We start from the raw sequence: 72,089 nt of genomic DNA on the forward strand, positions 1-72,089 counted from the left end.
GCAGAGAAGTGAGGAGTGAGTGGGCATGTTGTATAATGAATCCAGGGAGGTACACTAATCAGTTAAAGAACACCCTTCACTTTCTGACACGAGGAACCGGCTTAAATCGGGAGCCAAGTTAGTGTTTTTCTGGCTGTGTAAAAATGTTGGGAGGAAATGCCTGGTGGCCATTTTCTCATCCCGTCAGCATTGTTACCACCTTTGTGTTTACAGGATAGAAGTTCTTTTTTGATTCTGTTTCTAAGCTAAGTATGCTTGGCAAGGTAGTGCAGGATTTAAACGAGTCTGCTTTCTGCTGCTTTCTGCCCTCGTTCACACATTTTCTCATCTCCAACCACAAACACACGGGGCACGAATGCACGACAGCACTGTGCACGGGCCCACACGGGCGTCTGCAATCATGGATGCATTCAGATAAGAGAGAAGAGAGGAGAGAGGGCGACGAGTGTGAAAGGTGACAGCATTTCCTTTTTCTCTCGCGGGGGTGACCTCCTTCTCAGCGGGTCACTGAGACGGCTTTGGACCGTGTCTCTACTGACCATCTGGCCCCGCTGGTCTCCACTGTGAGCAAATACCAGTGGAACGCCTCAATGGCATATTCTGATGTGGCGTGATTCAATAATGTTTGGTGGTTGTAAGCTTGGGATTAGCCTGCTGCACATAGCCTTTCCCCCATTTCACTTGACTTCACCGCCCACATGGCTGTAATTTCGAATCACCTGCTCCTTATGGTCACGTCGGGGCTTTTTCTTCTTTTTTCGATGCCACGCTGTACATACCACTGTAACTAATAAAGGACATTTGAGTTTGTCTCAGTCTGCCTCACAATTCACGCAGGCTCGTATATGGCAGCCTGTATGTGTCCCCATGCAATAGCTAAGCTGCTATTCCAAATGAAACATTGTGAGTGCCATTTGGAAACTTTCCCATATTTCATTGTGAATGCACATGCCTGCAGATGGAAATATTCCAGATTCTCTTATAGGAAATGTAATACATAGTCTCCACGGTGAATGCAACTATTCATCAGCCGGAAATTACTAACACATTTATAGTATGATTCCCTGCTGTCTCTGTCTAAAGAGAGCAGGGAATCATCTTCTCTGTCTCTGTCCACGGTGCTGATTGATGTGTGTCCATGTTCGCCGGTAGGGGGCGTGTGGCACCGCGGCTGCGGATCCCGTCCCTCCTGCGTTTCAGCAAAGCCAGACCACAGCGATGGTGAATTGCTCTTCGGTCTAGTCAGCATTACCAGGGTGTCTTCGCTGCTCGATAGTTTAAAGCAACTTTTTATCAAAGCCAACGCGTTTAAAGTGAATGTGTAATTCGGGATCCTCTGCAAGGACGCGCGGTGTTTGCAGACACGCTGGAAAACAGCGTCTGCCTGTGTTTGAAGAAGTGGCAATTTGAAAATAGGACCAATAGATGATAATATGAATAAGAGGGTGTGTTTCACCACCAACAAAAGAAACTAATAACTACATGAGAACAGGTCAGTGTCTTTAAAACGTTACACTCTCAGTCCAGGTAACCGAGCAGAACTGAAATCTTAGTTTTTTTTTTTCCCCCCCTGTCGCTTAACAACTCCGCCTACGACATCAGAGCAGCCAAATTGTCCAGTCCCCGGGAGGAAGCGCGGGCCCAAGCTCCTCTCCTGCCTTTTAGTGGCTGTTTTCGTATGCATGTGCGTGCCTGGCCATGTCCGATACAAATAGATTCGCCTCACGTCACCTTCCAACCGACCCACCCACCCACCACCACCAGCACCACCACCACCACCCCCCGGCGCATAAAACATTTATTAGAGCGCAGCCCTGCGCTGCAAGAAATGTCTGCCTGAATAAGTCGTTAAGTGTCTGTTTCCTTTTGAAAATCTTGAATGTCTGTCAATTATGGCAAACGAACCCGGGCGTTGTTTCAGATGCTTGTGTCGGTGACCTGCTGTGAACATAGTGGAACCAGGCAGAACATTCAATGCGTAAATGAATAAAGCATTTCGCTCTACTCTTATATGGAAACATATATTTTATATATTTGAATGGTTTTCAAAATACTGTGACATATATTGTGACATAAATACACAAAAACACTACACAAAACGCAGACTTGGCTGTTTTTGATTGATACGGAAATTGCACTTTGGGGTTTAGGAGGAATTTCTTTGCAGCGTGACACAGATCCATAAAAGTCTCATCTCTGAAATCTCTCTCCCTCTTTCCGTCTCTTTCTGCCAAACGCACCTCGCCGCCCCGCCCTCCTTCTCCACCTCCCTGTGGTAAACGCGCACCAGTGCGGCCGAGATCCGTGCGCATCCACCACACACACTTTTCGGTCCGTGTACTTGGGGAATATACAGCGGGGGGCAAGTGATCGGACTGGATATGTGTTGCCGTTTCAAAAAAATGGATTCAATACCGGTTTTTGCGCTCGTGTCGTTGATTCTCCATTTCTGCGTTTGACAGTTTGAGCTCTTCTCCGGAGCTCTTTGCGCGTCCTATATTTTTTGGGGAGGGTGTCGACTGGTGTGTCGAGGCTACCGATCCCAATTTGGATGTTTATTGCTGACTATTTTTTAACCCCTCGTCCAAATGACTGATCTCAGGTGCAGTAGGAGACGTGGCTCCCCTGTCGGGAAGACCTACGGCTAAAGTTTGAAGGGCGCAGGGGTGCTTTAGGCTGTCCGTCTCCCACCGTGCACTCTGTCTGCAATTTCCCACAAATTGCAATAAGCAGCGGATATCCTATCTGTGTCTGCGCGCGCTGGGGGATTCATTAGACTTGGATTTATACAGCTTCTGGATTTCACCCCCATCTAAATCATGAAGACCGTTATTATGGATGGTGAGTATAGACATTAGACAATAGGACACCTTTGCAAAGTTTTCACATAAAGCAGAGAGGAGGATCCCGCTGGGTTACTGCGCACAGATAAAATCCACATCGGGCAGTGAGTGGCACAGCTTTGTGCACAACAGACCCAACAAAAGAGAAGTCAGATTCTGTTCTAATTGGAGTTTACTCTGCTGGCTCCTCCGGACTCTGATCTAGTGCTACATGGCTGATAATACGCACACACACACACAAAAAAACAACACCTCTAATCTCCACAGTACTAAATTACTATTTTACCCTTTGGGAGAGATTCGGTATCATTTATGGATATTGCGGCTGCAAACGACCTTGACTCCGTGGCTTTTAATTGAGTCATAATTCAGAGCAGATTTTCTTCACGACTGTGTGTAGCTGTCTGTGGTCGTCAATATGCTCTGCGTGATATCGCAACTTAACCCGGGCGTCCGCTTCAGTCCGTCTGGACGCTGTGGAGCTGAGCTTTTGATGAAGTCTGCAGATGGTCCGCTTGGCGGCTCAATAATACCGCTTAACTCTCCAGCTCCTTTGGCTTATAATTGGTGTTTTTGTGGCATCGTCCCACTCCGGGTGCCCGCAAAGTGACAGGAAATTGGGCCTCGTAGCTTTCGCGGGTTGAATTATGATGTATTCCATTGAGAACAGGGATGCAACGAATTCCATCTCTTGGCAGACGCATACAGTGGGCGGTTTATGTGTGTGAGAAGGTGGGGCTGGGGCGGGGCGGGGTGGGGTAGGTGGGGGGATGCACCTGCCATGTCAGCGTGATGGTGCCCGTGCCCGTGTTTAATACAGTGCAGCAGAGAAAAAAATATGTCATGGCTTCTGACATTTGATACACAACACCACGATGACATAAGTGCATGTATGTGACATGGACAACGCTCCACCCTGTCCCTCCCCTGCACACACTGCCTCAGCAAACACACTCCCCCCCCCTCTCTCTGTTACACACACACACACACACACACACAGTGCTTATGCAACATGCTGTACACACACTCTCTCTTTTACACGTTGTTCATTACTTGGCTAAAACTGCAGGATTATGGTAAGAAAGCTGCAGATTATCATGGGCCTACAGAGTAACTTTGCATTTCACAACTAGGAAAATCAAAGAGGCACATCTACTTGTGTATTCTCTTTGAAATGTCACAGGGTGATGCAAATTCAAGTGCACACCCCTTCACTGGCACAGAATGGCTCTGGGTCCCACAGACCCTACAGGCAGGTTTTCATCATCCAACTGCTGGTGTGATTTAGCACCAGGCTCCTGACACACACCTATGTCTGACTTTTTTTTTTTTTTTTTTTTTTTTTTCCTGCTGCAATTATAATGGGTATCCATCTCCCAGACTCCTGATTTGGCTGAGAAAATATGGCCTGTCGTGTCTTGTGTTTAAAGTGTCAGAGTGTGGAGGGCCTTTAATTTACACTCTTTTTCACCCAGTCAGCATATGATCAAATGCCTCTGTGGGAAAGCTGTTGCTTGGGGGTGTAGTTGCTCCCTGTCTACTGCCAGGCAAAGCCAATAAAGCCCAAATGAATGGATAAAACCATTATGGTGGAACTGAGAGCTTTCTCTTCAGGAGCTTTAAACCACTACACAATGGGGGCATTTTTTTTTTTTCAATTAGTTAACTTTGCTGTTGTTTTGGCAGTGCCTTGCCAAAAACTCTGCCCTATTTTTAAAAATAGGCCACATGATGCAGCATCTGAAGTGGTAAGATAATTGTTTAGAACATATCTAGCTGTAAAGAAAAAGGAAACGGTGAATAAAAATAACAATAGCCGATTTGCATGGCGATTAAACATCATCGCTTAAACTGACAACGAGACGTGGCATCTTCCACATCCTTAAAAAGGGGAATGTGAAATGGATCTCTCTTTGTGTTGTCTTTGTTTGTATGAGTGTGTATCTCTGCACGAGGGGGTGTCTTAAGACAAGAGAAAGACCATGAAGAGAGAGAAAAATGGATCAAAATGAAATTGAGACGTGCAAAAGTTAGATGAATTCTTGGGCCTGCTGCTTGGCTTGTAACCTTCCGTTTAAGCGTTAGTGTGTCCTTCATCACACATCAGTGTGTCAGCTGCATGGATGCTGCAGCCAAATGAGAGGAAAAGAGCAGTTCTGCATATATATATATATATTTACTTAATACTGACTCCGCAGGTGAGGGATGTTGTTTACGTTCGCATCCGTTCAAGTTGAGCCTTGTTTCTTCCTAATTGGGTGAGGTCAGCAAATGCAACCAACCAAACGGCTCCCTCGAGGCAACCGAGGGTAACTACTGTATGTAGGGTTTTGATGTGGATTTCAGCCCTGCCATGATGACTGAAACATGTGGTTTGACCACTACTCAAGTAAAAAATGACACTGCAGGAGGTAAACAGTAATGCTTAGCAATTAATTAGCGGCAAATACTCGCTGCAAAACACATGTCATTGTCATGTGTTGTGCTCCCGGTTGCCAGTCAACCCCGTAGAACAGCTAATTGTTTTCATTGCATTTCAAATCAGACATTCGGCCTTGGTTCCACTTACCTTTGTTTTATCGGCACAACACTGCATCTTTACTGTTCGATGTCAAACGAATCTCTTTATTGCTCTCACAAGTCAATAACAGCTCTGTCTGATTCACCTGTTCACCCAGATCTTAGCAACAGATAGTGTAATAGCCGTCTCATTGTGTTTGGCAAAACAGGTTTAACCCTTAAAAATGGGGGCAAAAATACACTCACATATCTATATTTACTTTCTTGCATTATTAATAAAATAAGAGAAGATTTCGTTTATATGTACTTATTAGAAATGATATCTTTTGCAGCCTTTGTGATGGTGCTACATATGATCAGTAGAAAATAACAGAATACTCCTTATTGCAGTCAAATTGGCCATTTTATCAACATTTGATTCTTATTATTGTTGCTGCACATTGGACTATTGCTTCATAGCTTATTAGGATACATTCAAACCCTTTTCAGAGCAATAATGTTGATATTTCCTACGAATTGCTTAAACTCTAAAAAGGTCACAATGTTTTTTTGTGTCATGCTACGAAAGGCACACTGGCGTCGGTGCCTCAGATACAGTGACAGGGTGCAGCAGGCTATCTGAAAGTAGATCTGTTGCGTTCATTGCATCCTGATGAGCACACTCCTTGAGGGGCTTCTTTTAATTGGCCGCACCCTTCAACCGCATTTGTTTATACAGTATGTGCATTCACACAAACAGATTCCTATTGATACACACACACACACATGCACACACACAGCATGCTGGCCTCAGATATCCTTGGAACCATCCGCTCTAGGTTATCCCAGTCTCCCAGCTCTTCACTGCTAATCAGCAAGACAGAGGAACTAAGTGGATAAACGAGTAAAATTCTATTTGTTTATACAGAGGAAGCTAAGGGGCGAAAAATACAGAGAGCAGAAGAAATGGAATACACTATTCCCCCAGATTACCAGTCCTTAATCCTCTCTGTGGGTTATTATTCTACTGTCATAATGTTTGGAAGGACAACGAGCAGAAAATATACTGTAGACGCTAACCCCCACTCTCAAAATATAAATATATAAAATACAATAACAATGAGTGCTGACTCTTGACTTGAGGACGGTGTGGGACAAGAGGGAGGACCAGACAAATTGGCATTATGCAACTTTGGGGTGGTGAGGTGGGTGGAGTCTTTATGGGGAGATTTATTTATATTATTATCCAAAGCCCACTGACAGTGTATGATAATCCTTTAATGGCGCCTACACACGACAAAATGCAGTTTCATCTGAGCTGAGTTTACACTGGAGTCGTGATAGAAACCAACCGGCTGACCCAGCAGCAAGCGACCCCCCTCCCCACTCCACCCCCCCGCCCCCCAAGGGAGCAAATATGCATCTGTTGATTCCTTTAACACAGCAATAACATTATTCGGCTGCAGCTTCCAGCATGCATAAACAGAGCTGGCTAATTTGTGGAACACATTGCCCATCTCACTCCGCTGCACAGTGTCATTTTTCAATCTGGGGTTTCACAGTTGTTCTCGCCGCGTCCTTGGAACTCGCCGTGCCCACTTTTCCGTCTGTGAATCCATGAAAGTTGTATGCTTGTTCTAATCCCATTGCAGATGCGAAAGCGTGCGCCGAGCAGCCCGAACGTCGGTGACGCTGATTATACCACAATGGGGAGGCTGACTGATGGCCTAGTAAATTGTTAATTAGACAGAGCAGAAGCCGTTCTTAAATTAGATGCATGGATGGAGCCGTTGTTGGAGCCTTATAAGTCAACCCTGCTCTGCTCCTCTTCTTGCCACTTAGATAGATAAAGGGGCTGACTGATCCATGACGTGAGCACAAGTAAAAAGTCATTGATCACAGTGAGAGGAGGATTAGCATTAGTGATCAACACCAAAACAAAGAGCTACTGACAGATAGATTGATAGACAGATTCAGCTATTCACCGTTTTTTTTCTGTTAGTTTGAGCAAAGAGGGGTTTTTGACACAGAAAATAAAAAGCAGACGATGTGAAAAGGGTTTACAAGTTGTCATTTTTAAATGCAAGGTTGACTTGTCTAGACAGTATGTACAGTGCAGCATACAATGTGTGTGTTTGTTACACAAACGATGTCCTCAATCTACAGCAGAGAGTGCGATGATGTGCAAAGAGGCAGGTCCATCAATACTCGGCTGCAGTAAACTCAGAGGACATTTTGATCAAATTAGTCCGATTTTGCTGACATATGACCTGAGCTGAAGCCAGTTTTGGCTGCTGCGTGTCAAACAACAGGACGGTCAACGGTTCAGCGCAATATTTCCGACTACGGAGGAGTGGAGGGCGGATATCCTGAGGAAGAGCCTCACCTCTTTTTCCCCCTCCTGCACGGATAACTAACTATTCAGATATTTATAGCCGTGTTTATCACTGACGCAAAATGGACTCCCCACCAATCCTTGTGATCATCCTGTGTGAGGCGGCCTGTTGTTGTGATTAATTTGCAGACTCGACAGATGGGAGTTGGTGTTTTGATGCTGCATCTTACTCAATCCCTGGCACCACATCATTGAGGCGCTTAAGCCTAAAAAAAAAAGGGGGGGGGAAGGTTGGATCACCTTTCTCTACTGTATGCAATGTTGGATCATATCTTTTCTTGTTGTTCATCGTCACTTAAGTTCTAAAGGGCCACTTCAGAAGGACTCTGTGACTTGCAGAAATAGATGCATATATGGCTGTTTTCTTTTCTTTTCTTTTTTTTTTTTATTTGAAGGACAAATACCGTGCGCTGATTGCAGAGACTGCATATTTCAGCAAGCTTTCAAACAGTAGCTCTACAGTGTGGGGTAAGGAGCGAGATGATAATTAGATGGTTGGATGGAGGGATCAGTAGGCAGGTATAGTAAAGTGGATAATATAGTATTGCAGGTGTAGATATAGATAGAATGCTGATTTTTGCATTGTGCCATACATCCATTAAAGATTGAAGTAGAACAAAGCCTTTCAGAAACTCAGTGACAGATTGGACTTTCACACTGTTACATTGCAATACTTTCAGCAGTAATGCATCTCCCTGCGAGCTTGGTAGGTAGTTCACAGTTGAAATATGTATGGGGAACCCTTCAAAGGAAATAGGTTGTAGCTGCTCAGCTCAGAGGAAATTGATCTGTTATAGTTGTGAAAGCTCATTCGGCAGGTGCTAAACATATATAATGCACATCTATTCTGGTGGCTTTGCACAAGAATTCCCCCCCCAAATTTTAGGTGGCTGATATAACTTTCGTTCATACGCAAATCAGTGTCCTCAGTGGCAGGTGGGAGTAAAAGGATTTGTCGAGCAGGAAATGCATAATCCTGCTGCAGGAGCAACGTAACGTTTTTTTTTGTTTTTTTGTTTGTTTTGGGTTTTTTTTAAACATACTCACAAGCATAAAAGAAGAATCAATGAAGATCCCACTCGTCTGCCACTGCGAGGATGCCCTATAACCCTCACTTTGAACGAACAGCGCTTGTTTATCTGCATGTAATTGGACGGGGCTGCCCTCACAAAACAAATAACAGTATGAAGGGGAAGGCAACCACTGCCAAGCCAAGGTGTGACGTCGGTGTTCAGACACGTTCATGTGAATCAGGTTTTGCTTTCAGTCATCTCAGGGGCCCAAAGTAGGTTATTCTTATTAAAATGCAAATCTGACAAGTGCGCTTCATCTGCACTTTCCCTTTGTCCCTGTGGATTTTGTGCCAAAGACACATACCTTCTGATTCTTTACAATCTTTCCTTTATGCTCCCTTCTCCTGCTCCTCTTACATTCTTCTTCTTCTTGTCTCTAATTCTATTACTCCCTCACCCGCATGCACACTGTCGCTCATCTTTCTGTCTTCACTCTCAGGTGTAAATGCTGATTATCTTGTGTAGATATCAGGCCACGGCAAATTAAATGTGACCGCAGCTAGCCTGCCAGGACATCCATTATAATGATATCTGTAATCTGCTGGGCTCAGGGGAAGCTGTGGGGAGGGGTGGTAAGATAGAAGCATGATGACTGGGGGAAAGGGGGGAGGGGGGGGGGGTTTACTTGCATATTTGAGCCAGAGTAGCTGTTTAAGGCTGTAACATCACCCAAAGCTCAGGTCATGAACTTGTGCTTACAATATGTCGAGTTGGCTTTGCCTCTTGTTATTGACTTTTTCTGTACTTCTACACCACAAAGTGACGTTTAAAGACATTGATATTAGTGTATAATGATCTTTGTTTGTTCAGCCACACGGTGGCAATCAGTGATCAAGATAATGACCCAGTTTTTGGTCTTCATTTCACCCAGTGATGCTGCCAGAACTGCAAAATGCATCACTTCCTGTGCCCTAGACAACAATTCCCAAGAAAGATTTACGGTTAGAAAAAGCAAACATGAATGTTTTTCTATTTCCTAATATTTTATATAAATCAGTGATAGAGTCTCAGAATGGAAAATTATCCATCTGAAAGTATAATGATGATTACATCAAGGCGCTGTGCAGGATCAAAACAGCAGTGTTTAAATCCTGCAGTGCACCATTTTGACACAACTCTCGGCGCATAACAGCAGGTGGTAGACCTGTGTAAAACATTTTTTTTTGCATAGAATCCCTTTGACATTCAGGATCAGAGAGCACAAAGGAAGAATTGATCAAATGAGTGAAAAGATTGTAGTGGGGATATGTCGCTGTCACGGGCACATCAGCTTGGCTCAGTTTCCAAAACCCCCCTAATCAGAAATGCTGCTTGTTTTCACATGCCTGTACGTGTTCTTAGCAAAGCCTGTCATCACAGCAATTATTGCAGAGAGGTAGATAAGTACTGCCAACACTCGATCTCCGAGCTGTAAACAAATTATGCTGAGGGGTCTTGATAATGTCTGTGTGAGAAACGAAATGGTGTGATACCAACTCTGATGGTCCCGCTGTGCCGTCTTGCATCATCCGCCAGCAGATACTCAGGAGGGTGAATCGGTGCCGCCACGGCCACCGCTGCTGTGGTGCTGTCCAGATGTGCGGCGTGTCGATGCTTTGTGTGCGGGTTTCAAAGATTTATTTACCCTTTTTTGCATCTCTCATCAAAAAGCATACAGCCCAGTCCAGCTGTTTGGATAATGGGTTTTGAAAGATGAGACCTTTTCTCTTTTAGGATAAATCAGAGCCTGAAACTTCCAGCCAGCGCATTTAAGAAGTAATTGATGAAGGTTCCCTAAACAAAATGTCTTTTAATTTGATGCCATTAAGTAAGAGGAGGTTAATTTTACTGACACGATCCAGTAATTAGTCAAACACAATTAGGCTTGTGTTTTGATCTATGGCATGTTTAAGCTTCTTTGGTCTTGTAGAAATTTCTGGCGGTTTTCAATAAATCTTTCAGTGGTTTTGCTACAGGTAATTGACAGGTTATGTTTTCTCCCCCTTCATCGCTCCCTTGGAAGGCGTTAGCATATTGAGTTTCGTGCCCGACTGTGAAGCGATTCCCACCATGACTTTAAAAGGCATCGCACGAATAGGCGGCACATTACACCACAGAGAAATATGAGACAGGATAGAGAGCGAAACTATTCCTCCACGTTTTCCTCTCAGCCCTGACACTCTTCAGTGGCATGAGCATAAAACACATGCACAGACACACACACACACACACTCCACCACCACCACTGCCTGCTGACTAACACAACAATTAGGAGTTGGACTGCGTTTTCTGGGGGGGTTTGGGGATGTTATGCTCCCGTCCTTGACCGATAACGCAGGAGAAACAGCCATGAAATAGACTAAATAATTCACCTCCACCTCCAAGTTAAAGACAGCTGAGCCTCCTCAGGTTTTCCCCGTGTTTATTGTTGCCTACTCTACCATGACTCAGAAATTAGGGCCTGGAAACTCTGCAGAATCTGATCAGCGGTCCAGAGTCACACCAAGGAATTCAACTACCGGACTACGGGTAACAGAAAAATCTAAGTGCTGTAGTACTTTCTCTCCAAAAGTCAATAGCAGAGCTTCAATTTAATGTCAGCAGCACCATGTACCATAAATTACAAGACAGCCTATAAATTGATTTTCACTCACATAAATTAACAGCAGAATGAAAGAAAAGAGGTGTACTTCACCCTCCAGTGTGATTTGTTTGAATAAAATGTCTTTCTGCAAACATCATTGTGTTTAACACACAACTGCATGTAAGCGTATAGGGGAGACTTCTAAGAGCAGTCAATCAGAGGTCAAGATACATCCTTTTTTCTATTGTACCTAAAAGTATAAAAATAATTTATAACAAGTGAGTGTAAGGGTGCAAAGCAACAAAGAACGGAAATAAAATGAACTTAATATTATGTATGATGTACGTGGAATTGCACCACGTCCTAACAATGAAACCATTTCCCAGTTTTTCGTTTGACTGAGTGTGACCTAGACCTAGTCACTCATTTCACACCTTACTTAAGGAGACAGAGAAACACACATGCTAAACCCCCCAAAGACACTACAAACTTGGTTATAAGTCGTTGTTTACCACTCAGTGTTTCTAACATGCAATGAAGAGGGGCTAAGGACTGGCCTGCTCCCTGCAGGTCGTCCCCTTGCTCTGCAAAAAGATGGAAATACAAGAATTAATACTGCAAATGCTGTTTAGACAGTAAAAAAAACGAACAAAAATATCACCCATCCAGTGTAAAGAAGGTCAAAATGCATGTTTAGGAAAAACATTGGACTGCTGGTCCCAAACATCAGCAGACACTAAGTCCTCCTCAAAGGCTTTTCGGCCTACGGCAGGTTGGACACGCCTGCCTTTTGAAGGACAGCCCTACCTCCCTGAAGACCCTGCCTACAGTAGCAAGGGGCGGAGCTTTCTGACACCTATGCAGTATATTTTATTCAGCACTTTCTGATTTTGATGCTAGAAACGACTCACGCCTTAGTCGTGCTGTAAATTATAAAGCATAACACGTTTTGCACTGTCATGTTTCTTTTTTTTCTTTTTTTTGATTTCTTGTCCCTGAGAATTCTGATTTGGATTTATTCTAGATTTCAGTGTTACAATTCCAGTCAGCTGGATTTATAGATGCACTTTATACTTTTTCTTCATTGCTGGTTGGAACAAACTGAGGATTGCTGAGTCTACTGCTTCCTAAAGAGGGATACTCTAACTATAATTAACTATATAGAAGTACTACTCCATTAAGACCTGTTAAATGGATTAAGTCACACTGTATACAGTACATTGAGAAATTCTAGGAGGTCGCTTCTAGTATCAGAGCATTTCCTGTCAGTGGATTCTCTCTGCACACAACACTGTAATGGAGACCTGTTATTTCGAAAGCTATAGCATCATGCATTAGAAACCATAAACAGCCATTAGCTTCCTCCAGTGTGAGAGCACTGCACCTTGCCACCACCCAGGCAAGGCATTACTCAGCAAATGGAAAGACTGGAGACTGGAAACTTTATTGCAGCTGTGCGGATGAAAGCAGATATGGTTTACTGACACGGACTTGATGGGCCTCTCTTCCTCAAAATAGCCTCATTTACTGAATCTGCCAGATTTTTATTGGGGAAGTGTTTATTGGGCGTTCATTGTCAACCGAATCTGAAACGGCAATGGCGTTTTTGTGTTTGCAATTGACAGGCCCTGTAGATGTTTCATCTGCTCCGGTACAAACTTTCACCGCTTTATGTAACTGCAATTGAAAACAGCTCCTCTATAAGGATTCCTCTGTCAATACAGCAGCACTGTAATTATGTTCCTTTCATATCGGAGCAGTGAGGGAGCGCTCCCTGATATGCTTCTGGAATATGTGATACCTTCTTTATTACCGAATGGGGTTATCCAGCCCGCCACCTGCCGTTGCCATACAAACCATCCTCCTGTGCACCACCTTCTCCGTGAGATAAAGTCGGACTTGTGCGTATTGGGACTGTATTACGGTATCAACTGCTCATCCACTTAACAGGAGAATCAACTTCGTTTACGACTAATTAAAGCCATTAAAGGCGGCACACGCTAATGCGGTTTTGCACAGATAACAGTAACACGGGCAACAGTGACAGCCGGCCTCATTTTACCGGCAGGTCAAGATGAGAGTAATTAATTGGGTATTAAAGTCACAGAGTGGCGTGTTCGCCTGCTCTTAGACGAGACAAGATGGAGGCTCGGGTGCAGAGTGCTGATACGGGTGTCATCAGAACTCAGGCTGATTACTTCAGACTATTTAGTTCAAAAGCTCCCGTCGAGGATGCATACAAATATACATGTCTGTAGTGAAACAAAAGAGGGCAACAAATATTTCGCTAATGGGAGTTTTAAATGAGAGGAACTCTGATTTTTTTTATTTAAAAGATGGATTACGATCTTTCAAGTTAGGTCACCATATGAACCCTGACAAAAGTAATAATTGCATTCATAAGACGCAATAGGGCCGAACTCTACAGTACTTTAACTTTGGAAGATATCTACACTATGAAATAACACATCTGAATACATTGTGAATCTGAATACAAGTACTGTAGTTTTAGGTTCCCATCACTTCCAATAAAAGGCCCTGAAGAAGTGACATGCCAAAGGTCAGTATGAACAGTAGGAACAAATACGGCGTCTCTCAGTGTTGAAATGGCACCTGACTGTAGTTTTAATATGAAACAATGTGAGTCTGTCCTTCTAGTGGTGAACACCCCCCCACCCAAAAAAAAGAGCATGCAACCTAATTAATTTAAAGGTGAGTCATGATAGGACGTTTAAATGAAAATATTCAAGGTAGTTTTTTGTGTGGAAGTGGTAAAAAAAAAAGCTAATATAGCCACAGGTTCATGTCCTGTAGTAGCGTGTTTGGATTTGCTGAAACCCTGTTTCACTTTGGAGCAATTCTCAAGACTAACTCTTAGGAACATTTCTAGGTTACATCATCCAAATTTACATAAAATTGTCCAGCAATTAACTGAGTTTTGCACCAGAATATACCAAGTTGTTTCTACGTTACAACATTTTCATTATCTGCTATTCCAATGGAGGACTATGCAGGTTAAATGCATGAAGGATTTGCATAATGGCTACGACCGCACACACAGTTGTTATTCCTGTGCAGCCATTACTCCAGAAGCAGCAGCTGACAACAGCCTACAGCATATGAGCTGCAAGTGTTTCTTATACACGCGTTCCCGTCATACAAGCAGTGATGGTGGATGACATACACCTTTGAAAACGCAGCCGGACGGTTACGGTCTGTGTGCGTTTGCAGGGAAACGTGTAGGATAAGTAGAAATTACATAGATAAACATTCAGTGTCCAGATGTAGATTAAAAAAGACAAAACAAAGCTTGATTCCATGCCACGAGGAGCGAGATGAAAGCAGGGAGGGCTTTAAAAGTTCCTCCATCTAAGGTAAGCTGTTGCTAAGCTGAGTCTGCAGTTATCTCCTATCCACTGTGCTGAATACAGGAAGAGGGGAAAGGGAAGAGAAAATAAGGGCATTCTGTTGCCAGATTGACTCCATCTTCAAAGAGATATTAACATAGCACCAGTTTCTCTTTTATCTTTCTTTAATTTCAAGGATGCCAGCCCAAATTAAAATGCAGCACGACTGAAATAAACCTAAAAGATCACAGACACAAAGGAAGAGAAGGAGAGAAGGAGGGAAAATGAAAAGAAAACCCGCAGGTTGCAAACACGGATCTATGTGAAAGGCAACTCATTAACTGCACCATCACAAGTGACATTTGCCCATCATCAATTCTGCTGTGGCCCATTTTTATTGCAGGAGACCAAAACATGTGATCCGATGGCCCCATTTTATACCGAGAGACTCTTGTAATTCCTGGCTGATTACAGAGGAAAAGAATGACAATGCTAATCATACAATGTAGTTGTGGGTTTAATAATTCAATCACAGCACTGTCAGGCTCATTAACGTTCAACTAGAACAAGATTAGATGTGCAAAACATTCGAGCCACGCCAAATATGACACTTTGAGCTTTATTGTTATTTTCTTGTTTGGTTAGAACATTTATTATTGGGATGCTTGTTGATGGCATCGGGCAGTGAAGCTAATAATACTGAAACAACGAGTTTCAATATTTACCAGGGTGAGTTTGTTTGCTGGATTCCCAGGTGACGGTGCGGTTTCATTGGTACGCAAAATGGGCTCCACAAACACTCCAAGTAACTGCATTAATGACTGCTCTGCATGCCAGGAACAAAAACTCCAGTGTTGCAGCTGTTCCCCACTCAGTTTGTCAAAAAATGAGCTTTTGATGAGACAGTGCTGCCCCTCAAATGTGGTGTAGAAATTAAAAAGAGTTCAGCGCAACTTGTTCTGAATAGCAAACAGAAATGTGAATGTAAATGAAGTCCACATACAGAACATGGACGTGAGTATATCGTCCTACTGTATAGGCCGTCCAGATCAGTGAAGACATACTCTCATAACAGAGACATAGTCTCTTTTAGCCCAGCTCTGCACTGTATATATTTCATCCGCATTTCTTTGGAGGTTTCTTTGCCAACTGTGTATTTCTCAAAACTTTCAGTGCATTTCAACCATGTCCCCTCAGTAGGAGTATATGCCTTCGTCCGTGGCGTATGTCGCAGCCGTCTCCTTAGCTTCTCAACAGTGCGCTTCATGCGACTTTGCTGCCGCCGACATACCATGTTTAACATGAAACGGTAAAATAAGAATCCTGGAAGATGATGTAGCACGGCTGGTGGCGGCACCGAAGATCAGACTGCCGCAGAGAACTTTGAGAACTGAGAGAGACGGAGAAGGAGAAGGAGAAGGGGAGCGTGCATACTAATGCTGCCCTCTGCATCCCCCCCACCCTTAACTTCTTTACATACAGGTCTTTACTTCTGCTCTAGAATTCACCATCTTCACGTAATGATGCCTCCTACACAATATTCCTGTCTCCACATAACGTCCCCGTGGAAGCACTCGTGAATCATCAAGCTGGGGTTCTTTTTGTTCTGTGCTGTCAATCTGTCATCCTGATTCCCCCTCCAAACTGCCTTCACCTTGGTGTCAACCTGGGCGAGCCGTTTGCGCTGCATAGAAGTAATTTACCTATGGTATAATGTGGGTAATAACTGACACAGCATATTGACTGGGCTAATTGACTTAGAAATACTGGTAGTAAGAAGATAAATGGCGAGGTGTCTGTGGTATATTTGTATCATTAGCAGCATACTGTACCACTGTGAATACCTGAGGAGATGCTCAGATGGGTTATCTGGCCAGAAGGAGGTGATGAAAACAGATAAAAGTGAATAATGCTGGCATACTCTCAGCATGGAGCAGAGGCAGAGCTCTGAGGGGTGATTTCCAAAGCTCCATATGGTTATTCATAGTCTTGGACACATGTTGAGGTACATGGACTTTTTCATTTAAAGGTTTTTTTCACGATCAATCCTGTTAATCCCCATTAAAGACATTTTACTCACCAAGTCAGTTCCTGAAATCTACAGTAGACAACGAGTCAGACGGAAAAAGTCATGTCACTGTATGGAATTTGAACAAAAACACAAGGTTAGTCCTTCATGTTTGGAAGAAAAGATTCACCGCAGTTTACAGACAGTTTCTGGCTTATTTACAACCTGTTGCAATGTTGCCACACACCTTCTTTGAGCAGAAGAAACACGTCGTGTTTTCTTTTGTCGGAAAATCTAAAGACCTTAAATAATAATTAAGGGAAGAAAATACAGAAAATCTTCACAAATGAGACCACTTGACCCCCCAGAAAGTGTCATTTTATTCGAAATCAAACAATTTTTCAACCAATCTGTTGATTAATCTACTGCTTTGTTGCACTTGCTCAGAAGTGGAAAACTAATGGAGAGAGAGAGAGTGAGCGAGCGAAGGAAGGCTCAAAAATATACCCGCAGATGCTTAGATATCCTCACTTTTAGGTCTTAGATCGGTCCGACCTCCATAAACACTGGCCCCTACATGCAACTTGATGACTGGTAGATGTCAAACCATCAAACCTTCCATTTGCAATCAATCACAGACCTCCCACGATCTCAGAATCCGAACCTAATTGCATCACCTTTGGACTAGAGGTCACAGATGACATTATCTAACTTCTCCTGGACATGCACTACAGGATAATTGGGTTAATTTGGGTCAGATTCGCCCCTCCTGCTGATGGGGAGGGAGTTTCTGACTCAATCCCATTTACAAACGTGATCCTAATGCTACCAGCTGGCTCAGAGTCTCCCCAATTTCTAATCAAACTTGAAACCTTGTTGTGTGAGGGAACAGTGATTGTATATTGAGCAGAAACCTATCAAATACGACGAGAGCGAGCTGATCGGGAAGAGTCACCAACCGGATATTGTGTATTTGTAGTAGTAGCTAGCACTAGCCTTGTTTGGGACTAACAAAACATTATGTTCAACACACTTCTTCCTTTTTTTTGTTCTTTTTGTAGCACACACAAGTGCTCCTACACTAACATGAGGGCCACAGTTGGCCGCCATGTTTGTTTTGCATGCGATCTTTTATTTTAAAGTCTGTGGTCCTGCCTCTAGCTTGTGCAGTCTTACAATTATACAATTCAATAAAAATGGGTTGAATCTGTTGTTGGTGTCACAAATTTGAAAAATTGATTAAGATTTAAAAAATCTTCTATTGCACCAGAGATTACAGGTGGACTCGTATTTTCTTAAAGGAAAGAATGTGGCACACAACAGCGGGATGGCATTTTCAAAGTTAATGTGCGGCAAGAAAAAGATTTGACTTGACTTGTGTAAAATACCAAATGGCAATGTTTAACTGCAGGGTTCAGTGTTGGACACAACATGTCAAAATATGCCTCTGAAAGAGAAAGTAGGTCAGAAGTTGACATGGGACCTGTGTCTAAATGCATTCACCCCCCCCAAAACAAAGCCTCAAAACAGGTTCCAGGATTCCCCAGCAATATACAGGCTGCTTCTAAGTAGCTCACAGACACGTGTTCACATTTCGTGTGACACCCGTAGTCAACAGGTGCCAGCACACAACAGCTGCTGCTGCCGCGACTCGCCTGCTCTGATGTGGCCCTGGGGAGCTTGATGCCAGAACTGGTTTGGGTCCATCGTGCATCCAGTTTTGCATTTCTGCAAAGTTTATTATGGCAGGAATCAGATGTGAGAATAAAAGGGCTAAAGGGAAGTCACTTCCCTTCAGCCTTCAGAAGAGGGGGGTGAAGTGGTCTTAGAAGATCTTTCTTTTTCTTAGGAATGTGCATGACATTTCAATTCTTGCTTGGGGCAAAAAAATCAGCTCGACTTTACTGTAAATGATAAAATAAAAAAAATAAAATACAGAGACTCCCAATTAGCAAAGCTTTGAAAAACCTAAAAGATCTATAGGGCATACTGACCTTTTGACCTCTCTCTAAATAAGATAGATGGTAATGGTCTCCAGTTGGCTCCTTTGGTGCCTATTTAAGGAGCTGCCTGTCTGTGCTACCTATTTTGTCTGAGCCAGAGAGTGGCGATTGGAGTCCATATGATTGATGTTGTCTCATCTCTCAGGCTGTCACGCTGTCCTGATGAGCAGATACTTTATTGACTCCCTTTTTGGGAGTGCGTCTAGTCTCCCCCCTCAGAAGAAAGAGTAAGCTCTTCTAGGGAATAGACTCCGAATGGTGACCTCAACCCCGATCTTCAAAGCGTCGATTTAAGTGTAAGGTCCCATCAGATAAGTCGGCCGGCAAGGATATTAGTCCTGAATCAACGTCAGAAATCAACATACCGTTAGAGCTCAGTGCCAGATCATATTGACAAAACAGGAAATACTGGTGTTCAGATAATGGTATTAGCTAAGGTGTCAACAGTCCATTGATGTTTGATTTTGATCTCAAGTCTTTTTTCACCCTTGCTACTGGCTTCATTCGGATGCAAAATGTGTCTAGCTGTTCGCTTTGCTACGTCTTGTGTGTGCCCAGGAATGGAAATACCAAGCGAGAAACTATTTCGAACACAAACAGACCAGAGAGCACATTTAAAGGTACGAGTGAATTTCATTGCTGTTGTTTGCTCGTCCCTGCTTTGATATTCAGTTTAGGCATAAAAAAAAAAAAAAATATATATATATATATATATATATATATATATATATATATATATATATATATATATATATATATATATATATATATATATATATATATATATATATATTAAAAAACTGTAATCCTCAAAGTCTCTGTCTGTTTGCAATGAGGTGATGGCTTTGCAGTTTCACTCCGAAGCTCTGCTGGCTGTATCAGAGGGCAGCGTTCACATAGGAGATTGTACTGCGGCGCGTAATAGGCTACTTCAGTTATAAAGGGTGCTTATCTTGTCCATATAGGATCCTTTAGTCAGACTGATCTGGTGTAGAGACATTAGGTCGTAACCTTAATGTTCTGTTCTGTGTTGGACGACCATCTACAGCATGGGAACAAGCTCTCAACTAAAAAAACCTGCGGAAATACTGTGGAAAAATCCATTGAGCGAGGTCCTTTCTTTTGTGAGAAATCTGCTTTTCTTTCCATGCCCCTTTCACCTTTTGTTTCCTGCACTGTGTAAGGGAGCTGCGGTTAAGACAACCAATTTGTTCCACTAAGGAAACCATAAATGCTTAGATAATAGGTCTAAGTATCAGGGGGTTGTCAGGGCTGTTTTTCTATGCCCTGTTAAATCATAAAAAGAAGAGACAAGAATAAAACCTAAAAGTTTGAGGTAGAAATCAGTTAGCAACTATAGATCAGAACTAAATCATTACACACTCAAATGCCAACCATCTTCTTTTTTAATGCCACATTGGTTAATCGAGAGCAATATGTTTGCATTTTCTGCATTGGTCACACAAACCAAATCAAATCAAATGACAATCGATCAAAACAAACAGACAACAAACTGACAGATAATTATATTTAAAGTATTTGTTACTTTTATCGTCACATTGGTTTAGTATCATCTAATATTTATACAGACATGTATTTCCTGCCATTATTGATATGGTTTGATTCTTAATATAGAAATATTTTCAATGGTCCAGTGCATTTTGGCATCTAGTACGTTCACGAGATCTATGCCATGTAACGGTTTAGTCCAACAAGTTTTGTTTGCGACTTTTTCTCCTTGTTGATCAGAGGTGCGACCTCTTATCTGCCAACATAATTCCCCCAACCAGCGGATAAACCTTTCTTGACAAGGGTCTTGGTTATAGGAAACTAGCTTGATCAGGGGCACTGACTGGGACTTTAAGTTACCAAACTGCAAAACTTCTCTTAAAACAAAGAAACACAAAGCATTTTTCTATTTGGAGTTTGATTACTAGAGAGGATCACAGTTTAGGCTCAGACAGTATGTTGTTGTTGGATACTAGTCTTTGTGTAACAGCAGTCAGGCTGTCACAGACCCTGGAGAATGTAGTAGAGTGTTAGTCCAATCATATCAATCTTGCCTCCATCCAGTTTTATTTTCCTTTATAAGTTATTTCCCATAGTCTGGGCATGTTAAATGTGAATGGCTTGGTGTTTTTTTCTCCATTTGGCTTGCCTGGTGCTGGCATTTCAGTGTTGAATCATGGCACATTATTAAATCAAATTTGCTGCTGGCAATACAAAATGGAGAATTTCCAGAGCCTAGTGGAAGAAGGTCTGTTTAATGGATCGCATTCTTTTTTTATCTTTCTAACAATGAATCTTTCTATTAATGTAGTGCTGACTTTGATGTTGATCCACGGGCATATATGCGCCATTAGCTGTCTTCTCCACACTGTATTGTCTTTTGTTTCCACTTTATGCCTTTTGGCCTTTGATGCCAAACTTCCTTATTATTCATCAAGGTACTTCTTGATTATCTAGCTATCTGTTTCTTTATCAGAAAAAAACTAATGATCAAACTGCAATGTATCCAGTGTTGTTTATGTCCCATACACTTCAGTATGCTGATAGACAGTATATGGTATTTCTGGATGTAGGACAAATGCTGACCAGATGATTAATATATCTGTGCAAAATATTTTGTCAGAAAAAAGAAAAAAACCCTAACACCAATGTTTTAACAGAGATAATCTTTCTTCTTCTTCCAGTGCAGTTTTCCTTTTTAAAGAACATTTCTTCAAATGAGCATCACTATCTTGAAAGTGGGAAAGACATACATCCACATAAGGATTAACTTTTGCTTTTGTCTTGCTTAAAGAAGAATCTTTTAATCAAATGTGATATGTTTTGACAGCTTAAATGCTAATACCACCATACTGGCAGACTTTGCATGCTTGTGATTTTAGGACATAATAACAGACATAATACCTTGTCAAGATGGAGATTTCTTTGTGCTGAGTTTCTCTGATGCCATCAGGGACTGTGAGGAGCACTAGGGGGCAGGCTTAAGCCTTTCTCTCTGGTCCATAGCATATTTAGGCAATTGCATTCCCTTTCTTCTCCTCCATTCTTTCCCATTTTAGTGTCTGGTTGTGTGTGTGTGCACGCGCACGTGTGTGTTTGCTTCACAGTTGCCTGTGACAGACCGTGAACTCACACGTTTGCTCGTATTTGTTTAGGTGTAGGCTTCTGTGTGGTGAGCCACCCACATTAATCTTAATCCAAAAAATAACATTCATGGGGCTACTTACCATTCTGATTGAGGCGGTTCGTGCGGACTTCTGGCATCTCAGATTAAAAATGGATTGCATCCCCAAATCATTGCCTTTGCTTCTTTTCTTCCCCCAGTGCCCCCTACACACCCTGTCAAGTCTCTGCAGTCTGTCTCTTTAGATACACTTGCTTTCTCTTTTTCTCTTCCCTCCTCTGCTTGTGCATTGAGGCACTTTGTGTGGTGGCTACACTCTCTTTCTTTCCATCTCTCGCTCTAACCATCTTCTCCTTTTTCCTGCTCCCTCACTATCGAGTCTCTCTTATTGCAAGGAGCCTCTTTTACAGTGTCCGCCTCACTTTGCATCATTCCTTGCTGTGCAGTGTCAGCTCAGGCCTCCTGATCAAATCATGCCAGCTGATGACTGCTTTCATCCCACATTTAGCTGCCTTACATCCGTGTAGCTAAACTCCCTGTTTCCCACAATTCTTTGCCGGTGTGGGAGTGGTGCCTGTCTGTGTCTGCTGGTTTGTCTGCTGCGTTGGTCTGTCTGTTGTTTGTTGCTGGGTATCGGGGAACAGATGGTCCGCTACGTTTTCCCCCTGCAGAGGATGAGTGTTACAAAGTGCAGCATCATGCAAGATGGGTTGTACTGCAGAAACCACGACTACAGTAAATCTCTTCCACTTTGTGTGTTTTATCAGTACAAATATATACTACGATATCACACAGAGATATTGTATAATCTCTGCACTTCTTTGCACACCATGTACCATGCCCTCCTGCTCTTTAATCAAGGTTCCTCATAATGCTTTGCTAAATTGTTTTAAGATTGAAAGGCTTGCCCTTGACTGTTTTCAATTGATAAATGATGAATTATTAAGAGCTTTGTTAGGGCATCTCCTCGTGAGAAACACAGTTTGACTGGTTGCAGAGTTTGGTAGAAATGATGGGCTTTAGAATGTGCATTGCTGCGGTAGCTCGAAATATAAACTAGCGTGAGTTCATGCATGTAGGCAGGATGGTTCCCCAGGAGGATGAGTAGGCTTGGACGCTATTAACGGACATTAGATCTCAAGAGGCCAATGATACTAAATATCAACAGGGAAGATGATTCAGTTTCTCTTAAAATGCGATATCTGACCAATGAGTATTGCCATTTTTATTTCCAAAGTATGGCAAAGACTGGTTGATTGGGTGGGATAAGCACTGCAGCTACAGTAATGCAGCACTGAGTCATCATCATCAAGTGCAATTTTAACTGCTAATGAATCAGTTGTGTTTGGGCAAATGCCAGGCTCTCAGAAGCCAAGATTAAAACTCTGCTCTTGCTAATCATAACAAAAGCAATGGGATTAGTCAGTGGAGATAGAGTCAAGGTCCTTGCCCACACAGCTAATTGTGCTCTTATCTTGGTCCAGCCGGTAATGCCATTAATCATAAATGGAATGTCATGTTCCTGAGGAAGCGAGAAAGCTCAATAAGCTCCTGATGAGTTCTGAAGGTGCAAAGCGCTTTGTTTCTAAAGCCCATGCAGAGCACTGTGGATACAGTATGAAGATTCACCTATCAAGGTTCTGTTACTTACCTTGGACTCATACAAAACAGGTAATGCAAACAGTGCGCGAACACGCTGTGATTTGTGTCGTCTGTCTGACCGGATTTGTGTTCAGCTCATTGCAGCACAAGCCTCTTGTCTTGCTTTCTCCTGGCTGGTGAGACTAATGGTAATCTGTTCGAGCTAGATTTGTTGCTTGAAGCAGACACAAACCCTCCATTTTCTTTTTTATTCTTCTTTACTGGAGGCGATTTACCATAGATATAGCCAACAAAAGTGGAAGAGCTAACATAATCTATTGTTAACCACTGCGGCTGTTGTACAGTTGCTATTTCTAGATGCCCTGTAGAAATGCACTGGTATACTGTAGCTGCAAAGTCACATTGTGTAGCTACAGTGAAGCTCCTTCCTTTTTTGTGAGTGTCTAACTACACACGGTTATGTTGTGACCTTTTGATTGAGCGGATTTTCCCCAGGAGAGAGCACAATTACCACCTTTTGTGCCAGTGTTTCAAATAATGCACAACTTTAATTGCCAGCCCATGATAGAGTCTACGAGAAAGCTTTAAAATGTAAGTGCTCTCTCATCAGTGAACACTACTAAATTTGCATGACAGTAGCGTTTGGCCACGTTGGGATAAAGGAGGAGAATGTGGTGGAGACAGAGTTATGAGCTCAGCAGAATGACTGAAATCTATTGCTGTCAAGTGATTGCTGCTTAGGTGAGGCAGCACAATGGTAGTGCCTCCCTAAGGAAAATGCAGACAGAGAAAGAAGACTTTTGAGGGCTTTATACGGGAGGGAATCAATAATAGTTTTGTAGATAAATACACAAAATCATTCTGTGAATATAAATACAGAAAATATTACGGTGGTCCTGAGAGCGCACGGCCCTGCAAGTTGTGAAAATACATGCAAATAGAAAAACCAAAAGCAAATTTAAAAAAAAAAAAACAACTTCATCAATTTGACAACACAGGCAAAGCATTAAGAAACGTGCTGCAAAAGCCTCAACACAACAGAAATGTCCCCGAGAGCAAGTACAATCTAAAAATCAAAATGTTCAGTTTTTAGTTTCCCTGGAAACAATGCTTTGACTGTTGTCTACAATGGTTTCCGGGGGACGTTAAAAAGTGGTTGCGCTGTGGACTTGTGCAACGTGTTTCTGCATTTGATTGTGTTTCTTAATGCTACGCCTGTGTTGTCAGATTGATGAAGTTGTTATTTAAATTTGCTTGTGTTTTGTCTATTTGCAGTGCAAATCTTACCATTTATCCTTAAACAACCGGTTGAGATGGACAAGTAAAAGTTTAGTTTCTTGTTTAACTTTAGTCTATGCACGGATGTAACAACAAGATTTGTCCAGGCTTGTTTAGGTCCTGAAAGAGACACACTGGCACCTACACTTTATTAATTCTAATAATTTTCCCTTCTTTTTAGCATTCAAAATATCTAAACATTGTAACCTAACAACACACAGTCATCACCAGTCTACAAGGTTTTGAACTTACTTATGTTTATGGCATTTTCTTGCATTGTGGCAAGCATTATGTCTCAACCAACAAGACATACATGGTCCAGAAGTACCATTAATAGCACTGTAATGCGTTTGTATTATTCAGACACATCAGGCCCATTAGCACAAGCACTAGAAATTGCATTCATATTACAAGCCACCAAGAGCTTACAAGCTGGAGCTCCAGGGAGAAAGAACAGCTGAAGGATGCAGTTTAAAAATACCAGACTGTTTTTCTCTAGGGCTGGAATGACTCATTACCCAGGCAGCAAAGCAGGAAGTCCTGTCAGTTGGGTCGTTCCACAGTACAGTGACACGCAAATTGCGCCAGCGCATTACTTACAGTCATTTCGGGACCGTAACAACAACAGCAAATGCGCCTACGAACAGGTTTGCATGAAGACACGCGCATGTATCGTAATCCACGGAAGAAATGTGTGCAGATTGCAAGAGATTTTATTCGATTTGTTTCCTGGTACGATAGGGGAAAGTGTCTGGTGGCTGCCATATGCTGATGTGCTTATCCCCTCTTTTCATCTTGTAGCTCGCTTGTTTAAAAGTGTGAAAAACGAGGGGTGTTGGGAGATAGCCTGACCAACCCATCGCTCAGATACTGCAGTGACTTGCCACGTTCGGATCTTTACTCCAGTCTTATCTGATGGCCGCTATGCCAAGGCGTGTTGTGAAACGGGTGCTCACACGCCACCAGCTCTCCTCCTATATGTCCGGATGCAGCCCAAGGTGTGAGGGAGATGTTGAAGGGGGTTGGAGGGCATATTGGGGGCGGACTAGCGTGGCACCAAGCCCTGGATCATCCCTTAGCTGGCAGATAAAGAGTAGGAATGATGACTTCTCAGCATGAACTGAGCTCAGGGCTAGCACTCGACCTTTCCAGTAAAAAAGGTGACTGATCCGTGAAGGCCTCTGATGTAAAAACTGCCCTTATCAGGCCAACAGGGAGGAAGGGGAGGAGATAGCAGACATGCTGGTGCAAAGAAATTCAACTGAATCTCAGCTTTGGCTGGGTGGGGATGTTCCTAATGTCTCTCTGTCTCCCTTCCCTCTCTGTGTTCTATCATTTTCTTCCTCTATCCTTCCTATCTGAGCTACTCTGCAGAAAAAAAATCCATTTTCCTGCAGTCGGCCACTTTGTCTGTGCAAGGTGCAGCAGTACGGAGGCAGGTGGTAAATAATGCACAAGTCTTTCTACTTTCATTCTTCCAAAGGAAGTAGCATTCCCTATAAGATCCTCTTTGAAGTGGGCTTATTAAACCGACCAGGCCACAGCTGTTACTATCGCTTTTGTAGGATAAGGTAAAGAGAAATTGAGAATGTCCCTAAAACCATATCTGCTGTAAGAATCTTAATATCCTGCTCTTTCAACCCTTATTCATTCAGAGGAATCGAATCAGAGATGTGCAGCACTACCAAAGTCACTAAGTGTACTTTAGCTGTGGCTAAGATTCAGCTGTCAGTTCGAGCCCAATCCCTCCCCGAAAAATAACAGTGGCCGAATTGCTTGTGGATTATCTGTGTTTTGCCTTGTAAGTTTTAACTTCTGACATTTGTAACAAAAAAAAAAAAAATGAAATAAAATATGAAAATGAGACGGCCTTCGGGGGAGTTGATGAAATTCAAGTTGGAAAGCTTGTTCACCTTTTCTGACAAGCAGAGCTGTAACCTTGACATGAAAGTGCTAATACGTCCCCTTTCTGACTGTTCCTCCCACCTCAGAGTATTATCATGGATTTTATTTTCCTTTTTTTTTTGATGTGGTCCAGACTTTTCATTCTCCCGACAAATATGGATGTGTGTTTTTATATCATTCACCTCCAATTGTCACCCAGTTCTGTAACCACACTCCAGTGGGGTTTCATTTTCAGTCATGATACTCGAAGGTTGTCATTTCTCTTTAAATCAAAGCAGAGAATAGATACCTTCTAGAGCGCTTGAAGGTCTTTATTCGCCACTGTGCTTTACAGTAAATACTGTTTGAGTCAACAGAGGCTGCCCAAATTGGGTTTCAAAGCTGTGGTTTTCACATTAAGTGGAAGGTCTAGAATAGAGAATGAATCAGACGTATGCGGAGGCAGGAGAAGATATAGAATCCCATACCTCAAAAATCCACCTACATACGCTCACAGAGAGTATTGCAGCCTCCACAAATGTTTACCAGATTTTCAATAGTTTTTTATTGCACAACAAATCCCAATGTATCCCCTTAACAACACTATTTTGGAAAGAGAAGCCTGAGAAAAATAAAAACTAAAAAAACAAACAAAAAAAAAATCACAATGTGATGTGAGCAAAACACTGCTGAGAACACTGCTCTTGTTACAGGCCAGAACAGCACAAGTAGGCTTGGTGTTAGTGGCCCTAATACATTTGCTCGCAGGAACTGACTCAAAAGATGAAAGGAAGGGAGAGGTTTGTCTTTTTCAGGTCAACATGCCTCTAGGGCTGCCTACACATCCAAAATAGATGGATCTACAAGAAAGCTGGCCAGAATTAGTTAAAGCTTGCACTATGATCCACCTAATTTATTTATTTATTTTATTCTTTTTAGTTTCTGCTGGTCTCAGGACATCTTTCTTCCCCTGGCGATATCCTACAGATCCTTGTGGGCACGTTGCATCTCTGGTTTTCTTCCCCTGCGTGTCTGATGACTCATGCAGCGAATAAATTAAACAATCATTGTTTAAGATAATGGATAACACAGGTTACCTTATGAGACTGCACTTCAGAGCATGGTGGGCGATGCAGTAATTGAATAACTGTAAATATGAGGTGACTTGAAATTAAACATGCTGACATTCTGATGTGATAAGCCATGCAAATACCAACTGCACAACGTGGCAGACTGTGACGGACTGAGACAGCAAGCCACTCGGTCAGAGAGCACAGGCTGCCAAGTGGGCACGACCTGAGGACGTTACCGGTCTCACACATCCCAGTTATCTGTCCCATTCATCTTCCTCATCTCTTGAGGTGTCAGCGGCATCCATTCCTTAGACAGCAATCCAGTTGCTCTCCGTCATTCACGCTTCTTTTTGGAAGCCATATTGCCCACGCAATCCTTTTCGTGTCCTCAAAATGAATACCCTCACATATAGCATTAAAAATGCCGAGTGTGACTTTCTTTGTGGCCAAACATCAGAGAAATCTTCATGCTTCATGGTAATGCTGTTACCTATATGATTCTATTGATCTGAATACTTAGTGTGAAATGAGAGGGTACAATACTTATTCTTGTTTTTTTATTAGTTAGACAATGAGGACTAGACAGAGATGCCCAGTTTCTAAAAAAATGCTCGAATTAAAGCATTCATATTTCAAAATAAAAGTACACAACAACACTATTGTACAGTTTGGAGTAGTGATAGAAATAGTACTAATCAACACATCTCTCTGAAATTGAGACTACATTTGCATCAACTGATATTATTACCCTTCAAGAAAACTGGAAGCACAGTGTGAAACTGCATTAAAGCCATTAGTTAGCAAACGTGGCAGCTCACAGGAGTGTTGCACGCTGGTGAATATCAGGGCCTTCTTACTTCCTTCTCATTCTGTAAACCCTCAGATTCTCCTTCGTGCAATCTGTGAACATAGCATCTCTCCTGCAGCTCTCTGTTGGCCCAGGTCCTGCCTATCTGGCAAATTTTCAAGGTTTCTTGGCAAGGATCCAGCTCTCAATGCCTCTTCACCGACGTGCCCCAGGGCTCCATTATTTTTTCTCCACTCTCCTGCAGCTCCCTAGGCCCTATCATCCAATAACAGGATTTCCCCATCATCGCTTTGCTGATGACACCCAACTCTTCCTGTCCTTTCTGTTCCTGTCCTATTACCTCAGGACACATTCCTGTCAATCTGATACCTCTACTTGTTAAGGCTTCTTTAATTCAGTCTGGTCAAAACAGGTGTCCTGGATTACGCAGCCAGACCTTACATGCAACAAAGCACTGGCACCAACATAGGATCTTTAGGATACGATTGTCTCACACAAAGTGTGAGACTAGTGCCAGAAATCCGGGGGTCATTATTGATGACCCACTAAGCTTTACTGACTCCATCTCCTTCATCTCCAGGCACGCACACCTGCCCTGTCAGAAAGATTAAAGCTTACTAAATATGCTACCCAACTCCCTGTGTAAGCGCTCATCATCTCTTATCCTGACTAATGCAATGCCTTGCTGACAGGGTTACCAGCATGCAAACCTTATTAGATGATCCAAAAATGCAGCAGCACTGGCCATTTCTAATCAGCCACACGGGACACATTACACCATTCATAGGTTTGACCGGCTCCTGGTGGCTTCCCCCATTACGTTCAAAACTTTGACACTGTCCTTCTCAGTGGTTAACTTAACAGCACCTTCCTACATCTACTCCACATCTATAATCTCCCCAACCCTTTGCACACTTGCTGTTCATTGGCAGAGATCACACACAAATATCTTCACCTCTGAGATCCAAACTTCCTGCACACTGAAAAGCCTCAATATTCAACTCATGTCTTAACAAATTGAAATATTTCTTGTCATGGTTTTTTATATTACTCGTAAGTCACTTTGAATAAAGGCTGTAAAGATAATCAGTTCCATTTTATACAAATTCAGGAACAACATCAGTATTTATTTGAAATTGTGTTTCTGAACAAACATCATTGGTAATATAGGAAAATGTACTTTAACAGCTTTCAATACTCAACAACAGATGTAGTGACAGCATACAATTTCCTACATTTTTAGGACTGGTGGGGTCCTACAGTCATGTCAGTAATGGATAATTTTTAATTATCTCTGGTAACTGCTGTGATTAATCTACTCTGATAAATTGTAAAATGTAAAGACAGATTATGCATGGCTAGTTGAACGCGAGGGTTGTTGTGGTAACAGATACAGGACAAATATTTTCAACTAAATGCATCTGTCAGCACACTGCATCTGTGTTTGTCAGAACACACAGTGTGGGTACACTGTAGCATGCATTGTATCCACTACACATATGTGATGTGATGTGATGTTTGGGGTTCTTTGAGACCACACTTGCTGTTTAAACGATATCGTTTTTTGGGACCATCTCAGTCAGTCTAGGTGATGACACAGACGGCTGACCAGTCCATCAGAGGGCTTTATTGCAAAAACTGAGAGACCCAGTGAAGGTTAGATGATACATTGTGGCTGTAATAAGTGTGTCGATAAGGATTTGTCTTGTGGAGTTTTCTCTGGCTCATTTTCACCAACATTCGCTCTCAGGGAGTGGATTTACTCATACGATTAACTGCAATTTCACATGAAGAAGAAATGTGCCAATTCAAAATACTACTCCGTGTTGCAGAGCACATTCACCGATGCATAACCTTGGAATGACTGATGTGTGTGTGCTTGCAATTGTCCCTATCGTGGGCACGAGGGCTTTGCAAGGTCAAGTTGAGCGCACATGTCAAGAACAAAGGAGGGAAATGCGCTGGCAATTTAAAAAATACATTTTGGTTTCCCCTATAGCTACGCCCTCCTACACAGCAATTCCTGAAACCAACTAAATGGATCACTCACAGAATGACTTTGGTTTTGTCTGGGCCTGTCAAAGATTAAGTGATTGTTTGATGTATTTTTCCCCATTTGTAACTAACACAAACACACTTCATCCAGGTCTAGTTTCTGTTCAACAAGCACAAGTGCCAGTGTAAGGGCCGCTGCCAAACACAGGAATTTTGTAGTAATGAAGCTGTCAGTAAGATGTGAAGTGGATAAAGTTTGCACTTTCTACACTCCGAGCCCTGGCAAAACAGAATAGATTCTTCTTTGAGAGCCTAACTATGCCTACAGCAAAGACAGGCTACGATGACACCAAACTAGCATCAAACTGTGTAACCACTCATTACAGCATGTTCTCTGCTCAGACCACCTCACTGTGTTTTCTCATCTTCACATGCCCAAATATACAAGGCTGCCTGTGGGTGCTGTCACTGCTCTCTCCCTCTCCAGCTGACACTTCACATGACAATGTGTTAGCATTATCTGAAGCTATCATCCAATTTTTACTTGGGCCATTATCCTTTTTAGATAATACAGCAGTGATTCATTAGGCCTCATTTGCTTTTATGCCAGCGCAGTGCATTAACTGTGAGAGCTTGCAATCCTCACCAATTTCAAACTTTTGACATGAAAACCCCCAGAACTGCATGAGGGACCATGACTTAGTTCTGGCAGTAGTGAATCGTGTTTTTAGAGCACCTGAAATATAAGGACCACCTTCAGCATATGATACATATCTTCATATCGTTTTGCTGGATTGCACTTAAAGTATCGCTGGAACATCTGTTGACGACTGATATATCAAAATAAAACTCAATTGATTACAGTGAAAAACAAGAAATTCCAGCAAGTAATGCAGCATCCATTTTTGCAGAAGTGCCAGAGTTAACACATATAAGCAAGAGACAAGGCTCAGGTATAGCTCATAGTTAACTCAGTGATTCCAAGGCAATGTTATACCATTTGGTCATGATTGGGACTGTAATAAACCAAGAACGTGTTGAAATGGAAATATACTGACACCACTTTTGACAGCAGTAAAGAATAAAGGGTATTTAAAGTTTTGTTCAGCTGCAACAATCACTGATAGGTGATCCATTCATAGAAAATTACATTTTGGATGTATATCTGAAAAGAGCAGACAGTTTAGATAATCAATATCATATGGATTCAAGTCTGAACAATGAGGTGTTCCCATTGTTGTTTATTTCTCTCAAGTACTTGAGGAGGTTCACACCGTTTTAAATAAAAAGAAAAAAGACAGAATGCCTCTTAAAATGTTAACACTGGTGTTAAAGTCTACCTAAGAGCTTAGCAACACACAGACACACGGGGCATGTGCTGGAGCTCATTTATTTTCTCTCCAGCCATGTGTAGATAAGATAAAGCCTAACACTCTGTTAAGCAGAAATGCTGGGCTGTATTATTGGCAGCGTGTTCGGCACAAAACCCACCAGTGCGAGGAAGGCATTCCAAATGTTTGCTACTCCGTGGCTTGAGGAGCATCTGGACAACCTGGCCTCCCCCACACTCTTGCCTGGTGGATGCCTGCATTATTTTCATCTTACTTCATTCGAATTGGGCATTTTAAATTGTCTCAGGTGTGAAAATTGCCAGTGTCTGTTAAATGTGGAGGTGGCCACAGAGCTGGATTTAAGCCACTCTGCACAACCAGATGGGTACACTTGACTCCCAGAACATTTTATAGTGACGTGTAGCAGCACTGAGGGCAACTTGGTTTGCTGCCACCTATACGATTATGCATAGGTTTGACACTTGAATGTGTCATTTTGGACCCCCTTTCATTCAGTGGCGCTTTGCCACCATGCAACTAAAATCGATCTACTATAGTGGTGTTTAAGCTCGCTAAGTCTAGCAGCAATCTGAAAAAGAGACTTAGAAGAAAAGGTGTTATTTTATGTCCTAATTCTCAGTATTGCTGCCCACGTGTACATTCATTGTGTAGGTATGTAGGACAGACATTGGGTTTTTACCAGGACAGATGTGTCTTAGATAATAGACGCTTAGTGATTTGCCAAAGTGTTGGATCAGTTGACTTTGACGCTTTTCCTAAGAACTTATAGTCCAAAGACCTAAGTTGATCTTTTTAAATAGCTTGCTCATACCACTCAAATACAAGGAAGGATCCTTCACCAAATATAGATTCCAGTCATTCTCTCAATTAGTCATACTGTCCATAATCCCCATGCAGATGCTAAAACCAACAGAGAATCTTCTCCAATCACATTATCACATGTCAACCTGCAAGCTGGATTAGACTGTTTGCCACACATACACCTCCATCGTGTCAAAAAACTATTAAACACACGTCAGCCAGATGCACTGCTCCACTGGTGGACATATTGTCAAGCACGCACATGTTCAGCTGCAGTAGAAGGAAATGCCATTATGCTTGTTAAACGTACCACAGATTATGAGTTTTGGAACGAAGAAACGTCACCTAGTTAAGTGTTGTGTCTGGCTGATGTTGATGCAACAGAAGCACAGGCAATAATTCAAGCTGCACACTGGTAACTAACCAAACGTCAGTAGAGAAGATTCAATGGCGTTTTAGCCTTTGTATGGTGAATATGGGCAATAAGATTTGTGTAAAGCAGGTCTGATTTACCTTAATTATGTTATAAAGTATCAAAAGCGAATGTATCCCCTCGTACACAACACTTTAACCTATGCTTTTATGCTGGTAAATTGTTAACGATGTAATTACCTATCATATTCTCTTCTCTAAACTGATGCTACACTTTATATTTATTTACGTAATATATAATAAACTCTAGCCGTCAAAGCAGAATTAAAAGAAAATGTGGCTATAAAATGCGGCGAAGCAGAAATCTAAAGCGACATAAATAAAAGTTAAATTACAGCACAAGTACATAAAATTATACTTAAGTATAGTACTGGAGTTATCAAGTCGGTTTCCACTCTTACAGCCACAGTATGTAAATGCTTGAGGACAACACAGTGTGTGGTAGATTCCAGCTGCTGGGAGGTCAGTGCATCACTCAAGGGTCGATGGTAATTTGATGGCACTCGCTGAAAGGGAGAACGCTTCCCTTCCACTTTCTCTTCCAATTGTTCACCGGTGGAGCAGGGATTCGATCCGACAGCCCTCTGATTGCAAGCTCATTCTCTCGCTGTCAGGATATTGCCAGCCCACTCCCCATTGTTGCCGCTGTCACTTCTCAGTAGCAAGACATGACAACTTATCTGCCTACTGCAGTAATATCGGGCCAAGAGTATTTATTGTATGTGCATCACTATTGATTTTATTCACTCATAGCCAGGAAGAGACTTATGTGCAGACGCACACATGTGCATTTAGATCTATGTAGACCCTCTTTCCAAACACACACACGCACACTGACTGCGTGTTTGCTTCTGCCTCCCGACCTCTGGTTCCCTCAGTTATTCATGAGCCATCTGCTTGGCCAACCGCGGTGTCAGATGTGTGTCAAACAGGACCTCATCTGTCCCCTCTGTTCATCTTCTAATTGTGTCCTCGTCTGCATGCTATAGCTGCCACTGGTGCCCCTGCAACACTTCATGGTTAGTCGTAGCTGGTCCATCATGTCCCAAGTAAACAGTTTGATCTGATCCGTGCATCTTTATTTAAGATCGTGGCATCTGGTTCATCAAAGATGAAAAGGACAAACACAAGTCTGTCTTTGTGTGTTTCTCTGTGTGTTTTGTGTGTCTCTTCTGGAAAGTAGGTTGAAAATGGTCTCCACTGAGATTCAAATAATAATAAGTGTATAATAATAATAATCATCATATTGACTTATTAGGTAAATGTTACACTTTACATTTTAAGAAAGTAATAGAAGAGTTTGTGCAAGTGAAGAAATTTCACTTGACCTAGAAGTAAGAATAACTACATTGAAAACTAAGTAATAGAAAAAAAAAGTATCCCTTTTGAACACAGTACTTTCTGATCAAAATTTTCCACATGAATATGCCCTACCAACGAATCCCACTGCAATTCAGTGATGCTCTTGAAAGTGAAGCCCATTTCCTTGCTTTAATATAACTTTTTCACAAGCTTATGAGGGAAAGGAGGTTCAAAGCAAACTTAAATGGAATATTCTCCGGGTCTAGAATGACAGTGTTACTCTAAGCCACTTAGTAATTCTCGGCTTTGCAAAAGTAGCACTCTATCAAAAACTCCACGAGTGGGAGTAGAAATACCAATTTTACCAGTGTAGTCAAGTACACAAAAAGGGATTCATTAACAGTAAGTAGAGCATTTGTAATCAGTTGCCTAGTTTCTGTTTGACAAGCACAGCAAGTGCCAGTCTAAGAGGACAGCATCACTCCGTGAATCACACAGGAGTTGAAAAAAAAAAGCATGACCTGATGTCCAGTTCCTCCATTTTTCAACTTTGTTACCCTTTGGAGTCAGCTTTGTAGGTTAGAAAAGGATCTTTGACTGTCTAAGTGTCAGTTTTTATAGCGCCTCATGAGAGGTGTTTGGCTGATCCCACTTATCTGTGGAAAATATGTGCCTCTGTAAATAATGTTAATAATAATGTGTCATTAACCAATCAAAATCATCAAGGGCAGGAGTGAAATTGGATAAAGTTAAAAAACATTTGTACACATCCACCTAAGTGAAAGGTTTTGAAGGATTTCATTATTAGCATGTAGCTTGATATTTGTGCTTAGTAGAAACAAATAACAGGTTAAGTCAAGAGTGAGAAAAACAATACTGAAAAAAATCTATATATCATCCGTTCATATTGTTGCAATGTGATTTTCACATTTGTGTCCCTGCTCATGCCAAAAGTGTGATTGTGCGTTTGTGCTGCACTGAGTTATGGCCCTTTATTGCTCTCATAGTCATTTATAGCTGCATTTGCTGCACTGAAGTTGGGCTCCATACAACTGTCATAACCTATACGCTTTATCTACGTTATTCATTTCAACATGATATAAAAACAATTTATGTATGCACTGATGGATTAACGCGAGACACATGATCTGAGAGCAAGGGATCATGACTACATTAAATTTAGGCCCACCTCTGAGCGGCTCCACATTGTACGATTTCAGAAAGAGGCCAGGAGGTCCCACTGGAGAGCTGCTGTGATTCATCTCTGACATAGACATCACTCCTACTCAGGGCCAGGGGGGATAAGACTGTCATGTTAGCCGTCCCTGCCCGATCTGCAACCCTTCAAAGTAAAGCCACCGTGATGAATCGGAGCCACTCTAAATGTGCTGTCCCAACGTGCCCTCTGTGTCCACTGCGGCTTTCAGAGCACGAGGAAGGGTGAACATGCATGTTGCATTTTCATAATGAGACAAAGGCTCAGACCTCCATGCAGAGACACATGCAAATGTACAATAAGTAAACAAAGCTGTCTGCACCCACTCATACTACTCGTGTGGGCATCTCTCTGTTTTTGGGACTGAGTATTGTGTCCCCTAGGTGTAAACGACACCAGTATTTTTATATTTTGAAATCACAGTTAGCCAATGTTTATCTACAACACCGAGTGCCTTCGTGCCCACATGAATTTCTCTGACAATATTTCATTTTCTTTTTTGAACGTGTGACCAAACTCTCCAAGCCACTTCACATTCGAGCGCCATTTATCTATTCTTATCAACACCATAGCTATGGGCTAGGAAGTACCTACTCCACATGCTGGCAGGATAAGCTCACGTGCACTGTGTTGTTTTGTTCAAGCACAAATAAATCCATGCTTGTGCTTCGATTTAGCCTTAATAATTTTTTCAAATTTAGGGTTATGGAAAGATTGTGTGTTGGATTAAAACGCTGAAACAACAAAGACTAAAGTAACGAAACTGACTTATAATTGTGGTGTCTCTGGTTTATCACCCTGCCCTCCATCTAAAATACCTTATCAGATGTCACTGTGGAGACGGTAATATTTGCTTTGTTTGTAGATGATGTCAATTTCCTAATTTCCCTATTCATACTAAGTTTGCCAGCATGTAGTAGGTCACCAGCTGTATCATAACCATGGGCTTATAAATCTCGTTTCAGTGGCCTGATAACATTCACATTGGCTGATTTTCTGAAACCTATACTATTTTTTGGTGAGCTGAGAAGGAAAGAAAACAGATTTGTTGCAGGTATTACAGGATTTAAGGCCTGAAGCTGGTTGAATAAAATTATATCTTCACCTTCATGATATAAAGAAGGGTTCCTGAGAGGCCAATATCCAATTTTTTGGTAGAGGACCAATATCATCCAAATTTAATGACCTAACCAGACAGTCCTCATATGATTTTGGAGAATCTATTTTGATACACAATTTAATTAGTCAAGCCCATGCCATATGTGCCTGTGTGCCATTGTTGGGCTCCCTGGCAAAATTGAAGTGCCTATGTTAGAGGACGGGGAGGGGGCGAAATGATGCACTTCACTCACTGTGCCAGGGAGGAGGAAACAAAGAAGCTTGTCTGCTCTTAAACAGAGTGATGATTGCTCTTGCACAATAATAGAGCTCTCAAAAGAGAGGCTACTAGCAGGCTCTGAAACAGGAAGGCGGTGCTTGGAGCCATGTTTTGACACAGCAGATAGGGGAAGATTAAGTGCTGAAACCAAAGCTGGCGGAAGACGATAAGGAATGGATTTTTTTTTTTCTTCACGACCGTGTTGTATTTTAAAGTATTAAAGTTGTGTCAACAAGTCACCAACAGTTATGAGGAAGCAACAGCCAAACACTAGTTCTTTTAATGTGATATTTGCTATGGATTTAGATTTGATGAAATGGCTCAGGATCAGCATTGCTGGCTGGCTAATATCGATAGCCATGAACATAGTTCTTCTTGTATACAGAGTACAGTACAAGTCTCTGGAGTGAAAGCTGAGAGGTCTGACTGTGAAGACATGCAGATGTTATCCCGAAATGTGATTATGAAATAGCGAAATAGCACAAAGAGCCATGACTTCCGGATGTATGTTTCTAATGTATGGAAATTACAGTCAGTGTGGCAAAGATGTGAAGATGCTGGTATTGAAAAAAATAATAATTGCGAAGATCCTAACAAAAGACAAGACCTATTATTCCAAGAGTTGAGGAGACTGGGCGTAGACATGCAGTTGCGTGGGTGGAAATAGCCTGTTAATGAATAGACAGCAGAGAGGGGGGAAAAAAATGAAGACGACAGAGGAGATACACGTAGCGTGCTGGGCGATAAAATATTGCTATTGTTAGGCAGCGCTGAGGGAAAAGTGCTGCGATGCAGAAGGAGAGGAAAGTCTTGACAGCTTTTCTGTGGAAGTCTGACGGCTGAGCAGGGAGATTGGAGGGAAAGTGCAGCAGAGGGCTGCTGTCAGGCCACACCAGAGCTCCGTTTAACAAGGTCCAGAGATGAGCTGCACCACAACACATTGCAGGGGAATGAGAAGAGGGAGGTGGGGATGAAGGGAGGACTGAGTCAGGCGCATACATTTTTCCCAGAGCCTCACTACCTGTCATGCTTGTGAACCTGGGATTTCTCACATGTGCATGGGAGCAGAGATTGGAAATCCTCAGGAAGGACAAGAGCTGAAAAGAATCCAGAGATTTGAAGGGCTACCTGCTATTACATGCTGATACTACTTTCCACATGCCTGTGACACTTTGACAGCTTCATCTGTGCACAAAATAATGCAGGAGCCCCAACAGATGCATCTCATTTGTACCTTAGCTGTGTTTTGTTCCATGAAATTGCAGGAGGTTAATCCCGCCCATTCCACTTATCATGCTACTTACAGCAAGCTCATGTGAACCAGAGGACATCCAGAAAAACATCCATGCGAGCGAATGCAGACTAAGCCTTAATTTAAACATGGATGCCTTAAGGGCAAAAAACATACAAGAACCCTACAGGCATCGGTCTCAGGGCTACCACACCTTTCTCTACTCTAACTAAACTCTAGCAAGGCCTTTGCAGATCCCTCCGGCATCCATCTCTTAGCCTGGCATGAAAGGTTATCGGCGTCAGGCTAAATGTCAACCTCAGGAACGCTGAAACACTATTAGTTATGTCCGCCATATTAGATATTGGTTAATTGCACATTAAAGCCACCCACTCAATTTTTAATGAGTCTGCCTTCACACGGCTTCCTTTACCTGCATAGTTTGTCACGTCAGCACAGGCAGAGGGGGGCGAAACGTGTCCCCAAATCCCAATAACATCACTGTAAAAAAAAAAAAAAAAAAAAATGCTGAATCACTATAATGGAGAGGATTCCCTGTTCTGTTGTTATGTGCTGAACATTCATGCAAGAGACTGTTTTGCATTTTGTCTTGTTGTTTTGTGTGATGATATGTGCAATGTCATCTGCTTAAATTAAACCAAATGTTCAGATTGACTTGCAAAAATTACACATTAATTTATCAGCACCTTTTGCTCGATATGAGAGTCGAGAACATCTTTAGCTGATATTCATCTATTTCCATATTTTTCTTCAAATTTCATTATTTACTACATTATTTATTAACGAACTATCTTGTTTTCTCTTTCCAAAGGGGGGCGACTCCTTTTTCTGGTGATGTGGCTGAACCTTGTGCCTCAAACTGACAGCTGCCCTGCCAAGTGTGCGTGCTACAGTGAGCCCAGGCCCACTGTGGCCTGCCAACAACAAGGACTGTTTTCCATTCCGACTGAGATTCCTGTGCGGAGCCAGCGGATATTCCTTCAGAGCAACAAGCTAACGGTGGTCAGGTCCACCAGCTTCAGCTCTTGCCACAATCTCACTGTTCTCTGGCTCTACTCAAATAACATCAGTTACATCGAAGCTGGAGCCTTCTATGGTTTGGAAAAACTTGAGGAGCTGGACATTGGAGACAACAGCAACCTCCGCACTATCAGCCCTACAGCGTTCCGGGGCTTGACTAAGGTGCACACCCTACACCTGCACAGGTGTGGCCTGTCAGAGCTCCCGGTTGGAGTTTTCCGTGGAATGTTCTCCCTACAGAACCTTTACCTGCAGGACAATAATATACAAACCCTGCATGATGACACTTTTCTGGACCTTGCCAACCTCACCTATCTCCACCTACACAACAACAAGATCAAGATAGTAACGGATAACATGTTTCGAGGTTTAATCAATCTGGATCGGCTGCTGCTACACCAGAATCGGGTTATTTATGTCCAACCCAGTGCTTTTAGTGATCTTGGAAAGTTGAAATCTCTGTTCTTGTTCTTCAATAATCTTACTGTGTTAACGGGGGAGACCATGGACCCTCTGGTGTCCCTCCAGTATTTGCGTTTAAATGGAAATCAGTGGATCTGTGATTGTCGGGCGAGGACCTTGTGGGACTGGTTTAAACGTTTCAAGGGTTCAAGTTCTGAGTTGGAGTGCAATGTTCCTGAGTTCCTGGCAGGTAAGGACCTGAAACGGCTGAAAAGCGAAGACTTGGAGGGGTGTGTTGAAACAACTCAAATCCAGACCAATCTCTTCAGCTCAAAGGCACAGTCCGGAAAGTTCCCCTCCACTGAAAATCCTCTGGGGGACACCATTCCTAGGTGTTGCCTTGGGGATAATGACAAGTCATCTATCCTGTCTGGCAAGAGCCGCCAAATCACTAACAACCCTCTTAAGGAAAAGGAAAACATGTCCAAGACTAAACATAAGGAGTCAGAACGAACAAAAAATGAGACCCAGAATAAGCAGAATGATGGACCACTGGGAACTTTGTCCAACACCCTGGACAAGTCTTTGGAAAATCTAAACCCTGACTTTATAAACAATCTGGAATCATCTACAGTGTCAAACAAAAAGAAAAAGAAGTGTTCCAAAAAGCCCAAATCAGACACCCACTGCATCAAAGGCTGTGGTTCTGCTTTGCAAGTGCTGCACTCGCTCTTCATTCCCATTCTCTGGATATCTCTAGCCATGTCGTAGGACTCCTGATCTACTCCGAACACAGGACTCAAGATTGTTGATGCTCATGACAATGAAACAGAAGATGCAGCGACATCTACAAACAGAAAGTGACTGAAATGCAAGGAGTCACGTTGACCCAAAGCGGGTGAGGACAACAAATAACGAAGACGTGAGAGTACATTTAACAAAATGGATGCCTTTACAGAACACTACAGCTCTAATGTATATAATGAATTGGTGCCCAAAATTGTTTGTTCTCTATGTACTTAACTGTACTGTGTCTAAGCTACACTTCGGAGATTCCTCCCTTTTTCCCTCTCAAAAGCTTTTCCAGCTTAGACTGACCACTGGAAGAAAAAAAAAAACAAACAAAATCAAAAAAAAAACTAATAAAAGAATCAGAGGCAGAGCGCACACAAAGAATGTTGGGTCCGTTTATGGAAGATAAACAATCTCCCCCATTATTTATTCAAAGTGATGCATTTGTTGGGTAATGTTATGTTTTTTATGTTTCAAAAAAATGTTTTACCTCCCCCTAATTTTAGTTCTATTTTCATGACAGGAAGGGTATGTGGAGTAGCATTTCTGAAAATGATGCTATTGATTTGTTTATGGAGACTGCAATGGAACCATAGATATGCATTTTATTTTACTTGTGTACAAGTATGAATATATTATGAATAAAAGTTCTTATTTCGTAGATCTTGCAGATATTGTGTGGTATTTTCCAAGATGAGAGACCTGATGGATCCTAGCATCCTACATGTGAGGCTTTTCTGGTTTCCTCTGTTTTCTAGATTATACATGGGTTTAAGGTTTTTAGCTTTTGGTTTGGAGAAAAACAACAACAGGCTATTTGCAGGTTGCCAAAACTCTTGTAAATAACTACCAAAATGCATTTAAATTTAGCTATGACAGCAGCTCTTATTATGTCCCAGTAACCACACCGAGAGCCAAACAACATTCCCTTCACCAAACAGATGGTGGGCCCGCTGTGGCATGTTCATTGTTTTTCAGGATTGTTGAGTGCGTGATGACTGGCTGCTTTGTCAATTCTGGCCTCATCCCAAACCTCAGCCGTGCATATTTTGTTTTCTCCTCAGTCGCTTCAGGATGTGGTCATCGCAGTGTGTGACACACTACAGAGAAGACTTGCGTGAGGTCAATTGCAACAACATAAAGAGTCTGAATAATTTGCACCACCAATAATCTACATTTTGAACTTTCCACCTGTATTTTTCAACTGATGCAACCAGGTATTTTTTAATGGTCAAGGAGCTATCAGTCTATAAGAATACTTCAAGTTGGAAGATTTTACCTTCCTTTTCGTCACGGTCTCTGTGAAAAGAAAATGTTATTCATTTTCTTAATGATTATGCTATAATGGTAAAGGTAAACGTTTAACGCTTTCATACATCCATGCAGTTTATTTACTAGTCTTAAGTGGTTAAAAGAAAATACCTAAAAATAGTTTTAGGTATTCAGTGTCACCTGATGAGATATAGTAGTTCTGCCGGTATGAGTTGCCTGAGGTGAGTCCATACAGTGAGTCCACAGGTCAATATAAGTTAGGGACTCACGTTCTGCACCAAATTAATCTCGACATTTTGTCAACAACCCCCAGTTTATCTTGGACAAAGGAAAGCGATTAAAAGGCAGGGTCTCCACAAATCCCTGGAGCTTTCCATTGCTGTCCATTGACCCTGGAAAGCAAAAGGCCTAAAGGGGACCTGAGAAGATATTGACCTTGAAATCAACCACGGAGAAAAAGAAATCAACAAGGCTCTAGCTGAGTCCCACTAACCTCTACTGATCCACAAGCAGCTGCAGGTATTGGTAGCCAGAAATTGTGTTACATTCGGTCAAACCTTCGTGTGTGTTTGCTCAATAAAAAAAATTAATATTAAACAAATCTCCCTACAACATGTGAATGAATGAAGGAACAAAAGAAGACATATTTGTAGGTCACTACTCGTTTATCATCTTTTCAGGCTGAGGTGTTTCAGGGGCAAGACAGAGTCAGACATTACAATCACTGTACAGCCAGACACCAAACAACACAACCCTCCCTTGATACTCTGAACACTAAATTATTTACTGACCCTTATCAAAGGCATTTCCTCACAATTGGCATGTCAAGGTGGACTGGTCACCGTCTCTTTTGAAAAAGCCCACAACAGACAAAATCCACAAGGACAGTTCTAGACAGCCTCACAGCCCATAGACTGATTTGGCTTTAGTATTTAAAGTAGTATTTTTTAGTATTTAAGTATTTAAAGCTAGATAATATGACCTTATCAAAAATACACGGCGTAGTAATATTAGCTTTGTTGGCGGCTGAGCATCTATGGAAAACTGTGGACTGATCAACCCCCATAAAAACCATAATGCAAAAAACAGTAAAACAATCCCAGCAGAGTGAAGCTTCCAAAGTTGACAGTGCTTCTAGGCGGTGACGTTACCATTACCGGCCAACAACAACACAAGGTTTTTCAGTAGCCCAGGTGGCATTAGTAACTGAGGGACGTAGTGAGGGACAAATGTGAGGGAGACGCTCAATCAGTCTTTGGTATAGCATACAAGTCAAGTGGCACTGGTGGTAAGCAGGGAAAAGCCAAGATCTCACCCACTGTAAAAGCCTCTCGTACCATATTTGTTCGTACCATATCTGCTGACAGTGTAAATGTAACTAAATTAGTCAGTGAACGACTGCAAAAAAGTGTTTGCTGGGACAAGCCCCGAATGCAGCAATTTAAATTCAAATTGCCTTCGTTGGGAGGACAAGTGAACTGCTGAATAGTTGGCATTGTATATGAACTTGATATATTTTCCCAAGTCGATTTGTTTAAAAAAAAAATTGGCAACCTTGGCAACAGCGTTAAAGTAAACATGAATAAAAGTGGATGAGGTAAATACTGCTTGTCAGTTTGACAAATGCCTTATGCATTATCCTTAGATCCACTCAGAACACAATGACCTGTTTAAGATGCTGCTACTCTTTCGGAAATTTTCTGCCGACCTGCTACAGATAATTCTAATGATTTTGCTTAATACTTAAGATATGCTGTGTCCCTTCTAGTTTTTCTGTACTTAGTCTATTACTGTACCACAACTGTTACTGTAGTATTGTGAAGCACCGTCATGAAAATAGTTCCACAGGCTGTTGCCGGTAAAGTCTCAGTCCCAGTCTGGCTTTAATATATACAAATATAAAAAAGTTGAAAGATTTTGTGCTTTAGTTTGCCATTTAGTAGCTTATGAGCAGGGTACAGGTAGCTTAGAAACACTACATTATTTATTAAAGAATTTATGCACTCAAATAAAAACAAATCTATGCATACTGTATGTATATCACACAATCGGTATTTTAAAAAGAATTCAGTTTAAATTTCTTTTTGTTCTTATTCACTGTTTTCATTAGATGCTTTGGTCAAAAAGGAAATTTCATTAAGTCTTAATGAACATTTTCACAAATTCTTTCGCGCTATTATTGCTGATGCACATCCTGTTTATTTCAAACAAACCACTGCTGCTGGTTTTCATTTAACAGATATCACTGTTTAAGCTATTGCAAACACAAAACCTAATCTAGTGCACTGGAAGGAATCACTACTGTGCTCTATGAGGTCCTTGTCCTGGATTATTACTTAAAAAGGCACTTCTCTAATAAAAAAAAAAATAAAAAAAAATAGAAATCTCCTGAAGTGTCTCGACTTCAAGAGCACACTTTCAAATTAGCTTGATCATCAGAAGCATTTCCATGCTGGCAAACACGAGGCCTGTGGATATGCGACTGAAAAAGAGGTTCATGCTGAGAGGAAGCTAAAGTTCTTCCTAGCATGAATAACATTTGGAACATTTGGCAAATACAAAGAGCCGCCCTCACAAGTACATCACGTGTCATTCACACACTGAAGTGTATATTTTGCCTCCACATTCACACATATATAATTAGATTTCATGATCTCTCTCAACCCCCGTCTTATCTCTTGAATTTATTTATACTCTCACCAGTTTACTGTTTTTAATGCAGCTTTCTGTGGATTTTCCTGTGTGGTTTCTTTTTTCTTTTACATTGTGCTAATATTTTAAAACATCAATGTGGCCATATTAGCATGAGGCCTGGATAAACACACAAATGATGGATATAACAATTTCTATACTTATGATTGCTAAGAAGACAGCTAAGAATTCACGACTATTAAATGTGACAATTGTGAAATTTATAAGATACTTATTTCTCCTCCTCGGTACAGGTTGTTTGGACAACTTTTAAGCACATAACAACCATGGTTTAACATTTACTTTTTTGCTCAACACTGCGACTTCTAGTTTTGACAATCACTCGGCATTTTTTACCGGCCACAATCTTGAGTTACTGCAAAGTTGTATAGAGGTGACTGTGATACAAGGTCCAAATGACCACCTTGCACTTTCTAATGAAAGACAGATGACCTACATTTTGTACTGTCCCCAAACACAGTTCCCCTGCAAACCCTGCAGCTTTTGACAGAAGCAAACGCTATACATTGGTGTTTCTTTAATGTAAACCTCACGCACAAAGGGAAATGATCCAGTTACGGTCCAGTCAATGTGGACATGATCCCTAGCTGGCTTCTTTTGTGATGAGCGCACCACCAAGCCAGAGGTCGTCCTGTATACTGTTTAAACACAGACGTTATTTTTCTAGGCCATCAAAGTTTGGTGAGAATGTGTAACAGCACATACTGTACATGTAAGCTCACACTATCACACAACACAACCCAACACAACACACACACACACACACACCATAGAATTATTCCAATTTTGTTCCAGCTGGCTGCCCAAGAGACTAAAAACCTATCAGCTCCGGCCTCTTTTCCAAATATTGGAGGAAGTGATGAGGTGAGGTTTGAGAGCAGTGCCATGCTGAGGACACCACTCCATTTAACAGAGCCTAGAAACAGGATGACCCGAGTCTTAAGGCATCTGCTTCTCTTATCAGACAGCGCAACCGTTGAAACCAACCTCTCCGTCAGAGTGTATTTTTTTGTTGTCCGTAACAGTTTTATCCCTCTTTCGCACTGATGAAGGGAAATGAAGCTAATTATGGGCACTCCATCTGCAGTGAGGGTCCGGATGAAACATGGATTATCATCTTGGCAATGAATCAAAATAACTACAGGCTATGGAAGAAACTCTGGTAAAGGAAAATTACCAGCATTGCAAAATGTTGCATTTAGCCGGTATTTTGCACTCTGCTGCACATATCAATGTGAATCATGCTCTCAACATATAAACACCAAGTCATTTGTTATACTTTAATAATGCCACAGGGAGGTAATAAGTACAGTTCAACATTTAAGATGGTTAGATTATCACTCTTACTCAGCTAATCATTTTAATGTCAGGAAATTGAAATGAAAAACACTTTAAATGATGGATCACACAGAGTGGAAGCTCTGTGCCTTTAAAACGAAAACTCAAGGGTAAGTGAATGGACCTTTCTGAGCTGTCATTTGCTCCGAAAACTACAGTATCTACTAATACTTCCACGGCCTGGCTGCTGAAGCTCCAAAATAGCAAATATTAAATGCATAAATAAAATATTATGAAATTATCATATTAATACAAAATATATTTAAAAATGTACCCATAAATTATGAAATAATTGGATGAATTTTTGATGCGTAACTCAAATGTTATTTCTTTATTATCTTATTTGTGATGAGAAGGGTGAAAAAGAGTGCAGAGTCTCCTGCCTGTGTCGAACAAGTCAGCATGAGCTCGCTGATGGCTGCTGACAAGCTGGGGCCACATGGCTGTAGGCTGAAGGGTGAAGGAGTGGAGCCTGGTCAACAGCAAACTTGTGAAGCGTGACATGAAGACAGTGTAAGTGCCAAATTATCACTATGAAATAAGAGTGCACTCACTACCTCAAACCATCTTGTATTTAAGCGGTTTTCAAACATGCACTACACCTCTGAATATATCTAGACTCATCCCACGAGCTCCTAAGTACAAACTCTGTGTAAAGGGTAAAGGTTAAAGGTTAAGATGGAAGGTAAATTACATAAAACAAAACGCTAGAAACCGGGACAATGTCACACACTTACTTCCTTAAGTAGCGCGTCACGATGTCAAACAATCATTAATACAGTGAACATCTCACACTGAAGTCAAACGCCAGTCTCCTGTGGAAAAGTCCTGTGTCTTGTTGTACCATCCACCAGCCCGTCTACCTCCCTATGACACGTTTTCACTTCATATTGTACGTCATTGCTTTGAGTGTTAACTTGATCGTCCTCGCTTTGAATTTTCATCCACTTAAGTGACAACATTTGACAAATTGGTCTTCAAATCTGCTAATAACTCAAGAGGGCACACAAACTTAACTGGACACATAATAACCAATCAAGAGAAGCTATCATATCATCACATCATATGACCAGGATGTACTGCAAAACTGCACATTTTGACGCACGCACACACACACACACACACACACACACACACAGACACACACAATTTTACCACTTTAAAATATGTAAGTAAAATTACTCCATTAGTTGTTGTTCTGTATGTATTTTAATGATTATTTCCTAATTAATGATTATTTCCTGATTATTGTCCTCACTTATGTGGGTAATATTAGCCATGTTCAAGAATTTACATAATATATTACAATTATATATATTTATTTTTTTTGTCCTTTCAGCTTATCCCGTCAGTTCAGGGTCGCAACAGCGGATCATTGTCCGCATGTTGATTTGGCAGTTTTTACGCCGGATGCCCTTCCTGACGCAACCCTCCCCAACTACGACGTACAGCCGGGACCGGGGATTGAACCACTGACCCTGTGGACAACTGCATTACCACCTGAGCTACAGCCAACCCCCATATTACATATAAAATATAAATATTCCAAATGTATCCATCATTCTTTCGGGGATATAAAGTAGAAATCATAGGGCAAAAACAAAGCCAAAGAGAAAAAAATGCCTGCATATCTAAGAATTTACTAGAGAGCAATGTGGTTTTCTTTCTGACACAGATTGATGTGATTAGCCAAAGAAAAATAGATTTAACTCTTCATTCCTAAATCTAATATTTAGATTTCATGTAGCTGTTACTGATGTTAATTTTCTTCAAAGGAAGTGGGCTTAAAAGCAGGGAAAACAACAAATTCCCGTCTGTTTCTGGATGTCTCTTCATTCACTGAAAATGACCCGCCTTCAACTCCTAATGCAAATTCTAGCAGACGCTTCATGTCTCCTCTAGAAAACACCAACCTTTGATCTTAAGTAATAAGGCATTTTTTTGCCTTAGCTTCAGTGAATGTGACTGAAATATTTGAGTTCATAGCTGGAGGCGAAGGCTTATATGAGAAAGTTTAGGCTGCTCACTGCGGAGGAGTCCCAGACTTCGACACAGGGGCTAAGAGTGTTTGCCTCCCTTTGTGCATACTAAACACTCCAATGCCATCATGTTCTCTTTCTATCAAATCTCACTCAATCCCCACTCTATCTCCATCTATGTATTTGTCACTGTCGACCCCCTGTTAACCTTAGGTGTCAGATGTGTTTTGAGTCACATCAACGCTGCCTCTGAAGTATGAGAAGTTGAGAAAATGCAATCACATTCTGCTAATACAGTATTTTGAGCAAACTGAACCATAATTAGTTCCAAAAAATATGTCAAATAGGTCAGAGAGTCCTACAGGCATGGTTCTAAGGGGCTTTCTGGGGGGGTGGGGACAGGGATGGAGATGGTGTCTTAGGTGAAGCAGAAGCAATTAGATGTAGCATGGATTCACGTCCATACATAATACTGGATGTGGAACCAAGCCACTGAAGGCGGGCTGCCCGACCTTCTCCTGCAAAGGAATTAGAGGGTCTGGGCACATGTTAGAAAACGAGAGGGTTGTGTCCGTGCAGCTAAACCTTGGGAAACATGCTGCACTCACTTCATGATGGAAGAAGAGGCTTTCGTTTTGTGGGGATGCAGGGTGCAGGTAATGTGCTGGTTCACTTTCATGGTTTACTGGGACGTCATTAGTGACACGTGTGCTTCTGTAAGAACTGTAAGATTATTCCACAGTAGTTAACATCACTTCTAGCATTGTGGATTTTTTTTTTCCTTCTTCACAATTAAATGCATACATGTAATTTGTGAATATAGGCTTGGATCTTGTAATTTAAGTGCTCTCATGAGCCAATTTTGACTGTAAAGGCTTTAGTGCCCTACATTGCAATCTAAAGGTTACATCAGCAGGACCTTCACCCTGATCCTCTTTAATAAAAATGAGAACCATGATTCCATTTTTTGCCATTAATACTATCATGACATGCGGCTAAGAGACAAGCATTTTGGACGTCAGTGGACTGAAAATGAGCGTTTCACCATCCAAGGAGGGTCAGAATCTCTGGGGCTTGAAACCTTCCTTTCAACTATCTTGCAATATTTAAATCGCACCGAGGATGACGCAGAATGTGTGATGCACAAGACACAGTGAAAAAAAAAAAAAAGCTCTTTAAACATTACAAGCCTTATTATAGGGAGTAAGAATCATGGTTAGATTGAGGTCAATACCGAGGACCTTTGCCTGACGAGGACAGACCTATCTGACTCAGGCTTTATCCGGGCTTTTTACGTCTTAATAAGTATGTATGTTACAAAACCATACGACTTCCTAGCCAGGAAAGAGGTGAGCTGTATAGCTCAGAGGGGGATAATCTCATGAACCATTTATGTGGGCTGAGCCAGTCATTATTTCTCAATCAGGCCTGGATTTAGGAATGTAGAGTGGCAATTTGTTCTCAATCCTAATTCAGACAAATTAATGCTGCACGTATGGTCATACCCAGGCTGGCACCAAGGGACAGAGAGTCCCCAACAAAGCTGCAACGGGAAACTGCAGAGCTTTTGCAGTAGATTAGGCTGATATCCAATAGGATTTGGTCCCATACACCTCATGAAAGCACTGTGTAAATGGGTTCATCTAATGATCCAAGTTAATATGATTAAAAGGAATAAAGCACATGCGCTCACTCTCTCCCACACACACACAGAGTGTAGTATACATAGGGCCCTTTGGATTATCCAGTTCCATGCCAGTCTGTGTGGCGATCTGTTCTCATGTGTGGTTATCCTCGCACGGCCAACAGCACACACAGAGTCCCATAATCTGCTCCAAACCAAATGTCCACAATATGAGAGCAGGGCTCACACCACACCCACCGAAAAACACCCACCAGCACTCTAAGCGGCTAATCCACTGTGACGTACCATACAAATACGAAACAACCATGATAATGTGTAAATTTGTGTTCTTACCTTATTCACTTACGTATGAATTTATAATTTGCAATTCATTTTCTTGCACTTCATCTTCGGAGTAAAACGGTTGCTGCTGTGAGCATTTTGTACTGCAAGCAAGACGACTTGTCTCTCAAACAGTGTAACCAATACTTCGATTTGTTTTTATTGATGCCGAGGAATCAAATCAAAACTCGATGGACACTTATTTGATTGAGACCATCTCTGCAGCACGACACAGCGAGAGCAATAATATTATGCACAGATGCCAGTGTTTTCAATCAACCTCTTTCTGATCATATCTCCAGTCCCAGCATTAATCTGCAGCTCTTTTATTATGTAATTTTATTTATATAATCTGAGGCCATGGTTCTCTGATGCAAAACGGTGGATTGCTCTCTTTGTTGCTGCCTTATGGTTTGACCATTTATCACATTCCCCTGACATCAAACTCAAATTTCCTCTACCAGCTCGCACTTTGTGCACACTAGTGGGCTACTTGGTCCTACTACTGAAACAGAAATGCTCACTAGTGAATACCAAAAACCTTGCTACTTAACTAGCTGAAGCCTGTTTGACCTTGCTAGTTAACTGGTGAGGCTGAACATCTTTCCCAGTAGTGCTATTAAGAACCACAACATCGACTTGTTAACTAGGGACAGACATCTTCACCATACTAGTTAACTTGTTAGGTCTAAAATGCTCACTGGTTGGAGTAGTAAGGTGTACGACATCCGCAAGTTATCCGCAAGGCTCAAAACATGTACTAGTTCACTAAACAGAGCCAAAAAGCGAACTAGCTGTGCTAAACGCAAATGAGGAGGCAGGAAAGCGGCGTAGATAAAACCTTCCTATTGGCTCTCCATGAGGAATTCTATTCCTCCAGCTCCTTGCTTTTTATTTATGCAGAATAAACTATGAAACCATCACATAATTTTATCTCTTAAAAATAATGAAGAAAGGTATTAAATTGACAATTTTTGCCTTTTTAACCGTGAAACCAATGTAATAGTTTTCTGTCTTTGGCAAAAAATACCAGAAATAACAGAAATTCCCTGCAAAATGCAAAGGCAACGCCAAAGGGTTTGTCTGCCTTGCAGCTAAATAGATTTAGATAAAAATTTTACCAGCCACGGCTACTGATGGAAGTATAAATTTGCCATTTAATACATTTGGGTTTATAGTGGGATTTGTAGATAAACTTTATTTTAAAAGAGAAACATTTTGTTATCACACAGTAAAATCGAAATGTAATCACAAAAAAAAAAACCTTTTAGTCATGGTATAAAAAATGAACATAACATTCCATACAAAGAATGCTTCTAAATAATGCAGCTCATCATAATTCAGAACAGGCACCTTAAAGCCAATCAATATCCACTAATAGTAGCCACTAATAGTGCTAGTGAAACTACTATCACTGGTCGTTCTAGCAGTAGTTCAACTAATGTTACTAGTAGGACCAGTGCCAGTAGTAACACTATTGTGCCGAGTGTTAATGGCAAAACTTGTGCCACTAGTAGCAGTTCTCCCCCCACCCCCCTTTTTAGCTTTAGAAGTAGGCTGAAGTGTGCAGACATGCAGAGGGAGCTCAGAGTAAAGTCACTGCTCCTTCATGTTAAAAAGAGTCAGTTAAGGTGACTCTTGTAAGAATGCTACCTGGGCACCCTCCACTGGAGGTTTTCCAGGGACATCCAACTGGTGTGAGGCTCCAAGGTAGACCCAGGACATGCCGGAGAGATTACGTAAGTCCTGTGATCTAAGGAGAAATACATCTGGAAAAGCTTAGTGAACTTGCTGCAGCGGCGACCAGCTCCACGTAAGTGGAAGACATTGGATGGATTGAGGTTTACTTAAATCAATCAATCACAAATTTAGCTACTTTCTTAGAGCATAGCACAAAAAAACAGATGGAAGTAAAAGGAACACAGAGCTAATGGAAGAATGACATGCTGAAAATAAACCATACAAAAAAGAGAGATTAACTCACTAACCACTGAAATGGGGGTAAGTAATTATTAGCATAGTAAGTTACATGATCAGACCGTCGCCGTATTCTCACAGCATGACTGATATACTGATTTCCCCAGACTTTAGATGTGCTGTGATTTTGGTGAAAGCACACATTTTTCTTTTATTTAGAAGGGAAATAGCCACACAGCCTTATTTTAACAGTATCAACACTATTCCACACGTGTACTTGCTTGAGGCGCTAAGCTTTCCTTCATGCTGATTTCTTCTGTCAGGGAGTTTGATGGCTAAACGAAGAACAAATAAATCAAGCACATTGTTGCTCACCCAGTTCCATTTTTCCTTTTCTTTTTTTTTTTGCTTTAGCTACTAAAACCCATCTGTTTGTGACTTTACTTGATGAAGGTAATGCAGCAGCATTCATAAGTATATATTGGGTTGGAGCAAGTGTTATTTCAAATACCACAAATACATATTTTTATCAAAAGATGGAATGGATCCTCTCTTAAAGTGTGACCACTTCCAGCTACCACCTAAACCCAAAGGTTACAGGATAAAATATAACCACAGGACTCACGTGACATGGAGTAACACGTTGCCCTAATACACTGTGAACTGAAGCCATCTTCACGGACAGAGTTCGCTATTAGCTGGGAGAGCTTGGAAACCTCAGGGGCTAATTGTTTACACTTTCATGGCTCCAATTTTCACTCTCTAATGGAGTGAAACGTGTTTCAGTACTAAAGAGTTAAAAAAAAAAAAAAAAAAAAAAAAAAAAAGAGCTTCTGTTTCTTACAGTACAGTTTTGGCTTTGAATCTGCAAAACAGTAAAAACATAAATTTTTGATTCACTATGTATAATTCTATCATTAAATTGCAATTTTCTTTCAAAGCTATTGAAGCAGAGCATTTATGCTCTCTTCAATCCTGTTAATGTATTTTTTAAATATTGCTTCGTGTATTTCCAGGACTAACGCTAATCTGTCAACTGGAATCAGGACATACTGCATTTGAAATTGTATTTTTCTCTCTACTTTCCACAGGTATTGTCTCTTATTTCTGCTCTTCCACTACCAATATCCTCCTAGTGCCCCGCCTGCTGTTCACCCCTGTAAATATGACAGATTCCTTTTAATCCAAACCACGGTGTACCCATTCTTCAATCCGCTCCTCCTAAAGCCGGTTTGGACAGAGAAGAAAGGCAAAAGAAAAATAGAGAAGGCAAAAAAAATTGATGGAGCAACTTCTGATGCTATTGATTGCTGGAGTAACTCCAGCCCAACCTATCTCATTAGTCTGTTCGTGATTAAAAACTACTCTCAAGCTCATATCATTAACCTGCCTACACAACCATAGACTCTCAATGGGGCCTTACAAACTAGCGAGAAGAAATGAGCTTGCGCCTTCCGTGTGAGCTCTGAATTCACTCACTTTATTCACAGCTGTGCCAACATAATCATAAGGGATGTCTTTTTAGATACACTGGAAAAGTAAACAGACATATAGCAGGTAGTGGTTCGGTGCATTCACTGAGTACCATGCGATTGGACTAAAAGAGGACATTTGCCATCTATCAGCGATTATGGAAGAATCTATAGCTGTTCCCCCACCGTCACCATTCATAATCCTTTCCCATGTTCCCTTATCTGATTGCAACCCCAGTCACAAGCTTCTCGGTGTGAGATTACAAACATCTGGCGGGTCATCTACTCTTAAGCCGTTATGATAAACTCGGCAGGAGAGAGGGCTTCTGGACAGCCGCTGGGAAATTTAGTGATGGAATATCCCGCACAACCAAAGTCCTAATGTAATGCTTTGTCATTGCAATGAGATCCACCACCTAATGCCCTGCTGGTGTGGATATGTGATTAAAATGCGTAATCTGAGAGGTTTGTGTGGACCGATATGCAGTATATCACATCACAGCCAGGGCTTCTCCTCCTAGCTGCAATTTTTTTCCTCAAGTTATCTAGTCTACCAAGGTGTCGAATGATGTTTTTAGACAGAGTTAGTGATTTAAAAAAAAAAAAAAAAAAAAAAAAAAAGGAAGATAAGAAGTATGCTAAATTGCCCCTGGATGTAAAAATAAAACGCTGAAAAATGTGAAGAGAGAAAGAATTATAAGCTCCTCCTGACTTGTGTAGTATATATACGACCAATTCCTTTATCAGATCAAAAAAGCTGTTGAATTCCATCCAAAATATCACACACACACACACACACACACACACACACAGTCTGGCAAAAGATCAAGCTGTGTGCCAAATAGAGAACTGAGGCAGTTCTTTCAGAGCTGGTCAGCTATTGAATGCTGAAGTGAATATGTCAGAGAGTTTCCATCACTGCTTGTGTGCTAAATATTTACATTACAGTCATAGGATCTAGGATTACAAACTCCCAGCAGTCATGATCGGGCCATGACTTTAGGGATTATAAATGTTGGTCAGTAGGTCTGTCCATCACGTTGGTCCAGATGGAAACATGGAGCTTAATTAGATTGGTGAACTCCCGACCTTTTTCTAGTGCAACCAGGAGGTTTATGACTTTACTTTGGCATTTTAATATCTTAACACAGGATAACTGCATGCTGACATTCTCAGCAGACCCTGTTCTAAGCAAATAAACTATAATCACTAAGTTCACTAATTCAGAGGAAACACAATCACTGGATGTATTTTTTTCCTATGACACAAATCTTCTCAATGAACAAAGCGCTGCATTGATTAATAAAAATTAAATCCCAAGTAAGCGAAGGAGTAACCAAAGGAGTTTAAGGTTAGAGAAGGATCATGGTTTAAAGGACGTCTAGCTAGGGGCTACACGCTGGTGGTTGCGGGTTCGCATCCCCGGCTGAGGGTGGTCTCTCGGTGTGGAGTCTGGATGATCTCCCCGTGCTTGCGTGGGTTTCCTCCCACAGTACAAAGACATGTATGTTAGGTTAATTTGTGACTCCAAATGTCCCATAGGTGTGAATGGTTGTCTGTCTGTGTATGTCTCTCTGTTTTGGCCCTAAGACAGACTGGCCACCTGTCGAGGATGTGCCACACCCTGTGACAGCTGGGCTAGGCTCCAGCCCCCATGCGACCCTATAAGTGGTTACAGATAATGGATGGCTGGCTGCCTGGATAAGAAACAAAATTAGTTTCTCACTCCAAATTTGGATATAGTGATGGAAAAACAAACATTTTCCTGAAAATGTATTGAAAAACGCAAGTGTTTTCAGCAAAATATGTTCCAAACAAAAGCATATTTGCAGTAGCAGTTTAGCTGTATAGAAACATTAATTTTTAGCGCTTGCTATTCTAACATTATGATCGTCGTAAACATTGCACCTGCCTAGCATGAACGTGACAGTCTCATTGTGAGCACGTTAGCATTTAGCTCAAAAGCCTTGATGCCCCAAATGTTACATTTCCAGAGCGGAGAACATTTTATGCTGCATTACATGGCGATAATGTTCCAACAGAAATAGGTTTGCATTTCCACTAAAATCCAAAAAAGTATGCAGATTTCCGCTGCTAACTGTTTATCATTTTAATTATAAACAACAACAAGTAAGCAGATGTCCCAACAGCAACCGTGGCTTTGAGCAATTAATCACATCCCGAGAGCTAAATTTGACTCTTTTAATTCCATCTTCCATCTACTTTCATCAGGAATCGACAGACTGACAAGGACAGACTGAGATTTTACACTTCGGGGCAAAGCTCTGACTCCAGTCAAACAAGCACACTTCAATGAGCACCTGAGATACAAATTATGCATTCATGCTCTCAACCCACACCGCTCCGTCTCCTTATAACAACTTCATAGACATTCAGGAGACCGAATTTCACTAACACCAAATATAACTCTTGAGAGTGGCAGGAGACTCAACCAAGGAAACTTTCAAATGAATCCACCTACTAAGGCAACCTGCAAGGTCTCTATCAAAATTTTACTGTTCCCTCACAGCGAGCTTTGCAGTGCAGATGCAAAGATTTTTTTCAGGAGACAGGGAAAGGGGGGGGGGGGGGGGGGGGTAGAGACAGGTTAAAAAGGAAAGAGACATTAATAAACAAATTGTGAATCCTCCACGTCTCTATCATCCAACCCTTTGGTTCTGTTATTCTTGCCCGAATCTAACAGCTGGTGGCACAAAAAGGGAGACAGTTTGTTTTGATGTTTGTGTAGGCAATTTATTGGACAGGGATTTTGCAAATCAGAATTCATCGCAGAAACTTTCTGATCCGAGAGGTTCAAGGGCTCTGGATAAACAAGACTGATTGTTTCAGAGGCATGCATATATTACCCCTATTTGAGCCAGAGCTATTACACACAGACAGCTTTGGAAATATAAGCCAGACCCATATCGCAGGGATTTTGCAGCAAAACATGACTAGATCAGTGGATTTCTTTATGCAAGTGAAGCAGGAATTAAGCCATTTCTGGCAAAAAAAACCATCAAGTTTTGATACATGACAGACATAAAATTAAACGTCTCAAGTTCTGGTTAGACAGTATGCACGACAGAAGAGCTTGTCAGGGGCCAAAACAAAAAAGAACAGTTGTCACATTCCCGTTTTCATCACAGATGTACTGACAACAGCTGACAGCAAAATACTAGGAAAAATAAAAAATATTAAAAATTGGGATTAGACTCACAATATCACAGCCATCATCACCATCTCCATCCTTTAACACAACCTCATAATTTAGAGCAAAAGCGCCTTTAATAATACTGTGCAGAAGGTGTTGACAGGCTGAATTCACAACATTCTGCTGCCCACTTTTGAGGACAAGAAACTTAATATTTATGCAGTTCACAAGAAACACTTTTCTTGCCTCTAAGACGTAGTCTGCATTTGAGATCTTTATTTTCCAGAGAGCAGCTTCTCAGAAAGGTTATTCACTGCGCAAGCTTTGTCCCGTTCAGACAAGTGGAAACTCCTTTAAGGGGTGATAAGAATGTTTTTACTGCCCCTTTGCAACAAATGTTCATCATGCGTGATAAAAGGGGGGCACGGTAAATGGGTTTGTCGATCAATACCAATGACTCATTAATTACCAGGTGCTGAGATTTGTGGCATTTAAAGAGAGGCATGAAATATCTGCACCCAGTGGGATTTCAAGGCAATTCCTCTGCACTCCCACACACACACAAACATACATGCAGAACATTATTGGTCTTATGTTTCGTGCTAAAGCCTTTTAATAGAATGTAGCGCTGCATCGTCTCTCTTTGGTGGCTTGTTCTGTTGTGAAAATGTAAATTTCTTGCATAAGTCAATTACAGGGCGACCGTAGAGGATGGGGTGGGCCAGGAGATGCTCTGTCAGGGTTGTGTAGGAAGAGATTAGTTGTACTAATATGTCAAAGAGAGGTTGAATAATACAGACTTTGTATTTTAGCTGTGCCTTCTGCTGCAGTTAGAGTTTATTGTAGCACGGAAAAATCTAGAGCTAACAAATAAAGACGACTTTCCGAACAGTATGAATTCATATCGCCGAATATTACCAAGGTACTATGGCATTATTTTATAAATGCCTGCGGGGGGGGGGGGGGGGGGTTTCTCATATAAACCAAAGTTTCTGCTTATGTTCAATGTCTCTCACAGTTTGTATGTTTAAAGTCAAATGTGAGAAATAAATTTGCTTCCTATTAAAATATTGAAACATGTGAAACCTCCATTGTGTGTGTATCTGTGTTTACCAGATTGCCGTCTTCTTATCCTCTACCTTTGTTGGCACATTGCTGCATTTCTTGCTTTTAAGTTATAATGCTATGAAGGACGGCCAACCACTGATCTCATTAAAATAATAATATACAAGGCTGTTTGAACAACAGTGGAAGTTGAAGCGTCACAGTTTTAATATTTTTTTTATATTGCATGCAGACAGGTGATAACTTAAAAAGAAAATCCTGAGTGAAAGCCCTCATTGATAGGCTATGATGGGTCACTGAACTGTTCATTAAATATAAAAGATGTGGATCATATATACTGTGACCCAGTCAAACAATTGTTTTTAGTTTATTTTTTGTAACCTGTCATAGTGTATTGTGCTAAAAATGATTAGTCAAGTAACATCATTTCTTAAAGTCAGTATTAAGCGTCATTTACCAAGCAAAAGCTACAAATTGCAAATTAAAAATCATTAAATGTTGGCGCGATTTAACGAAATAAGTAAATAACAAATATCAATAACTGTCGTTTATGCTTATTTAACATTTTACACCTACATACAGTAGGAGCCTTTCCTTAAATTAGCCGCACATCTCCTGTTCTGGTTGTAACATTAGCACTGTGGGACTAGAGTTTCCACTTGTCTCCTCCTCATACAGTTCTGCCAGTTCTTCATTGAATCCATCTGAGCATTGTGCTACATAAGCAACTCTCGCCAACGTTTTTCCAAGTGCCTCTATTTTGTGCTGCAGCTGCTGATTAATTGGCTTGAGAGCAGAATGTCATTATTAATAGTATCAGACAGACCTCAACCCCTGGGACGAGGGGTACAGTGGGAGTTCCAGTACCCCCTGCCAAGCTCTATCTACCACCTTGGTACACAAACAACATCAACGCCATGCATTTTCACATCAGATTGGCCTCGTTTTCTCCACGCTCGACTAACTTGCATATACACCGATCGGGCGTAATATTAAGACCACACGAGGGGCTTTAAACTGCGTGTCTAGCGGTGTACCGGAATCTTGGAAATTACATTTTCCTCGCACCCGAGTGAGCTTAAATACACTATTAAAATCTATTATGTGTTTTCCACACCCCATGTGCTTTAAAGCTTAGGTTAAGGTTTTTCCTTCTCGTGTGCCCCAGTGAGACACGGTGTAAATGACTGTAGGATTAAACACCACTCATACTGAACAAGACAGGAATCAACAAGCCACAGCTTCCGGGAGAGAAAGCATGATGTTTTTGGTCTAGATTTCTATTAAACCCAATAGTGAGGGGTCATTTTTATAAGGACCGAATAGATGACGGTTTAACTTGCAACTGACAGAACACGACTTTTCAATAAGACTGCACCGTGCACTGTCACAACACCACGGAGGAGGGGGGTTGTTGAGGAATTCATCAGCTGGGCAAGGTCAACTGAGAGACATTCACCCCATGAGCTTGTCTTAGAATAGAACACATTAAAGAGGCATGAGGCTCCACTGACGGAGATAAAAGACCTATACACATAAATATATAAAAACTCCAAATCACATGTCATCAGAAGTGATGAACACTCAATTTCAGCTGGAAATGTCATTATTGGATTTACGTTTTTGTTAAGCTATAGTGAAACAAGCTGAAACAGTGTTTGGTAAACTCAACTTGTTATGAGACACATGCTGTGCCTGAATGTATCTTAAGATTTTTTATGTGTTATTTTTTTTTGCCTTCCATGTGAAATATTTAATTGCTTGACCCAGGCTGATGCAGTAAACATCTCTTTCTATAGGCAAAGGTTATTAAAAACGCCCTGGAATGTCTCTTTGTGACCATGGCCAATATAGCTGGAGGAATCTTTATTGTGGCTTATAAACGTTCAAGCTGATCCGGAAAAAGCACCAAATGGCTATGAAAATAGGTTAAAACACTGCAGGGACAGGACCCTAAATGGGCTTAGTAAATTTGTTAGCGTATCTTAAAGCAGGAGATACACATCAGTAATAAAGGAAACAATCATTTAAGCTTTTAGATGCTGCTGAGCCGTTTTCTAATACCATTAAATTTTTGTAAAAGGCAAATAAGGAAAAGAGTTGCAGTGCTTCTGCAGATGCATCACCTAATCAGGACAATAGTTTCAGGCTGAGTTTCCCTTTAGCACCAGTGTCCCCTCTCTTGCCTTTCTACACCAAACTAGCTGTTGCCATCTCACACAATCTCCAATTTTTGCAACCATTCAGCATTTATGATGTATCCTGATTACTGCCGTGCATCTGACAAGCTGCATGTTAACGGCTCTGAATGACTTCCCGAACAATCCTGATGAAAGCTTCCTTCTATAAACTCGCAGTGTTGACAGGCACAATGCCGATATCAATCTGGGGTTGTGTGCAGGTAAAATCCAGAGTTATAGGAATCATATTGTGTTCCCAAAGAGGACGTGTGTGTTTTCGGTGCTATAGTATGTGCATTTTTACTACAGAATGTGAAGAGTAACATTGTGTTTTATGTCATTCTGCTTTGGATCGTTCAGGAACACAACATTTGGAGCCAATGAAAGCCACCTGGAACAGCGAGCCACGTGTGATTATGGAAAGGCTGCGAAAGCTGCCAGGTACCTCAGCACATTGTTTATGAAAGCTTATTTTATGCTACTTACAGTAGAAGTGTCTCCAACCTGCACTGTCTCCTTCAGCATTTTTCATGCTGATTTGATCAGGCAACTGGAATGTCAACCAGTATGTACATAAATAATTTAATTAAATAATTACATTTTGATTGCCTTGCTTTTAGGAATTTCCAGAATTTAATGTACGTGACTTTCAGACATTGCTCCTATTGAAATCATGAACTTTAAAAAACACTTAGACAAGCAGACTAGTTTCTGGGATTCTACTTTTTACTCTTTTCCTGAGCAGAACATCTCAAAGTAATACAGGGTAAACAAAAATTAATAAATAAACCATTGGCTGGTTTCACCTGAATAAAATGTCAGTGACCAAAACAGTTTAAACGGTGCATTAGCTGTAACAAAGGAAATGCCAGCATTAAAAGGAAATAAATAAAAACAATCTTGACAAAAGCCAAGTGAGAGGAAAGAAAATAAATAAATAAACAAACATCACTCCAATATACTACACAAACAAACAAACATTTAAAAAAAAATATTCAAAAGCTACACCATTATTTAAACTCAAATTTCTAGTTATGGGATTAAGCAAAAGGTGTTACAAACCTTTGTTGCCAGCCCATCAGATAACGCATACAAATATGAACAAAAATAACATCAAATTCCCCTCAGCAGGCGGAAATCTACTGCTCCTACACCTGACGTTTTTGGAGTCAACCTTACCATCATCCAAGTGATCAGAACTTTTATGGCTTGTGTAAAATATTAAAGTCCCATTAAGTGGAACAAATACCTTATAGTGGAGTCTCTGGTGAAAATTAACATATCTGTACAACTGTGCAGTGACAATTAAACTATTTTATTCTATTGTAGTTTGTAGGGCAAGTTTAGGCATGTTTCTTATAAGAAAGATGAAGAGGATCAGATCGAACAGGTGACCTGGCAGCTAAAAATGACAGGTAACATAAACGGACCATTAAAACAAAGCATAACATTAGATAATATTCCTGTACCAAGGCTCCACATTCCTTCACTTCCAAATAACATTTCAAACTATGCTCGATCCAGATCTGCGTCCCAACATAAAAAATAAAGAAAATATGGGAATGCTTGCCAATATTTTTGCCATTCTAGGAAGTCAGAAATGAGAAAATAGAAAAAAAATCTCACCATGATACAAGAAAAATTAACAAATCAACTGAACTGAACTCTTTTGGTGACCCAAGGCCAAACCTTTCGGATTCCTTTGATTGAAGTTCAGTTTTCCAGGTATCTTCCCAAAGGACAAGCAAACAAACCGAATCTGAAAGTCTGAAGCCACATAAAGTGCACCGGACAGTTAATGCACCACCAATGGAAAGCCGATTATTTTCCAGGAGTCTGACAAACAACCCTGCATTCACATGTCAGTAACACAATCATCATGTCCAGTCTACTCTGCAACACCCCCCTCCTCTTTCCTGCAAGCCTGCCAAAGGAAGCAGCAATGAAATGTGTTTCCCTGACTTGTGAGAATGACCAGGGTATTTGATTTTAGCCGCAGTAACTGAGGTAATCAGAGGGTGGCGAGAAGTGCACACCAGCCATTTCCAGAAAGGTCACCTCTCTAATGAGGAGTATTAGCCCACTCACCAGCCACAGAGGAGCCCAGAACCTTTTTTTTTTTTTTTTGGCACACAAGCGAGTGGAGGCAGCAAGCAGGCTTTTCCGGGATATTTCTTCCCATGGGTTCACCATATTCTGAGCTGACCTCAGAAAAGGCAGCCAAGTGGACAATGAAGGGGTTGGAAAGCAGTAACATTGACCTTGGCTGACAGCCACTATGTTGAAGGTACAGTAGGTGTATTTCACATCGTAACAGATGTAGCTTGGAGAAAAATCCCTGCATGGAACAACGCTTAAATGTTTTGGTGCGATTTTTTTAAACGATAGACCGAAGTTTTCAGACAAAAAGTACGGATCTGCATATATGCAGACATTTTGTAAGACAAAATCCACAAACGGCCCAGTGTTGCTGTTCAATTTTCTATTCAAATGGAAAACCAAGCACAGAATTCCCTACATCCAGCTGTTAGTTGCTGACATTACTCTCTTCTTAGGAAGACAGGAATGGTACATTCTACCAGTCTAGAAGGTCTCATCTAGTGGGAATAGGTCAGTTCTTTGTTGCAGACACACTTTGAGATTTACACTAATAACACAGATGCATTTCGACATAAACCTCCGTCAGCGTGGTGTCAAACGTTCCTCACAATTTGCAGAAAACATGCAGCATAATTGGGGTTTTGCATGTCCGAATCAAAGGCATCGTTTGGAGAAGCTGTGCGATTCCTTTCAAGAACCTTTGACAGTCAATGGGAAGGTGTGCCATTTTGGCTGGAATCATTAATGTCAAAAAAGACTAAACTGAGAGTCAGCCCCTCGAACTTGAGTGGCAATTGGAGTGTAAACATTGCACCTGTCAGCTCATTACTGGGGCTTCAGTGTGGCAGCAAAGCTGTTTGCAGGATGGACAGCAGTTGCCTTGCAGCCAGGGTAAATACCTTGCCCTTCTGCTGTATTCCCAGGATTCATTATCCTGCAAGCCAACACACAGGGGGAGCTGTCATGAGTTACCAGTTCCATTACCCGCTAAATCCTTTAACAGGGGTTTTAACTTGTTGAATGAGACGGATATTGATTTAGGGCGGATGGGGTGGTTTGGGAGCACTGGGGTGGGTTGATTCAAACCACTAAAGTACTTGAAACGGACCTTCGGCAATCAGATTCTTCTGACTTATCCACACCTTACTAATAAAGTAATTTCTGCTTTGCAACCATAATAGAAGGACTTTTCATCAATTCTGATTAATCCAAATCACTCCTCCCATAGCACTGCAAAGTTGCTTATTAACTGTCTTAAATAATGTGGCCCATGAAAACGAAAATCCCATTAATTGCAAGGCAGATAAGCTGCTTACCTCATCTGCAACAGAGCTGAGCTCAACCTGATGCAACACTTTGTTTTCTTTTATTTACTATCTAGTTAATGAAGTGATTTACCCCAAGAGTGCAGTAACCCCCCTCCCCAGCCAAGACTGAGCTGTGTGTTTATTCCGGTGTAGTTTCTTTGTGAGTTATAAAAATTTTGTGTGCGAGAATCAGCAGTAATTGGATGAACACGGAATGCGTTCAACTTGTTTACCTAGTCACCAAATCAACTGGATGTGAGGCACAAGCTGTGTCCAAAAATCACTCTAATTCAATCATTTTCTTTCCCTGTCACTGACAGCCGTTGAGTTGTTCGGCTGAAGACGTGCACATCGCAAAAAAACCCACCAAAAAAACAAAATAAAAACTCCTTTTAATTCAGTGCACTGTGTCACATTATTATATTAACCCTACAAGGGTTATTATTATCATCAAATTATCAAAAGAAAAAAATACAATAATAGGTGCAGAAAAACCTATTTGAGGATAACATCAAACATTTCATTATAAATGATAGTGTCTTTACATTTTGGATCCCAGTGCATTGCTGTCACCAACTTAAAACCATGAACTCATCATTGTTCTTATAGAACCGGTCTATGTACTGTTTGAATCATTACCTTCAATAATCTTCTACAGTACAATATCTTGGCAAATTTCACAGAACTAATCTTTAAGTGATGTTATCAGCTCTCTGTTCCTAAGGCATTGACCATAGTCTGGTAAGAAAACTTTTATGTTCACGCTTCAGCCACTTGGAATAGTTTGCATTGGGAAACACGTTCCTTAAGTCAAAATTTCTTCAGACCCTTAAATTAGAAAAACAAAACAAACAAACAAACAAAAAAAAAATACATAAAAAAGAAAAAAAAACCTGTCACACGAAAGAAAACTTTTTTTCATTGCATTGCTTGCTTAGTTGTCCCAATGTTAAGCTGTGTTGTCCCTGAAAAATTTTTGTTCAAGTTGTAATAATCACTATCACTTAGCAAAATTAAAGTGTTGATCTTGTTCACGAAATCTAATACAGTTTATAATAAATCAGAAGTATGAAGTGTGTACGCAATAAAGTCAACTGATAAACGAGCATCTCCAGTGACAAAGGGCTCTTTAAAACTATAAACCTTTTATATATCCATTTAAATTCACATAAATGTTATATAAATTCTATTTTCTTGGGTGTGAGGTATACAGTAGCTGTGTTGTTCCTCCTGGAGGCATGTCTTAATATCACACAGGAGCCAGTCCCCTGGGGAATGAGGAACTCTTTTGTGTGTCTGTGATTTATGATCACGCAGTGTCTTACCTTAAAGGAAAATGGACACACTTCTGAAATAATTAAGCTAAATGGTGATTGCCTCTTTTAAGTTATTATTCTTTTTTATCCATCTTTGAGAGCTAAAAAAAAAAAAAAGGACGTTACATAAATGCCAGCAGAATATGACAGAGGAAGATCTTTTTTTTGTCTTTGCTTCATAGTCGATCGCTGATGGGTGCTGTGGGAATAAAACCTGTTGTGCGCACTTGTGTTTGCATGGACAGTTACTGTGAAGGTAATCAGTGGATTTCGTGTTTGGTTTGAAAAGGTGGGAGGTGAAAAGAAAGTGACAGCACAATGGGAAGAGTGCAGTTGCAGAGTATTCTCTCATTTTGTAGGGTAAGTACAGTGTTGTTAACATGAGGATGTGGGTGTAGCAACATTATTCACCAGAATACAGAAATAGAAATAGAACTTTTGCAGATAGCAGCACAAGCCACCAAATTATGGAAAGTTTAAAAAGCACTTGGAACATTGTGTCTGGATTTGGACAACTTGACACAGTCTTAGCTTTGGAGTCCCCCAACTTTTACACCAACAAAGGTCATTTGAACTTGTTCTCCTATTGTACGACCAACAGGACAGTTTGTTGCAGGAGCGCTCACATGCAGGTTGAAATTTAACCTTTTTGGTGTCAGGAATTTTGTTCCTAAACAGTCAGAAATCTCGAATTTTAACTGTCCAACAACAACCTCATGCTGGACTTGAACTCCAGTCTCCTGAGAAAAAGTCCTATGCTCTGTTGAATCATCCATCCACCTTCTTCCTGCCAAATTTGTGAGGGTCTAAGGTGACAGTATTATACATCCATATATAGTATTATAGTACAGCTCCTAGACATGACTGAACATTAGGACTTATCCATCTCACTTTTTGTTGCTTGTACCAGATGCTTATAGTCTTATTTTACAGTAGGTTCCTAAATTTACTCTATTGAATTAAGATTTGAGGATGATGAGGAAGCAGTGAGCGTAAAACAATTCAGCTGCCTCATTTGCAAAAGTTGCAAGGACCTGTGTAACACAATATTTGGAGATGTACCAGTTGAAGGCAAATATGTAAATATATTCCTGTCTGAGTTTGACAAATATTATAATCAAAGCGTGAATGAAGCTGTGCAACACTATTGGTTATTTATGACATACCAAGCAATTGGTAAAGGCATAGTGACAGCTGTGTCACAAAACTCTACTGGCCAAGACATGCAGTTTTTGAGATGCCAGAGACTTGCTTTTAAAGAACAGAAGTGCATGTATAAATGCAGGTTTACAGGAGAGATTACTTCTTGAGTAAAACCTCAAACTCGACAGTTGTTTGAACATATGCAGAGATGTCGAACTGTCAAAAGAGAACAAAAAATAAATAAATAAAAAATATCTGGAACAGCTGTGGAAAAGGTTCATGCAAAGAGGCAACCGGAACAGCAGCCCTGACTGCTGTTTCTGTGGGAAATCACATGATGAGCTTATGCTGGTGGAAGACAAACCCATTTTTCCTAAAAATGTAAATCCACTGCACAGGGGAAAAAAAACAAAACGGAAAGAAATGCACAGTACTACACAGCATTACTACTGATGAACAACAAATAAAACAGATCGCTGACAAAATGCAAACTGAAGCTGAGGAACCAAAGAAATCATGCCATCTTCAGTTTGACGCAGCGGACCTGGATAAGGATGCACTGCGAGAAAATTCTGACCACTGACAGCATCGGCACTACAGAAATAACCTCAGTCAGAGAGCAGTTGACAGAGCAGATAAAAAAGGAGTACATGGATGTCTTTGTGATGGCTGTCTGGAGGGGGAAGTACGGGATTACAATAGATAACACCATAAAGCCTGTAAAGCTCCCAAAGTGACGTGTTCCAGGCACCATGAAGCTCCAGGACCTGCAAAAGATAATTGCACCTGTCGAGAAGAGTCTGGACCCGACATGTTGGCGCAGAATCTGAGCATGAAACCGAGCGTATGCACTGACCAACAAACTTTATTCCCTCCCTCTAACCAACCAACCATCGATGGCATGTTGCTGGACCTCTCCAAAGCAAAAGTCTTCACATTGTTTGATGTCAAGAGCAGCAAGAAGATATTGCAGACGACCTTATGCTCACGTACAACCCAGAAGAAGACCTGGTTGCGCAAGGTGATGCTTCAGATACTGGGCCAGAAACTGCTCCCATGCAAGGAGAAATGTTAGTGGTCTGTATAAGCAGGGCAACAAGGTCGTGCACAAATCAAGTCTATCAATGCAATATCACGTTTACCAACTTTTCCTGTTAAGGGCCGCTGGGTGCTGGAGTTGATCCCAGCTGTTGGGAAATCAGCGTATGGCGGAGTAGACCATGGACAGGTTGACAGTCAAAATGAAAATAAGAAGGTAGGATGTGAACTTGCCTGTTTCTTAGAATATTTACCTGTATGCACAAAAAATGTCCTTGGCGAGATTATAAAAACCTTGCCGTTATATAAATGCATTTTATTTTTTTTTTAAAGTAGTCAAGAAGTGATGTTGAGTATGCACTTTAAATTATCAGGAGTTGGAAACAAAAGTTTACCTGCTGCATTAAAAATTTGATGAACTTAGATTCGAGTTCATGAGTTTTATTTTATTAGTTTTTGGTAAAACTGAAGTTCAGTAAAATTAACTGAATTTGAGAAAGTTCACTTAAGTCAGAAGTTGACTCAACCATTTCACATGGTCAGTCACAATATAATGTCTTTTTAGATTTTGTAGAAAAAAAAAAAATGCTCTCTGTCCTTAGAATATAAGTGTCTGCTGGTGAGTGCTGAATTCGACACTAACCTTTATCATGGTCATCATTTCATTATTATAGGAATAAATTATATATGTCAGATATATTAAATACATATGGAAAGTCATATCATAAATGTTTTCTTCAAACTGGAAAAAATACGTCTTAAGAGTTTTTATGCTCAGTGCATTCTGGGAAGCGTCATTTACGGAGTTGAGTGAACTTTCAGTGGTTCATTCATTCAACTCTTCTTTTCAAATTGAAAAGCCTCAAGTCAGAACAACTCGTGTTTTTAATCTGTAAAGTAAATAATTCCAAATTCTTTATGGTTTAAGTATAATTAGAAATATGTATCAATGAAAAACAAAAACAATATCTGTGACCTTGTGCAACTTAATTTTCCCCCCTCAGTCTCAGGCTTTGTTGCCAAGGAGCATCATTGGGCCTTAGCATGTGGTGGAAATCGTGGCAGCCTCGAAGGGGCTGTTCTGATTAGGAGATGATCAGAGAAATTGTCCATATGCCACAGATTAGTTCACTTTCCCAGAGTGCATAAAAAAAGTGCCAAGACATGTCTCTGAATCCATCACTCTCCATGTTCCCACCTTTTCAGGTCGGTGTTCTCTCCCCCTCTGGCCTTTGTAAGCTCAGGGTATGAGGAAGCTGATGGGATCCACTCAAAAGGCATCAGTTGATTCATGTCTTTGTCAAAGCAACATTGTTATGTTACCTCTGACAGTCATATCAGGTGCTTGCAGGGGATGTGTGTCACATTCCTGCCACACACTTTAGACCACAACACCTAATTCTGTCAAGCAACTGAATCAAAATGAAAAAGCACTTCATCTGCTTGTAACGTTCACACAAGATAAATGCTGCGGAGTTACAGCCGGTGGCAAAAAGAAGGATCTAAAATTCATAGATGTTGCCAGAGTTATACATTTTAAAAGCGAGAGCAGGACTTATTCTGCAAATAAAGGATAAAGTTTAAAGCTCATCTGCAAGTCTATGGATGAGCAGGGTCATGTTGAGTTTAGAGGTGCAAATCAGCTACTGTGTTGGACTGTTTGCGAACAAAATCGGGACAGTTTTGGAGCAGCAGCATCCACTCACCAGTCAACCACTAATGTTAATTGGGGTTTTTTCCCCCCCAACATCAACCAGCAGCAGCCACCAGTAACCTCGTGGATGTGGTGCAGCAATTTAATCTGTAATCATGCCTTTGGGATGGGGAGAGTGTCCCAGATTCAGAGGGCCTCTGGCTGACAGATCAATTTGACATTATATTAGTGGGAGCCTCGCAGGATTAGGAAAGCAGCCTTTAATCCAACGCACTACAAGGAGGCAAAGTGCAACGAGAAGCACGGCGACAGGGGTCTCACATCAGAGAGGATGGAGGCAATCAGGAAATTTAAGACAGTCAATTGGTTCTCTGAGAGAGTGAAATCGTGACACAGTGTACAGATTTTCACACCGTATGAAGAATGAGTGCACGCAGTTTTGAAGTCCCTTTATTAAGCTTCTTTGTCATTATTATTTAGGAAAGAGTTATAAATGAAATCACTGATTAAACTCGGTTCCGGGTTTGGAATTAAGTTAAACATGTGTTGGAGTTGTTCAAAGGAGGCATTAGACGTGTCACATCGTGTATAATGAAAACCTCGTTTCGTGCACATTTACAGTCACGGGTCCCATTACAATATGGTTCCGTGTCTAATTTGTGTGAATCCAGAGTCTGGCTCCTGTGATTATGTGCATGTCTACCAGGTGTTTGTATGCTGATTGCATTTGGCTGGTTATAAGACATTTGCTCTATTCCCTTAATTTGCTATTGAGTGCAACTGTTAGTGCAAATGAAAGCAATACAAAAAGGCTGCAGGTCACCAAGAAAATCCACATCCGACCTTTATTGTCTTGCAAAAAAAAAAAAAAAAAAATGCCCCTGTTGTTTTACAATATCAAATTTTAATACTTCTTTTCTTTAGGCCTGACTGGATGCATCTTCACCCACGCATCAGTATGCACTGCCAGTTCCCTGGGTGTATCTGTGCCATTTCCCATATTGTGGAGGTTTAAAAAACACTTTGGTTTCTACGCTTTGCTTCAAGGGATTGATTGGTTTCCTTGAAATGGTTACTGAATGCACCTGTTGCAAATTAAACTAATGCAACACAGCTGTGGGCTACCTGGGAGGTCCACATCAACTGAAATCTCAGCACCCTGCTGCAGTTCTGTGAAAAAAAATCCTTGTGATTTTAAATATTAATACTTTGGTGTTGTTGTTTTTTTGGCAAGTGTCTGGTCACAAATTGGTAAAATGTATAAATGGTTTGCTACAATTAGTATTTTTCCACTATTTCTTCATGTCACATCCTTTGCATGAACCACTTCTGCTTGCAAGTTGTTCTAATCATTATATAAATACCATTACACTACATTAAATTGCAATGTGTAATATAAAAGAGGTCACCCCTGGTAATTAACCTGCAGAGAATTATCATACAGCTCCCCAGATCTCCTCAGCTTTATTGACCATTTAAGTACTTTAGCTTTAAGGTTTTCAACCCTGCAAACTCTGGGTTTGCTGCTTTCATCTATCCTCTTCCCGCCCACAGCAGCCAGATAATTTTAGCAAAAAAAATATAAAACTTCCCGCCAAACTTAGATCAGTCAAACTCTAACACATACCATTTGTAGTATTGTCTTTAAATTGGTTTATGGCCTGAAATATAATCAAATCATTGACATAAGCAGCACAGAGGCACATGTCTTTGTGTAGTAAACTAAGCTGCAGCACAATGTACTGATACTGCATCCATTTTCAGATGAGGTGGCAAACTGAGCGCTCTCATTCATTCAGAAAATAGAAGGGTAGCAATTCATGGAGGCTGAGCTAAACTTCATGTTTCTTAGTTCGGCTTTTAAACTCTTCTCACTCATTAGTTCCAGTTAGAGGTGGACACTGACTGAACATGTGACCTTTTAGCCACATGCAGTAAATCATGAGTTAATTACAGGCACAGCTTGTCTCTGATTTACTGTCCTCTGATTGGTCGCTGCTGATTGTCTTTAAATAGCTGTGTTGGCACATGGGCTGTAAGTTGGGCTGGTCGTTCATATTTAGTTTTAATTTGTCCTTTGTCATTTTGGCATTTCTAGTCGTTTTTAAGTGTATAGGATGTAATGCCATTTGTTAGCATGTGGACCACAGTTTGCACACCCAAACCATTTTAAAGTTGTTTTCATTTCTGAGCTTCATGCTGATTACTGCTTGCGTGTCCTCCCCGTGGGTCTGTGGGGCTTTTCTCCAAAGATCCAAACATGCTGTTAATTGGAGACTCTAAATTTCACATGGTTACAAATGGTTGATTGTCTCTCTGTGTGAGTCCTAGTGTTTTAATTATAATTTCTATCTCAACAATAATATGCACTATGGGTTCTAATAAGATCACATTCTGTTTAATTTGCTCCATCTCCTCTCTACCTGTTACTCTGAAGTTGATTTCTTTTTAAAATAAATCCTCTCTCTGCACTTTAACAAATGTGCCTGTGCCATCTAAATAAATGTGGTTCAACTCTTGGGCCAAGTAAAACAAGACTTGTCTCAACTCCAAGTTGATAAGATCTTGTATTTGTTGTTTTAAAACTTGTTTCCTAGCTGGGTAAGTGGAAAAGGGGAAAGACTGCTGCGAAAGAAGTGATGCATTTTTATATTAATGGTTGCTGGAACAATAACATGTGGTGAAAACTTAATTAAACTCAGCTGACATATTGATATTGCAGTGTTGTTGGGCATTGTGTGACCAATTATCCGCAGTAATAGGAAAACTCCATAAAACAACAAATGGACCCAGAAGCTCAACATATGTCAATAGCTGTTTTAAATGGTGGAAATGTGTTTAGTTTTTTTTTTAAGACCTAATTTCTTCTGTTTTTGTTTGTATCTCATTCTAAACTGTTTCAGATGTTCCCACCAAATGAAGGCTACTCGAGCAGCAGTAACTAATATTTAGTGACGAAAAAGAGCTGTCCAATATGTAGAACCTGTGAAAAAGTAATCGCCTCAATGTTATAGGTCTGGATTTCGACTAGGTCACTTTAAGCCATTCTGAGGTCTATGGCTACACCCACTATTGTGGTCCCTGAGGTCCAGACTCTGAGGAGCTTTATTATAAAACTACAAAGTAACTCTATTTTTGTGATACAAAGACATTGCAAAGAAGTCCACCAACTGCCTCATGATTACCACCTTGTTGCTTTACTGCGAGGTGGGTGATGATCTCTCGTCACAACACGGTGGTTCTGTGATCTTTATCAACAAACTGGACAGAGAGCTGAACCCACCAAAGACACCCCATCCATCCAAGGTCAGCTTGTTAAACCTTTAACAAAAGTTGAAAAGCTTTCTTAATCCTCTCACTTTGTGTAAAGGGTTGAAACATGTTAAATTGAGGTGCGACTCTTTAATTTTAGGATAATCCTTGTGGAGGCCAGTAGCATTTTTATATATTAACTAGCCCTGTGTTCGTGAGGCCTATAGATGAAAATGAAAACACTGCATCATCAAAGCTGAGCTTTAGGAAGAGGAAGAGATACAAGATGAAGAGAGAGAGGAAGAGGATTAACATTATGTGCCTGTGCTGTTCAGAACAGCAGTTTTGTTTGAAATATGTCAGTAATTAAAATCCATATTGACACAAGCTAAAAAATGCAGATGAAGATGGTGTATAGATTTTTATTAAATCATTTTCATTACATCAGTGGAGATAAGTGGGGAGGCTCATTGAAAGGAAGCAGGTTGTGCGTTGATCATTCATTGCAACATTTTCCCTTATTCTAATAAATAACTTCTTGACAGATCATTTGTGTTATTGGTCACTGACATATTTTAAAGTTAATGTCACCCAATGTTTGGCCTCAAGCTGTAGGTATGTTTCAGATGAACTTTATTATTTTGGGTTAGTAGTAGTTTTAACCTCGCCACTCTCCCAAGGATGCCATCTCTTTCCCTTGTATTCAGATAGCAGGGTCATAGAAAATTACCTTTTTTATTGAGTTGAGAGAGACGTTAAGTTCCTCGGACGAT

General features: G+C 41.0%; 1 protein-coding gene across 2 annotated transcripts; it reads left to right on the forward strand.

Annotated features, from left to right (window-relative positions):
• The first annotated feature begins 2,204 nt into the window (after positions 1-2,204).
• Positions 2,205-41,112, forward strand: rtn4r (reticulon 4 receptor). Of its 2 annotated transcripts, none has more exons than XM_067522279.1 (2): positions 2,205-2,841; positions 39,049-41,112. In XM_067522279.1, the coding sequence occupies exons 1-2, from the start codon at positions 2,820-2,822 to the stop codon at positions 40,428-40,430; spliced, it is 1,404 nt and encodes a 467-aa protein (XP_067378380.1). In that variant the 5' UTR covers positions 2,205-2,819; the 3' UTR covers positions 40,431-41,112. The 2 variants fall into 2 exon arrangements, with proteins under 2 accessions (XP_067378380.1, XP_067378381.1); XM_067522280.1 differs by lacking the exon at positions 2,205-2,841 and adding an exon at positions 23,512-23,535.
• Positions 41,113-72,089: the final 30,977 nt, after the last annotated feature.

This window comes from Channa argus, chromosome 11 (assembly GCF_033026475.1).
Source record: "Channa argus isolate prfri chromosome 11, Channa argus male v1.0, whole genome shotgun sequence".
NCBI classification, from domain to species: domain Eukaryota; kingdom Metazoa; phylum Chordata; class Actinopteri; order Anabantiformes; family Channidae; genus Channa; species Channa argus.

Coding starts and splice junctions, on each gene's coding strand:
- rtn4r (XM_067522279.1), top strand. CDS start 2,820: ATGAAGACCGTTATTATGGATG. Junction 2,842..39,048: donor GAAGACCGTTATTATGGATG/GTGAGTATAGAC, acceptor CTCTTTCCAAAG/GGGGGCGACTCCTTTTTCTG.